This window comes from Melanotaenia boesemani, chromosome 3, assembly GCF_017639745.1.
Source record: "Melanotaenia boesemani isolate fMelBoe1 chromosome 3, fMelBoe1.pri, whole genome shotgun sequence".
Lineage (NCBI taxonomy): Eukaryota > Metazoa > Chordata > Actinopteri > Atheriniformes > Melanotaeniidae > Melanotaenia > Melanotaenia boesemani.
In genome coordinates this window covers 66271-133843 of record NC_055684.1, presented here as the reverse complement: position 1 = coordinate 133843, position 67573 = coordinate 66271, and the positions used below count along the sequence as shown (strand labels likewise).

General features: G+C 41.7%; 1 protein-coding gene and 6 long non-coding RNA genes across 7 annotated transcripts; 2 read left to right on the top strand and 5 right to left on the bottom strand.

Annotated features, from left to right (window-relative positions):
- Window positions 1-8082: 8082 nt before the first annotated feature.
- On the bottom strand, window positions 8083-25760 carry nucks1a (nuclear casein kinase and cyclin-dependent kinase substrate 1a). The gene is made up of 8 exons (XM_041980701.1): window positions 25473-25760; window positions 21473-21522; window positions 13190-13280; window positions 13044-13090; window positions 12460-12612; window positions 10987-11136; window positions 10759-10911; window positions 8083-9659 (listed from the first exon to the last, which is right to left on the bottom strand). The coding sequence occupies exons 1-8, from the start codon at window positions 25487-25489 to the stop codon at window positions 9409-9411; spliced, it is 912 nt and encodes a 303-aa protein (XP_041836635.1). The 5' UTR covers window positions 25490-25760; the 3' UTR covers window positions 8083-9408.
- An 8612-nt stretch (window positions 25761-34372) lies between these two features.
- LOC121637070 lies at window positions 34373-35037 on the bottom strand. Its single transcript, XR_006009795.1, has 3 exons — window positions 35010-35037; window positions 34816-34859; window positions 34373-34498 (listed from the first exon to the last, which is right to left on the bottom strand). It is a non-coding gene; the product is annotated as an uncharacterized LOC121637070 (long non-coding RNA).
- Window positions 35038-44512: 9475 nt separating this feature from the next.
- On the bottom strand, window positions 44513-45794 carry LOC121637179. Its single transcript, XR_006009808.1, has 4 exons — window positions 45714-45794; window positions 44979-45074; window positions 44655-44884; window positions 44513-44534 (listed from the first exon to the last, which is right to left on the bottom strand). It is a non-coding gene; the product is annotated as an uncharacterized LOC121637179 (long non-coding RNA).
- Window positions 45795-52233: 6439 nt separating this feature from the next.
- LOC121637279 lies at window positions 52234-53204 on the top strand. The gene is made up of 3 exons (XR_006009824.1): window positions 52234-52327; window positions 52435-52491; window positions 53166-53204. It is a non-coding gene; the product is annotated as an uncharacterized LOC121637279 (long non-coding RNA).
- A 203-nt stretch (window positions 53205-53407) lies between these two features.
- Window positions 53408-53913, top strand: LOC121637278. The gene is made up of 3 exons (XR_006009823.1): window positions 53408-53497; window positions 53621-53675; window positions 53877-53913. It is a non-coding gene; the product is annotated as an uncharacterized LOC121637278 (long non-coding RNA).
- Window positions 53914-61086: 7173 nt separating this feature from the next.
- LOC121637233 lies at window positions 61087-61582 on the bottom strand. Its single transcript, XR_006009814.1, has 3 exons — window positions 61503-61582; window positions 61325-61379; window positions 61087-61123 (listed from the first exon to the last, which is right to left on the bottom strand). It is a non-coding gene; the product is annotated as an uncharacterized LOC121637233 (long non-coding RNA).
- A 222-nt stretch (window positions 61583-61804) lies between these two features.
- LOC121637234 lies at window positions 61805-62772 on the bottom strand. Its single transcript, XR_006009815.1, has 3 exons — window positions 62679-62772; window positions 62515-62571; window positions 61805-61843 (listed from the first exon to the last, which is right to left on the bottom strand). It is a non-coding gene; the product is annotated as an uncharacterized LOC121637234 (long non-coding RNA).
- Window positions 62773-67573: the final 4801 nt, after the last annotated feature.

Genomic DNA, 67573 nt, shown 5'->3' with positions numbered 1-67573 from the left:
TTTCTACGTGCGCTGCTTCGCGTTATCCCGCGTTCTCTGACTGAGAGCTGATCGTCAGGAATATTTTTATATTTCGCTGCGAACCTTCAAAACCTCTCTGAAAATCCTCTGTGGCGTAGACGGTCAGAAGAGCTTCGACCTCCTCGTCGGTCCATTTATCGCTTCCTCTGTTGTTGTTTTTGTCCGTATGTGCAACCGTGTTTTTTAAATGTGGCGGGGACACAAAATGCGGAAATCTGGCAAGGGGCGTAGCTACCAGTCACCAAACACCTACGTCATGAGGGTTCCTATAGAACCCCGCTCAGACCCTGCCTCGGAGCAGGAGCTAAAATGGTTCTAGGAACTGGGGGCTTTGGTATCTAGTTCCTATATGTCGGTGTGTTGGTGCAGGGATACATGGAAAACCTGCTGGATTGAGTAGCCCTGGCTTACAGGAACTTCCAGAAGTTCCAACAGTGGGAAAGCAGTTCATGGCTTACTCTTGTGTGTGAGGAAGACTCATCACTGTCTTTGGGCTATGATAGAGCTCTAAATTCCAGCTAAAAATCTTCAGATTATTTCTGATCAAATGGACACATAGTTTGAGTTGAAACTATTTTCTCAAGAATTTTAGACATAAAAGATATAGGTCTATAATTAGCTAACACTCCTGGATCGAGAGTAGTTTTTTAAGTAAAGGTTTGATTACAGAAGGTATGTATCCTCTCAACAGAGAAATGTTGATAAGATCCAGTAAGGATTTGTTAACTAAGGGAAAAACATCCTTAGGCCCTGTGATGGACCTGTCCAGGTGTACCTGCCTCTCGCTGTATAATTCCTGGAATAGACTCCAACTTCTTGCCACCCTGAATTGGACTACGTGTTATAGAAAATGACTGAATGAATGAAAACTTCTTTAAACAGTCTGGGTGGGATTGGGGAAGGTTTAGATGAAGATGTTATTCTGGTTAAGTCAGAGAGCTGGACAGGACAGAAACCATCCACAGATGAATCTGGCTCTACCGTACAAGCAAACTGGACAACTGTATCTGGACTGCTAGTTCATTTCTTAACTTTATTTTTGGTTACTTTGCATGCATCTATCAATATTTTGCACCCATGCTTTAGATAAATCACAGATTTTAGGATTGAGTTAAGCAGCCCTTCCCTCTGCTTCATTTATTTCTCTAACACTCCTTGTATTTCTTGCTCCACTTATCCACAGTGTTGCCTGCAGCTGCTCATCTGAGAGCAGAGCAGAGAAAATGAGAGAATCAACTCAAAAGTGGAGGAGCCTGGTGTGCAAGAACAATCACTGTGCCAGCAGGCACGATAAGCCTTTGAATTGGAGGTTCATTTGTGGAAGTTCTTTACCATGTTGCTTTTTCTGTTTCTCTCTTAGAACATCAGTGTGTTATTTGCAGACGGTCAGCCTATGATTTCACCAGCTGAGGGTTTCAGCGTCAGGTCAAGAGACATTTTCGTTCACACACACACACACACACACACACACACACACACACACACACACACACACACACACACACACACACACACACACACACACTGTGGTACTGAGCTAAACACCAGACCAGCAGGCATCCACTCTAGTGGCTGACTGGAATTACAAATGTGCTCTGGTTTGACAGTCATCCATGAGCTTGCACTGCCCTCTGTAGGTCCAGCTATGAAGTGGAGAACCCTTGACAGAAAAGCCACTATCATTCTTCATCCATCCATCCATCCATCCATCCATCCAGCCAGCCAGCCATCATTGTCTATATCTACTAACTCTTTTTATCAATAATTTGTTGTTATCACATCTATACTGTTATCATCAGTTGTAAAAGAAAAAGATTCAATATCAAGATTTAAAGACTTGTTAATCATATATATATATATATATGATTTTTTATAATTAAAATGAAACTTAATCAGATTAATCACAGCTTACAAATTGCTGATTCATTAATAATCATCTTTATGACAGCCTGAAATCTGCCCATTTTTACTCTATTGTATCAACAGAAAAAAACAAACCAATGCTTACATGAGTTTTTCTTCACATTTTTACAGTAGATGATCACTTTGTTTGAAATAATCAGCTGAATATTTAATAAAATCAAGATCTTAAAGAAATATATCTCATGTATCTCATATATCTTTTCCTGATCAGTGCTCAGTGCTAGTCACTAGGAAACCTCATTAATAATTTATAGGAAAAAAGGCAAACAATATCTATTTAAAACAGGCTGCCGTTGTCAACATGTGTCATTCTTCAGATTCAGTAACGGCGACGTGGATCTGGTTGACATGAGACTCATAAACATTGCTAACAACAACACTTTGAGGTAAATATGTGGCGTGTGAACTATGAACCGCTAGTTTCCTCCTTCTCAGCTGAATCATAAACACATGCAGCAAGAAAGAAAAGCCGATAAGCTGATCACTGACAGCTGTGCAGGAGCACTCCCTGTGAAGCGTTGAGGCGAGGAGTGACAACGGGAATGAGCTGGAGCATCTTGCACATCTGATTTGTTTTTGAGCAACGAGCCTCAAAACTCTCTGTTTCTCTTTTTGCCAAAACTTTCCCAAAGACAGGCAACAGTTGAAAGCATACCATCCATGCTCTAAACCTCCAGCTCCCTGGTTATTTCCAAAGCACACACAAGACCAAGGACATTTCCCTGTTGAAATATGTGCCTTGCTAGCTACATCAGACTCACTTGCTGCTATCTCAGCCTAAGCTTGAACTTGGAGCTTGTAGTGGTTAAGCACAGCATGGAAGATACCAAAGTGGATAGTCCACCTTGTTGGACACAGAGGTCTTATGTATGACATGGACCCTCACCCTCTGGAGACCTTGCAGTTTCAGTGACTGCCCAAACAACACTCCCAACTTACTGACCCAGTTCAGAGAATTGCAAACAAATGTTATGTTTGTAAGAAATGTTATAAATATTCCAAACAAAGCCCCATCATATCCTTGCCCACGCAACCCAGCAATAAGAAAGTTTAGGTGCTGCACAGCATCCTTGACAATTTTTGCAAGGTTTTTTCCTGTTGTTGAAGAAACTTCATAAAGACTAATAAACTTTTCATGAAGGACTAAATCCTTGTTGGCCTCTTTCCCAGACACATCTGGCATCCCATCCATCATCACAGAGAACTGCAGAAGTGGAAGTGTGGAAGTGATCTTACAATTTCAGATAAATCCCCAACAATCACGCGGGTGAACAAAGCCAGGATTTCATTCTGAACCACTGCTGAAGTATAGAAGTCTTTTCTACCAGCTGTCAGCCACTTGGTTAGAGAGGGGTCCTCTTTGAGTTGGTTCAAAAAGCAATAGTTAATTAATAGTTTCAGATAAATTATTTCTTAATATGTGTCATTCAAATCATGCATTTATGTAATTATGACCTTATTATACTTTCTATATATTTCATCATGCAATTTATGTTTAATATCAATTTAATCAAGTTAATGTTTTTAAACCAACTATGCTCAATAAGCATGAATGAAAATAAACCCTGTTAAAATCTCAACCGTGTTACACTTGATGGGGGACACAGTTGACATTTCCTCCATTTTTCCATCTTTGTTCTTGCTACAGATGTTGAAGATGTCACCACATGACCATGATCAACTTATATTTCTTTGTATTTTCTTCACATTTTTGTCATTAAAACATCTAAGTAAGTACACAAGAAAATGTTGACAATGCAGTTGACGACCATGTTTAGACAATCATTCTGATGAAAGATTGACAAGGTGGAGTTGAAATTCACCACTTTATCTCTAGAGTTTCCACCAAAAAAGATGTGTCCACCAGCAGTGTGAATAATGTGACTTTGGAGTAAACCATTGCTGATTTGTAGGGGTTTTATCATTGGGTTGACAATGATTTCTCGGGCACACATAAAGTGATCAGCTTCATGTATATTAATGTTTTAAATAGATTTGAAAACAGCTTTATCATGTTTTAATAATTATTTTTTAACCATTAATTCTGTTGTTAAGTTAGAAGAGCAAACAGCATTTAAGAATTCAGACAGCACAAAAACTGCAAATTCTAATTTATAATTTGCATTTTTTTTGCTAAATAAATTATGGAACCTGTTACCTGCAGCTGATAGTGGCTACCTTCTCTGGGGCTGGTTCCTTACCAAAGTTCCCAAGGTTCCCAAACCCAGAGATTGCACAGGAAATCATAGTAGGTTAAGATTCGATCTGAACAAGATAGCTACATGAAGCCCTAAACACATGTCCTGTAAAACACCCCTATGGACCCAGTGGCTTCCCAGTAGGTCCTGAAGGATTTTGGACAATACTGGCACCTAATTTTTTTTTTAAATGGCAACACAAATAAAGGAAAATGGGTACTTAGCCCCAAACATGAACTCTGCTAACACTGTTGTACTTCTAAAACCTGGCAAAGACTCCACATTACTGTCTAGCCATCACCCCATATCACTGATAAATGCTGACCTCAAAATAAACTGCAAGCTTTCGCCAGAAGGTTAGAGAAAGTAACTCCTCTCATTATACACACAGACCAAACAGGCTCCATTAAAGACAGACATTCTTCCACTAACATGCGTAGACTAACCAGTCTGAAGGATTATTCTACCATTTATAACTTGAAAACAACAATAGTATCTCTTGATGCAGAAAAAGCTTATGATTGCGTTAATTGGAAATTTTTACTAGCTACTTCAAACAAATTTGGCTTTGGTTTATCAATTAATTTAATTAGAATCATATACAGCTCTTATACAGCTCTCCTAATGTACGTGTCAGGACGGATGATCAAACCTCTACAAACTAATCTGCAAAGAGGCACCAGTCAAGGTTTTTCAGACTAAGTACCACTATGTACCAAACCATATTTCCAAATACAACTTCAGATACCAACAATACCACAGTGAATTATATATTGCAATCATTAACAAGAAATCCAAAACAAAAATGCCAGTCTGGCCCACAAACTCAAAATATTAACAGATAAAATTCACAATTCTACGGTTTTTTTAAAACACAATGGCAAAATTAAAGCTGCAAGCAGCGATGAAGGCCTTCGCACTTCTGGCGCCCCTCCGGCTTATTGCACCGCCCCATCAGTCAGCAATCTCCCTCACCCAGCCGGTCACTCTCACTCGCAGGGTATGCTTACTCATCCCTAGGTTTTCTGCCTTGGTTCATCAATGGGCCCAATAATGACATCAGAAGTGTTCATGACCATGTTCTGACCAATTGTGTGAAATAAATCCAAACAAAAGCATGGTTTTAAGATCCGAAAAAATCAACATGGCCAGTAGGTGGCGCTATAGTGTTTTTTCATGTACTAACATGTTCATGTTGGGACTTTAATGACAACTGCCAAATATCACGTCCTTTGGTCAACCGAGTCCAGAGTTATAGCCACTTCCTGTTTGATGGTGAGGGACTGAAACCTCACAGGCAGCCATTTTAATCATGATGTTATAAGAAGTTTGCTATATTGTGAATCATGAGTTTATCAAGGATGATTTTGATGAGTTTGAGTAGGTTTTTAAGGTTTTCAATGGTAAAAAATGCGGTACTTCCTGTTTCCAGGGGGCGGGGCTATGGCGTTAACAGCATCTGGACATGTAGAGGTGGTCAGCATGGAAATGGCATGATAAGTGGCCGTTTTGGTTCATATATGTTGTTTTATATGTAAGTTAAATCAGTGTCTCTCATGGTGAGAAATCAAAGTTTGAGGCCACGCCCAGCCATGCCCTTTCTCCTTTGGGGAAGTTTTTGATAACTTTTGATCAGACGTATGGCTCAGACCCTAATAAGGAAAAAACGGAGCAATTAGAACAGGCCTTCGCATCACCTTCAGTGCTCGGGCCTAATTAGATTAGATTAGATTAGATTAAACTTTATTGATCCCACGGACAGGGAAATTCACTTATTACAGCAGCAAAGCAGAAAAAAAAGAAAGAATAAATAGATAAACTTAAGAATTAAATATAACACAATAAACATAAAAACAATAACAGTATAAGGTGACGGTATGAATGACTGTGTAAACAGTGTAAACAGACTATAACATGACAGCCTGATTCAGGTGTTACAGATTGTTGTAGAGTCTGACAGCAGTTGGGATGAAGGACCTGCGGAGCCTCTCTTTCTTACACCGTGGGTGTAGCAGTCTGCTGCTGAAGGAGCTGCTCAGGGACCCCACAGTGTAATGTTGGGGGTGAGAAGTGTTGCTCATGATGGATGTCAGTTTGGCTAACATCCTTCTCTCCCCCACTTCCTCTACGGAGTCCAGAGGGACAATCCAGGACAGAGCTCGCTCTCCTGATCAGTTTATTGATCCTGCACCTGTCCCTGTCTGTGCTGCTCCCTCTCCAGCAGACCACAGCATAGAATATGGCTGAGGCCACCACAGAGTCATAAAAAGTCCTAAGGAGAGTCCCACTCACTCCGAAGGACCTCAGTCTCCTCAGCAGGTGGAGGCGACTCTGGCCCTTCTTATAGGGGGCGTGGGTGTTTGTAGACCAGTCCAGTTTGTTGTTTAGGTGAACACCCAGGAATTTATAGTTCTCCACCACCTCTATGTCCGATCCCTGGATGTTCACCTGTGTGAGAGAGGATGCTTTCCTCTGGAAGTCCACAATCATCTCCTTTGTCTTGCTGGTATTTAGCTGGAGCTGGTTACGCTCACTCCAGCTGACAAAGTCGCTGATGACTGTCCTGTACTCCAGATCATCCCCCTCAGAAACACAGCCAACAACGACTGTGTCATCGGAGAACTTCTGGATGCGGCAGTGTGTGTTATTGTAAGTGAAGTCCGAAGTGTAGAGAGTGAAGAGGAAAGGAGAGAGCACCGTACCCTGAGGGGCACCTGTGCTGCAGAGCACCACGTCAGACTCACAGTGCTGCAGCCTCACATACTGTGGTCTGTTGGTGAGATGGTCCTTAATCCATGCAGTCAGGTGTTGGTCTACTCCCATACTTTCCATCTTCACTCTTAGCAGTGAAGGCTGGATAGTATTAAAAGCGCTGGAGAACTCGAAAAACATGACTCTCACAGCACTATACTATATATGGCACAATAAACTACAATATGCACTACACTACACTATACAACATTGTACACTACACTTTACACTAGTCTGTTCACTATACTATACACTAGACTACACATTACACTATACACTAGATTATACAGTACAGTGTACACTACCCTATACAATAGCCTACTCTGTACAGTGCTTTGTACACTACACTATACACTGCACTATACATTACACTACACTTAAACTACATTATACAGTACACTACACTATACCTTACACTATACAATGGACTTTACTATACGCTACACTACACACTATACTAGACTGTACAATCCACTTTGCAAAATACTACACTATACAATGGATTATACACTACACTGTACACTGCACTGTAAAGTACACTTCACTTCACATTACACAGCAGTATACACTACACTATGCATGACACTACACAGTATACTGTACACTACACTATACACTACACAATACAGTGTAGACTACCCTATAAACAATACTACACTACACAGTACTTTATACACAATATACACTGCATTGTACTACGTACACTATAAACTACACTATACAATACACTACAAACTAAACTATACACTACACTATACTATATACGAACTACACTGTACACTACAATATACAGATACCAGACCAGTCCAGACTTTACATATCCAAAGAGAGATGATGGGAGAAGCTGCAACCACCAACACTTGTACGACTTGTTAAAATTATTAAACAAAAGTCTTCTTTTAAAATATTTTATAATAAATAAAAATGACACTTTTTCCCTTTTTATTAATTGGAAGTCATTGCATTGCAGCTGTTAATGTGTGTTTAGCTATGTTAAGAGTAGTACTGTCAATTTTAAAAAATTGCTAGAGCTGGCCCTGCATTTAATGAAAGAAGCTATAAACAGGCTCTGAGATACAAATCAGGGGAGTTCTCCTCCCTCAAAGAGTAGATGGTTAGTGGTGGCCAGGGTTTATAATTCAGACACACACACACACACAGCTCAATGCCACAAAACAACTAGTTCATCTGTATAAAAAGTAGTTTGCCTTTATTAGAAGCTGTGAAACCAAAACATTATCAACATCAATGTTCATTTTTTTTTCCTTAAGACCACATTACCATCATGATCGCTTCGCACTTTTTCCACAACATGCAAAAAGATTGAAGAGTTCAGCGTTCCTCTTTTCACTGACGACAGCGTCTCCACTTGGTCTGCGTGGAAATCACAGCGTGGCGTACATCGACATGGCCAGAACAGATTAAAAACAGAACACGGATAAAAGCAGAAAATCAGAACGAGGAACCTCACAGGTGTTTTCTAGTTTCGCTTAGATCTGATCAGATTCTGAAACAATCCCATGTGCTTCTCGGTTCGCGCCTAGCTCGACCCAGTCCAGGTATGGGGACGACTCTCCCCCCTCCCAGGATCTAATCAAACAGCAGCTCAAACACGCGTCCCAGTCCCGACTTGTCGCTTATGGCTTTGACTGGTCTGCAGATGGGACAGATTCAGATGAGTTTTCAGCCTAACTCCCTGCTGGAAGCAAATTAAAGGTGAAGTTACATTCTCCAGCCTCTTGAGCCGCAGCCTCAGTCCTGTGGAAACAAGAAAACATCCACGGGGGAGGACTATCGTGGCCAAACCAAGTGTCCAAACAAATGTGAAAGCGGGGTGGGGGGGGGTGGGTGGAATCTCCAACAACCACCCAGAACAGACGGGATAACTCTGGATCAACTCTGTTTCTTTAAAATCAAGATACATTTTATTTCTTTTTCTTAAAAAACAAACATTACAAAAAAATCTGAATAGAGAATTAGAACAATGATCCAACAGGAGAAAAACATTCATTTTTTAAACTCTCAAAACAAGAAAAACAAAACAAAAAGAAAAAAAAACATCTCCTCTTGCGTTGAAAGGAGGAAGACTTGCCTGGAACAACGGGTTGATGTGGAGATGCTGCAGCCGTGCAGGAAGCTGGCGCTTCGCCATGGAAACAAGAGAAAACCATTTCACCGAGGCAGCCGATTAACGAAATTTCTAGAGGTGTGATGTGGCGTTAAAGTTGTCTACGAAGTGGCGGCTGCAGGCGGAAACCTTTCATAATAACGAAGTGGGGGGGGGGGGGGCATGCTGACGTCCGTGGGTCACGGACAAGTGGCGGCGGCGAGTTAAGATGGTGGTGAGAAGCTGGCGTGGGACGGATGCTGAGAAGCTGAAAACGGGACGAATGAGAGGTAAAGAAGCTTCAAGCCGTTGAGCCAGGCAGTCGGAGGGAAAGAAAACACATGAAACTCTAAATGCAGAGAAAATAAAACACTGAGCAGAGACAGAGATGTAGGGATGGACCATCTTCTAGTCTTCTCCAGAAGGAGCCTCCTCTTCCGAGCCGTCCTCCTCTTCTTCATCTTCCTCCTCCTCCTCTCCTCCTGTGGCCTCCTTCGTTGTCTTGGTGGCAGGGGAGGTCTCCTTCTTCTCTGCCTCGTCCTCTTCCTCCTCCAGGGGGCTCTCAGGTTCCTCCTCTTCCTCCTCTTTGGGCGAGCTCTTCTCCAGGGTCTTGGTGCTGGGACGGCCCTTCCCCTTTCCTTTCATAGGACTCGGGGTCACTGCGAGGGGGGAGACACAACAGAGGTCAGGGCCACGCCCACAAACAACAACAAAACAACAAAGTCGTGAGTAAACAAATAAACATGGTCGAGCTGCGAACTAGAAAACAGTCATTACTGGAATCCAGCCCTTACTCATCTGCTTCATCTTCTACTAACAAATGATTAACAAAAAAATATAAATGTAAAAATGATCCAAAATAAATAATTTGATTAATGAATGAAAATCTCGGCTGGGGGGAGGTTCCTTGAGGGCGGTGGCCTTTCTGTGTGGAGTTTGCATGTTCTCCCCGTGTATGTGTGGGTTCTCTCCGGGTTCTCCGGCTTCCTCCCACCAGCCAAACACATGATGTTAGGTTAACTGATGACTCTAAATTCTCTTTAGGAGTGTGTGCGAGTGTGAATGGTTGTTTGTCCTCCATGTGTTGGCCCTGAAATGGACTGGTGACCTGTCCAGGGTGTACCTGCCTCTCACCTGACAATGCTGCTTACCTGCGACCCGTAATGGACCAAGCGGTACAGAAAATAAATGAATGAATTAATGAAAAATATGAATAAATCTACAAAAATGTACATAAACCAGTGTAGAAAAAGATAACAATTTAAAAAGATTCTTTTTACAAGACACAGAAATGAGGATGTCTTTAATTATTGCTGGTTAATATTTTTGTTAATATTTGGTGTGTGTGTTATTTATAATTAAAATATGAAAATAGGGTTCTTTTAATTATAATCATCATTCTGATGGGAAGCAAAATAATTAAATGTTATTGGTTTATTAAGAGGTTTTTACTTCCACTCCTTGTCCGGATGTAAATAGGATATTTTATGATTTTCAATGTTTTTATTGTCCGTTCATGTGTTTGTTTCCTTTTTACATAAAATAAATTAAACTAAAAAAACTAAAAAGCCAGTAAAGCTCAGTAACAGACCCCCCATCTGTTTTTCTCGCCCCCCCTTCTAAAGTCTATATTGACGATACTGCCGCGTGGCCCCAGGTTCATGTTGGGCAGAAAGATGATCCAACTTCACAAAGAACCAAAGCATGACATGATGCCCCAACCTGTCTGCTTTCCTGCTCTCTGATTGGACCCCTCACCTGTGGCCTTTAGTCGGGGTTTAGGACTCTTCTTCTCTTTCTTGTCCGTCCGTCCCCGTCGAATCACTTTCTTGCTTCTCTTCTTGGAGCGTCCGTAGTCGCTGTCGTCGTCGTCTTCCACCGTGAAGTCCTCATCGCTGCCGGACTCGTCAGCTGCAGACGCAAACACTGGTTAAGAGAAACTCTTGATCGTCATGGAAACAGGTCAGCATGCATTGCTGTACATACGGTCCAGATAGGTCTCCTCCTGGTCTTCATGCTCCTCGTCCTCGCTGCCTCCGTCTCCCAGCAGCATCTCCCTCTGTTTGGACACAGCCTTGGAGGCCGCCTGGCGCACCGTGCGCTTCCGACTCACCTCCCTGTCATCGTCGCTGTCATCTACACACGAACACACACGTCACACAACAGCTTCACGGAAAACATACAAACATGTTCAATTCTTCTCAGCCTCAGAGAAACTTTTCCAGTCAGCTTTAATGTAAACACACACGATCATCCACAGATGGGAGCGGTCAGCTACAAAAACATCTCCACCTGGATGTAACTAAGCTAACAGGTCGGAGCCTCTGATTGGATGATTCCTGCAGGGTGATCATCTTTCACCTGCAACTAGTTATTTAACCCAACAACCACGAGGAAAGACACATCCGTGGTCGTGGTGAAGATGTTAGTCTGTTCCAGAAGGGTCAGATCATCAAGCAGAGGAAACATCTCAGGAGAAGCAGAAACTACTGAAACTGAGTTCAGAACTGTCCAACCATCATTCCATTACTGGAAGGATGGAGGGAACCATCGTCTTCCAGGAAGAAACGTCATCAGAAAAACATCCTGAATGATGGTGATCGGTGGTTTAACGTTTGGTGGAGCCAGATGGAAGAAAAACAGCAGTAGAACTCAGGACCATATTTAATAGTGAAAGTTAGAACGTTTCCACATGAACAATGTGAAGGAACTCAAGGGACTGAACAGCTGTGGAGCCAGAAGAAAACTAACCGGAGAAAAAGGCTTTGGGTTGCTAGGGAGCAGAAAGACTCCCACATGGTTGCACCAGTTGGGTAAATAACATCGTCCATGCAGGGATCATCCAATGAGAGGCACTGACCTGTTTGCTCAGGTAAATCCAGGGAAGACGTTTCCAGAATGACCACTATGTAGTCGTTAACGGATCAGTTTTATTTGTGCTGTGGCTCCGATGGGAGTCATATCTAGAACCAAGCTCATCCCGGCTCCTCTACCTGTTCTTCCCAGAGCTGGAAACAATCCCAAGCTGCTTTGAACAACCGGGATTACGTGATCCTCCATCCCAGGATAGCTTTTATCCGGATTAAAGTTTTTTGAACCAGCCCACAGTGATGACTTCTTAATCTGTAAATAGTTTTTTTTTATTCGTTTCTATTCGTAATCTAACTTAAAAAATTCGTTCTAAACATGTTTGTTGTTTTGACTCTAAATTTTTGGTTCTGCTTGGATTTTAGTTTTTTGTGATTTTCAGCTCAGGGGGAATTTATCGGTAAAACCAGCGTGAAATAGATGGTCAGTTCCACCCCAGAGGGCTCCCAGACCAGACCACCACCCGGGTCTGGATCAGGGGGACGTACAGAGACAACTGGCTGAACGATGCTCACGCAAACAGATTCCCGTCCTAACCGAATCCTGAGACCACCAGACTGGACTTGTCCCCTGATCTGAAGTCCTACATACCTGCAGCCCGTTTCCTCTTTGGGCCTCTCTTGGTGGGTTTTTCCACCTTCGCTTTCTTTCCCTTTTTCCCCCGTTCTTCTTCATAGTCGCTGCCTCCATCCTCATCCTCTTCCTCGCCGAAGTCGTTGTCGTCTTCGTCACTGCCAAAGTCGTCTGCATATGAAGGGGACACATAGAGAACAGTGAGGACACAGAGGGGACACATAAAAGACAGTGAGGATACAGGGAGGACTTTGAGGACACAGAGAGGACACATGAAAGACAGGGACGACAAAGAGAGGACAAAGAAGACACAGAGAGCACACAGGGAGAACAGAGGACACAGGGAGGAGACATAAAAGACACAGAGGACACATAGTGGACACAGTGAGAACATAGTTGAAACTGAAGAGACAATGAGGAGACAATGAGGACACAGAGGACACATAAAAGACACAGGGATGACACAGTGGGGACACAGGGAAGACACAGGGACGACACAAGGAGGACATAGGGAGGACAGTGAGGACACAGAGAGGACACATAGGGGACACAGAGGACAGCATCTTCAACGCAGCCGGACATTCTGACCTGGACGAACTTACCTGCTGAGTCATTCTTGGGCTTGGACAACTTGTCATCAGAGTCCTCGCTGCAACAGAAGAAAATAGACTGAAAACTGTCCCAGCATTCAGGCCCGTCCCCACATCTGCACAGAAGCAGCTTCAGCTGGAGGACGTTCGGGACCAACCTTTCATCCTGCGAGTTCTTTGAGCGCTTGTGCTTTGGCTCTCGAGGGGCTGGACGCACCTTCTTTGGCTTGTTGTCACCATACTCCTCATCTACAGAAGGACAAGACATCAGAACATGAAGCTAAATGCTAACACAGCTAGGCAACAAATCTCCAGAACAGCCTGCAAACTGAGCTTTCATGAGGACCAGACTCCCTGTACTGGTTTAACTGGGAATCCCTTTCAGCAGCACATTTTTAAAGGACTTGCTTTTAACCAGATACAATGATGGTTGAACTAAATCTCTAAAACGGACCATGAGGCTGAGCTGCTTCAGGGAAAGTTCCCTCCTCTGGATTTCTGTTAAATCTTTTTCATCCACTTGGACATAAATTTGGAGGACAGATGCTCCTCTTTGGGGACATTAGCTGAAACATTTATGGTATCAATACAGCTGTTTTTGGTTCAGAAACATTGATTTATTATTGGTTTAATTCATTCTGCTCCTTTTTATTCAAGTGTTAGAAATTTATGTTGGATTGTTTTGTTTTTTTTCTTCTTAAAAATACTTAAAATTAAGAATATTTTTCCAGGACCTTCTCCAGGTGCAGCTCATACACGGGGTGAGTCTGATGGAGGCTGCTCTGGTTTCTCCTCCAGGTTTATCATCCAGTTTATTTTCAGCCTGAAGCTTCACCACAAACACAGTTTTTCTAGAGCTGCGTAGCCTCGAGTTTATGTTTTGGACAACTTATTCATTTCTGTCTGCATCTTTTCTTCATGATCACTTCAGGCCATCTGGCATAGACGGCAGCTGCAGAAGTCAAAATTAATTAAACTCTCATCAAGCTTTTCTTTATCAGTTCAGAACACAATGAAAACTCTAAAGGCTTATGAATGTTCTATGGTAAGGACAGATAGAGCATTTGGTCCATCTTCTGCGTCCTTTGGTCATAATTTGGTTGGTTTTCAAGGCCTCTGCAGATTCGTACCCTCACGGAACAACCGAAGTAGTACCACCAGAAATTCTGGGGGCAGTGTTGAGCAGGGTAGCTGATGTACAACTAACAAAAGGAACAAACAGGAAGCAGCAACATACCTAATGTCCATACAGACCACCTCCGTCTGTACGTCCACCACGGCCATTGCGCAGTTACAACAGCTGCTCACTAGAGGGAGATATGTCTGAAATGACCACTGGAAAGAACAACATCATCCAGCTCATGGATTGGCCAGGACTGAAAATGTCTCATTCACCACCAGCAAACAATGAAGCAAAAATAAATGTCTGCAGTCAGTCTGGCAGCCTGAGAGCCACCATGTTGATCGACATCACTTCCTGTCTCTGCTTCACTAGATGCTCCATTTGCCTTCACCTTAATACCACACCATTCAGTAAATTAGGATTCAGGGAGCTACAACTATCAGGATTTCCAGTTCTTCTTTTACCCCATTCAGGATTCTTTTTTCTCACTCAACGGCTACCTTTATACTCCATTTAGTGCCCATTAATTCAAGTAGCAAAACATATTAATCGCCGCTATCTTTTATTTGTGTTGAACCATAAAACAATCCAACATATATCAAACTTATTTCTGAGGCGAAACTTATTTGATTTTATTTTTTACATTTTCAAATTTTTGCATGTAATCTAGAGGATAAGTGTGTTTGCAATAGTTAGGAGAAGCTGGCTTCTTCCCCTCAACCTGGGCTGGGAACACATGGGGTGCTGCCATATGTTTGTAGTATTACATTTTATTGTGGCTTTAAAAAACTTACATATGGTGTAAGTCTTGTCCAGGTCTTGTCTGATCTCTAAAATGCTTCCAAGCGCTTGCCTTCGAACCCGATGAGTGAATCTCACGCTGTGTGGCTGAAAGGCTGGCTTCCGCCGCCTTCTGGTATCCATGTAGTTTACTATCGTATAAGATAGCTGTCAAAAAGACGTATGCATGATTCTAAGATTTGTAGTCGTATTTTTGTGTTAATAAAAGTTTTGTGCACAAATCAAGGCTGTCATATATGTGCGTCTGGTCAATTTTGTGGATTAGGAGTTGTTTTATGTGAGTATGAATCTTAAAGCTGTGAGTGCAAAATCTTGTGAATACAACTCCAATTTCTACGAAGACAAAGTCTCCTATTCTGTGTGGACACGAATTCACGTTTTTGGGTACGAGTAGAAAAGTATTCAGATGACGTCACAAGGGAGGAGTAATCGATCTGCCGATTGTACAAAACACAACAAGCTCCAATTTCAAAGATGGCTGAAGAAATTGCAGCGGGAGGAGCTACCGGCTCAAGTGAAGCATCACAGGTAAGATGTTCAAGCGGTCTTTATTTATATATTAAAGAAAAACATACTATTTTCAATAATATTCTTTGATTTAAAGACGTACTGCTATAGTTTGCCATGTCGGGTAGTGCTAGCATTAGAAGCTGGCTTGTGCTATTAGCATTGATGTAGCGTGGAAACTATAAAATGTTTATTCTTAGACAATGTCGATTGAAATGCGACTTTTATGGATTTATTAATTACGCTATTTAGTCGATCAGTCTGTCCTCGTCTTTCTAAGATACTACAGAAGCTGGTCAACAAGCAGCACATAATCCATCTAGAGACTCATAATATTCTCACCAGTTTCAATCCGGTTATCTGGTCATTGCCGCATTACTTAAGTTCTAAACGACATTATATGTGCCACTGATAGAAAAGAATACAACATAGCTGCAGTTGTTGATCTGGCAAAGGCTTTTAACTCTGGACCACAATGTCCTAGTGATCAGGCTTGGAGACACAGAGCTTGGTTCCAGAGTTACTGCTCTGTTAGGGCAGAGGGCCTTCTTTCAGCTCCTCTGTCTCAATCTCATGGTGTCCTGTAAGGGAACGTCTTAGGTCCCACATTATTTAACATTTATATCAATAACATTACAACTGCTGCTGGTGATGCTCACATATATGGAAATCCTGCTGCATCAGCTTCAAAACAACATTAAGGTTTAAAGCTGGTGCACTTTACTAACTGCACTAAAGGAATATTTGTTATGAAATGAGGCGCATTCCGACAGAGAAGTTCTAAGAACGCAGTTCTAATAACTGTTCTAGTTCTAGGAACTACCTTCTCCAGGGGAACTGTTTCATGTTGCATTCGTACATGAGTTGGGGGCGGTAGCGGGACCGATGTGACGCATACGTCTGCGACAGTGGCGTGTGACTTTAGCGCCACATAACAACAAAACAAAACCCGCTAAAAACAAAACAACATGGCAAGCTAATATGGAGAAGGAAGAGATCGTAGTGTTCATGCTCTGCTTGATGGACGATACAACCAGGCGTCTCACGTCGAGGCTGGAAGGCTCCTGAAAGTCAGAAGATGAAGAATCCAGCGGCAGGAGATCCGCCGCAGACAAAGGAGATGACGTGTAAGTTTAACTTATTAAACATGCGCCGATTGTATACGTGTCTTATGAGTAAACGTTTCAGACGGTTTTCTACTGTCTGTGTTGAGCAGATTACAATAAGTAAATATTTCAGACGGCGGGTTTATTGTAACTCGTGTTCTGTTTCAGACTTTGCTGCAGCTCATTGAACCTCCTCACCGTCCGGCTGGTCCGGAGCAAAGCTGATAACTAGTGGGAAAAGGTTGTTCTCAATTTTACTGATGAGCAGTGGATAGAGAATTTCTGTTTGTCCAGGGAGACATTTCAATACATCTGTGGCCGCCTGAAGCTGCACTGGAGAGGATGGACACAACCACCTGCTGCAGATACTGAAGGAGATCGAGAACAGCCTGGATGCTTTACCTCCTGCCTTCCAGCTAATTACAACACACCTCTTCATAATAAGCATCATGTTCTGGAAGTTCAACAGACAGAACATACATGTATACATGATGTACACATTTAAAGAGAAAATGTTCCATAGAAAATGCATCATTTCATTTTTTTTTCTTTTTTTCTTTTTTTAAATGTGTAAAATAAAGATCTCATCATCTGCTATTAAGCTTTGTGTGTTTTGTGGAATCATCAGTAGAAGGTGGAGGAGAAATCCGTCAGTGAAGGGTTGGTTGTGACTGACTTATGGTTTAGAATTATGAGGACACAGTCACACAGATTTAGCGTATATGAAGGTAAAAATATAAAAAGGGTGGTGAAATGTTTACAGGTGTGTAATTTGTGTCAGATCTTGGTTAAACATGATAAACTTCGTTCTGTGACATGGAGCATATTATAAAGTTGATAAACTAATGTAATTTACACCCAGGATAAGACTTAAAACGTAGCGACCAAAGATGGATTATTTAATATTTCATAGCTGTGATAAGTTAATAACTACTCAATATTTTTATTAGCTAATATTTTATAGATGTGGCCAAAGCACATCTAACAGACACAAACTGAAAACTTCAGACTCTTTACAAAGTCATTTATTTTTTTTATAATGAATACAGCAGAGCAAAAATAACTATTTACATGTGTGTATATGCTCTGCGTATCACACTGGCTTTTCCTGCCGCACGCAGGAGTCATTTGCTGCGGCGTTGACAGAGTAGACATGTCGGTGGTACAAACTGTCCAATTTACTGTTTGTTCGGTTCGTCCCGCTCCGGTTGTCGTGGTTCTTAATTTATTTGTAGTCTTGTGTGAGTTTTCTACGTGCGCTGCTTCACGTTATCCCGCGTTCTCTGACTGAGAGCTGATCGTCAGGAATATTTTTATATTTCGCTGCAAACCTTCAAAACCTCTCTGAAAATCCTCTGTGGCATAGACGGTCAGAAGAGCTTCGACCTCCTCGTCGGTCCATTTATCGCTTGCTTGTTGTTGTTTTTGTCCGTATGTGCAACCGTGTTTTTTAAATGTGGCGGGGACACAAAATGCGGAAATCTGGCAAGGGGCGTAGCTACCAGTCACCAAACACCTACGTCATGAGGGTTCCTATAGAACCCCGCTCAGACCCTGCCTCGGAGCAGGAGCTAAAATGGTTCTAGGAACTGGGGGCTTTGGTATCTAGTTCCTATATGTCGGAATGCGCGAAAAGACGGCCTGGTTCAGTAGGGCCTGAACGATTTGTCGGCAGGCCGATTAAATCCGCCAATATTAACTCTTTATTAAAGTGGCCAATATCGGAAGTTGTTTTGCCAATTATACGCCGATTTAGTCTTACTTTCTCATAAAACAGTAAATGCTGTTAAGTGTCGAAGTCTGCAGAATGATGTCCTTGTAGCACTTGATGGAGCTGTGACTCCATTCAATCCCACCATCATCCCCCTGTTTTTTCAACAGCGGTAGCTAGTAGCTAGCCAGGTTACATTAACAGTGGTCTGAGTGGAGCTTCCCGACAGGTAAGTTTAGAATAATTTTGTAAAAATTAATGACTCAGCATGTCTCCGGTTTTAGTTTAACTCTGTTTGCTGTGTGTAATGACGAGTGACGCAAGCTTTGTTGTGTTGGGCAGCTTTTTATTTACACTGCATTGCTAAAGTTGTGCTAAATTAGCTTAAGGCGCACACCGTTGTAATGTTTTGGCTAACTGCTGTAAGCGGAACTCATATTTTGAAGTGTGAAGCACCGGAACAGGATGTGCATGTAAAATCTTAAAGCACTGCAACGTTGACTTGTAGCTGTAATAGCATGTGAAGAAGCAGCTGATGTCGGCAGTTCACACATACCGTGTGGTTAAGTTATTCCTAAAAAAAAAAAAAAAACGGCCAATCATAACACCCGTCTATGTTAGCAATAGCATCCCTGCTATCCCAAACTTGCGTAGCATTAGCTAAGTAGCCAGTAACTGCAGAAATAACGTAATTGTATAAAATATCTGAGCATCCAGAACGAGCGTCCATCACTCCGTCAGCTGCAGGTGGAGGCGTATTTTAGGAGGAGAGATGTGGATGCAGAGGGGAGGAGCTTTATTCACTGCAGCACCTAAAACTTTATTAACATTACAGTCTGTCTTCACCACCGTCATGATGTCATGTCTCCCTTAGTTTTACTTTGTCAGAAAATACTAACGTGAGCAGCTGTAACAGCGACTCCATGTGTTACAGTTAGTGGTTAGTGGTGACCATTATATATTATATCTCTGACAGCGGAATGATTTCACACAGCAGCTGATTGATCAGAGAGATCAGCTGATAACACAACAGTTACCTTCCACTGATTTATAAAGTAAAAATAAAAGAGTTTCAGTAGAGTAAAATCTCCAGTGAGGCTTAGTCTGCTCTGGCTGGCTGGGACTTCTCAAAACCGGTTTTAGCCTCATACTAATACTACTAGTCTAGATTGTCAAGAAGGTATTTTTCTTGCCTTTCGGTTGATAAGACGGTGATGCGGAGAGAAATAAAAATAATGATCTCCGCTGGGCGTTTCTCTGCTAGCTAACTGCAGAAACCCTTTGTTTTCATTTTATTCCTGCAGTCATGTATGATGAAAAATCCAGCATGGATTCATCTCTGCATCCCACCCTTTACAGAATATTTCCACATGATCTGATCCAGAACATTTTGAATCTAGAAATAGAAAACCATCACCAGTAACCTGAACAGGTAAATTTATCATTTTAATTTTCTTTATGTACCAAATATTAAAATGTGTTTTAATGAAAATCCACATAGTTTTTGGAAAAGTCAGGGACTGGCACAATGTGTCATGATTTTATTAGATAGTTTTTATGAGAATCAGCACCTCCAAATCCGAGACTATGGTCCTCAGCCGGAAAAGGGTGGAGGGCCTTCTCCGGGTCTGCAATGAGGTCCTGCCCCAAGTGGAGAAGTTCACGTATCTCAGGGTCTATGGCCACGAGCTGTGGGTAGTGACCGAAAGAAAAAGATCGCGAATACAAGCGGCTGAAATGAGTTTCCTCCGCAGGGTGGCCGGGCTCTCCCTTAGAGATAGGGTGAGAAGCTCGGTGATCCGGGAGGGGCTCAGAGTAGAGCCGCTGCTCCTCCACATCGAGAGGAGCCAGATGAGGTGGCTTGGGCATCTGGTTAGGATGCCTCCTGGACGCCTCCCTGGTGAGGTGTTCCGGGCACGTCCCACCGGAAAGAGGACCTGAGGAAGACCCAGGACATGCTGGACGGACTACATCTCTCGGCTGGCCTGGGAACGCCTCGGGATCCCCCCGGATGAGCTGGTGAATGTGGCCGGGAAGAGGGAAGTCTGGGTTTCCCTGCTTAGGCAGCTGCCCCCGCGACCCGACTCCGGATAAGCGGCAGAAAATGGATGGATGGATTGTCCATCAGTACCGATTTAACCTGGAGGGAAAGTCAACAATGAGCTTCTCGGCGCTGCAGAGAACAACTGCTGTTCCCAAATCGAGCTCCTCTAAATGTTCAGGCTGCAGCGTTTCCACCTGATACCTTATACATGTTCTTAGGAATTCCTCAGATCACGGACCAGGGTCGGATAAGGAAGACTTGGATCATTACCTACGGGAGCCTGTACAGGCAGTTTCCTCCATTTTAACCAAATAAACTGGGAGGATTAAAAACTTACAAAACTTTCCTTTTTAATAAATGCTTCTTTTAAAAAAAAACAGCAAAAAAAGAAACAAACAACGAGACTCATAACACTGGTAGATCCAGAGCTTCTGGTAGATCCAAAGCTTCTGGTAGATCCAGAGCTTCTGGTAGATCCAGAGCTTCTGGTAGATCCAGAGCTTCTGGTGGATCCAGAGCTTCTGGTGGATCCAGAGCTTCTGGTAGTCCAGAGCTTCTGGTAGATCCAGATCTTCTCCTTTCAGCTCCTTCACCAGCCAGCCAGACCGATGTAACTTAGGCAGCATTTAACTAAATGTAGGACCAGGTTAAGAGTCCCAGTCTTTTTCTGTCACACATTCAGAACTGCTTACTGGTTTCACACTGGAACTCACGTCAGTTTTATTTTATTGTTATTGTAATAAATAAATCTACTTCTGCATATTTTTACTCCTTTTACTTGAACCAGATGTATTAAACGAATGAACCCTGGATTTATTGTCTTCTCCTTTTGTAAATTCCAGACAGATGAACAGATAAAAGATCTGATTTCAATAATGAAGTTATAAATGATGAGTATGATGGTGAAGCTGACAGTGGCAGGTTTTAATCCATCAGTCTGTAAAATGTCTGCATGAACATTTATTGATCAGTAGTTGATAAATCCATGACAGGTGTAGGAACCTCCACCAGCAGCAGGTAAACACCGACGTCTGAGATTGCAACAGCTGGAAACATCGAAACCTGAACTTCATTCATTCTTCAGCAGATTGTAGGATCTAAATCTTCAGTGTTACGAAGAAAATTGTATCCAGATGCATTTAAACTCACCTGCATCGTCGGACTCGTTGAATTGTGAATAGTTCACCACTTTCCTGTTCCTGTGAAGAAACACAAACACACTCTGGGTCAGATTACAGGCCGTCACCTCATATCGGGCAGTGCAAACTGGAGAAGACGGGAGGCAACCGAACGATCCTATGACCTGTCTGGTGATTGGACAGGACACCTGTCCAATCAGGTGTCAGGAATGTTGGGATTGTACAATTTGGACTGTGAAGCCAAAAACAGCCTCCAGCTGGGAGGGGTCTGACTAAGTCACTGGACTGTCTTCTGCTGTTTCCAGGCCTAATTTCCCCAAGTGTATGGGCCTCAAGTGACAAGTGGAGTTCAGGTAGCATACATCCTGAGGCAGCGGTGTGGCAGGGTGGCTGCAGCTGAATATTGGTTTAGGTTGAACAAAGTAAGTCCACATCAATGTGAAAGTACATTGTGGTAAACAGCTGAAGTTCTTCTCACGCTGAAAATCAACATTTCAAAGCCTTCATGCTAAGTTATGTGGACATGGACATGAGTTGTTAAGGGAGGCAGACAACCAGCCATGCTGAGGTATGGAGGCACACAATGATGACAGACTGAGCTGCTTCAGTTTGCTATGTCTGAATAACTGAGGCGGTGGATTACAGGACAGAGCTGTGCAATATATAAAGATTTTCATTTAGATTTTGGCTCCAAACGATCACAAAGCCAGATATATTATTATTAACCCTTCTGTTATTTTTGTCAGGAATAGCAATATTATTCCCAGGTCAGTTGGATACCTATCCAGTAGTATCAGAAACCACTGTTCACATGAAAGATGCACTTTCATCATGGCAGCATCTCAAGCAATTGGAATTTCTCAAGGCTAGTTCTGGTAGAAATGCTTCACCAGAGTTGTGCGTTGATCCGTACTACCCGTGGAAGTGGGCCAGGGCTAGTTTAAAGCGGACCAAACAGTGCCATTATAAATCCATCCTTAAGACCGCTTCTACGAATTATATATGGAGAGTCAGGAAGTGATTAGGTTGCTGTTAATACATATTATGTATATAGTTTCCACTGTCTACTAGCATCACCGTCAATATAAGTTAACTATATGACTAGTAGGGTCTTCACTACACTTTATCTACGCCTTATAGTTATCTAGTTACACAACGTTTGAATTTTCCACCAATGTGCCACGTAAAACGAAGACTTTTTTTGGCTCAAACACATTGAATTCAGAACAATAAAGTATAAGGTCGTGCCAACCATCTATAGTTCCTGTGACATAGCCCCACTGCTAGCGTCCACAGTTTCAGTTACACTGTCATGGGTGTGTCCCAATCCATGCACTTCTATACTTCCAACACTACATTTAAGTGCTTAGTGCGCTGACACAGAAACCTCAGTAAAAACACTGAAAGTACCCGGATGCTGCCCTAAACTCGGCCAAAAATCTAGTGCAAAACGATGGACACTACACACACTAAACGGACGCCATCTTGCTGACGTAGTGGAAGGGGAGGGACTTTCAACCAGTTTTTCAGAGCTAGCAGCCACCGACTCAGCGGTACCGATGCAGGCGGATTTTCTACTGTTGTAAGTATGAAGATATTTGATCATTGATAATTCTAATATAAACTGCAGCATGCTTCTTACCTCTTCTATCCCTGGTGACAGTTATGGATCTGATCATTTGTTGGAGGCTGCAGTAGAGTTAGCAACGTAAATGTTAGCAGTTTTATAGCCAATTTCACAGATCTAGATGGGCTGTAAGTGTTAAAAATGATTAATGCTATATCTAACCTCCAGATTAAGCACTGCGGGGTCTCTGGCGTAAACAAAATGGTCCTTGATCTGAAAACTTATTAAGAAACACCGCTGGTTAGAGAACCGGCCTGTTTCCATGGTAACGCTGACGAAGCTGTAGCTGATTGCAGACGCTTATCTAAAGTGATGTACAAAGTACCCATAAAGTACATAATAATGTTTGCTTTTATATAAACTGCCATTCTGTGTTCACCGTAGGTCACTGTGGCATCAAACTACCGAGCCAGCAGTGGCACTGAGGCATTTACCACCTGCGGGCTAGGACGCTGCTGTGGAGAAGAGGAGGCGGGAAGAGAGAAATGTTTTAATAAAAAGTTTAAATAAAATGTTTTCTGTATCCCTGTTTTAGCGTCTTCATTACTGCATTTCATATTTTAAATGATGGTTTCTAGTAAAATCGGTTTCCTGTTGCAGACGTGAACGTATCAGTGTAAACACCAATAAAACACATGTTTAATGTAAAGTACTTTCATTCAGTTAAGATATCTTTGCTTATTTAAAAGCAAGTAAAGTAAAACCAAGAGTTGGAAATTCATTCTGTAAATTAAGGCAGCAGAAGAACCACCATCAAAAGCTGGAACATCACTACGGGTAAGTTCAAAACGTTAGTGCTCAGTTTGGATCAGAACTTACCCACGATAGTGTCACTAAAGAAGGTAGAGTTTAGTGCGAACTACACACTACCTTCCAGTGCACTCATTTAAGTTGTTTAAGACACACTCCATGACACTGCAAACATCCATAGTTACAGGTCCACCATGCCGGCGTTAGCGTCCTTAGTTACAGAGATGTAGCATCGGTGGTTAGTTATGTAGCCGTGCTGCTAGCATCCATAATTACAGTGATGGAGCCATGCTACTATTGTCAAGAGTTGCAGCCGCAGAGCAAGCGCCTGGGGTTATAGTATTGTAGCCGCACCACTAGTGTCAGGGGTTATAGTGATGTAGCCGAACCGCTAGCATCCGTAGTTACAGTGATGTAGCATCCGTAGTTACAGTGATGTAGCATCCGTAGTTACAGCCATAGTGCCATGCTGCTATCATCACACCGGTAGCAGCCTGGGGTTACAGCGATGCAGCCGCTGCTATTGTCAAAAGTTACAATGAGTTACAACCGCACCGCTAGCGTACGCAGCTGCAGTGATGTAGCCAAGCTACATGTCCATCATCGAGATGTTGTCTCCATCAGGGACTTTATCTCTCAATTATGTAATGCACACATTACATGTAAAGTACACATTACATACAACACACATCACACCTGTACGTGTAAACAGATCCATAAAAAAAACACTTAACAACTTCTTATGCACCAGAGAAAGAAAAACAAGATGCAGTAAAATAAAAAGAAAGAAAAAAAAGAAAGAAAAAAAAATTGATGTCGCAGGAGAAACACTAGATTTTTTTTTTAAAAATCTACTTTTGTTAGGATAACAGTTATTGTAATCGAGCTCATGGGATTTTTCATCAGGATTAAGGAAGACCGGAGACAGTTCGCGTGCTCTGTCCCGGTGGCGGAGGGGGTGTGGTGACTTTAGGTAGCTCTCCGCCTTCCTCCACATCAGCCAGCGTGAAAATGTACCCGCTCTCCCCACTTTTTCACCCCCACAACGACATTTTCCTCCACTGTTTGTGGAAACTCGTGTTTCTATTGTTGTAGATGAAGCAGAAACGCTGTAAACGTGATTTAATGGCGTCCACGGCTTAGTCTGCGCGGTAACATCCAACCACCTCCGGTGATTTTTTTCTTTTTGGTGTGGGTATTAGCAGCAGCGTGGATCCTCCCCAGGATGAATGGGTGGCCATGTTCGCGTTCCCAGTCTGAGAGGGAAACAGCGCTTTCTGGCCTGCACATTAAACCAGCTAGTTATATCACTCAGACTCATTTTCCGCGTGGCCTACATAGCAGCCAACAATGCACATCATGGATGCCTTTAAAAAACGCGAGACACAACACGGCGGGCTGCGAGTTATTTCCACAGACATGGCGATCAGTCCACACGCTGGTATCCATGTTAGAAGGGGGTGCACGCGCACAACAAGGGAAAACACGAACACATTCCCGTCATTTTTTCAAGAAATAAACACATTAGCGGTGGATAAAAGTCAACATGGTGGAGAACGTGCGCGTTTCTGCGCCGCGAGCCAGTATGGTGTGGTTATTTAACCCAAGGAGAGGACGGATTTAGCACACCTACCTCACTGGTCTTGACATTTTGTAGGAATACTGAAGAGGTTAGGGATGTGAGAAAAGGGGGGAAGAAAAAGCCCAGGAGGAGAAAATAAGATTCCCGCTCTGCGAACCACCAAGAGGAAGCGAGGCTGACGCACAACTCCGCGTCCAGGCGAGCGCGTGACCAAAAAACCCGTGCGGCAGCGACTTGTTCTCCAAACACAAATATTCTTATTTTTTACCCTCAGCTACTCAAAATGGTGAATAAAACAAACTGAAACTGCAGCTAGTGCACAACCAAACCCCGCGGCTTTGAGGGGTGGGCCCTAGCCGACAAGCCCCGCCCCTGAGGGCTCTGAGAGGAGCAGCGCTGCTCTCTGGAGCTCCCATTGGCTGATTTGAACAAGGAATCTACGTTTGACTGGACGTGAGAGCTGCTCCTTATAAGATTTCTTTTCGCGGGTCTCCGCCCCCCAACAGGCTCGGTTGAAACTACACTGTAGAGAAAACAAAAAGAGGCCCTCAGGTTGGATTTAAACGTTCAGTCTGGGCCCCACAAGACCACGAGCAACATACCAATCACAGGTTGCAACATGCACATGCATCGTATATGTATTATATTTACATATGTTTCGCCATCATACTGACTCCTTTCTTCTTTCTCTCCTGGCAGGCTGCTGCAGCAGACAGTGCAGGTAGCATGTGCAACTGCATTACAGCTACTACAGCTCACACATGATTTCAGTAATAGGGTGAACAGGGTACGGCTTGTTTGTTCTCCAGACAGTAAGGGGAATGACTCAGGTTTCCTCTGTTGTTCACGCAAAACAGAAAAAAACATATTAAATTTACCCATAATTTATATTTCAGAGGTTTATAGACTGACACGTTCAAAAACTATGTGGTTTATGTACATCAGGCCAGAAACAGAATAGAACAATAGAATAAAAAACCTTTATTAGTCCCTCAATGGGGAAACTGCTTTGTTGCATCAGTACAAGTGCAGGAAGCGGAAACACACAGGTGATATAAACAAGAACACACACACACAGTCAGTAATAACATGTCCAGTACCTTGTCTGCAGGGTGTGTATGTACAGGATATAAACATTTACATAAACATGTCCAGTCCTGCAGGGTTAGGGGTTAGATAGTCCAGAATCGACTCTGCCAGATGAAGGTCCACCCCAGCCCTCTCCAGTTTGGCTTTCAGGAGCACCGACTGGATGGAGTTGAAGTCACTGAAGAAATAAAAGCCGTGATTCTCACAGAGCTGCCAGGCTTCTCCAGGTGAGCCAGAGCACAGTGTAGCAGGAAGATAACCACGTCTTCCACTCCGATGCCAGGCTGGTAGGAAAACTGCAGTGGATCCATGGAAGGTCCCACCGTGGAGGTGTCCCAGAATTAGTCTCTCCAGGAGCGGACTTTTCACACTAGTGCCAACTCCTAATACAAGAAAAAAAGCGTAGGTTTGCACAGATTAATGATTAAGATTAATGACTGACCACAAACAGGAGGTGAAAGTTATTGAGATCTAAAAAGCTAAAGTTCAACTGTGTTCAGAACAAATTTCACTTTGTTCCTTGTTTTATTTATGTTTTTTTTAATGGCAGAAACATCAATAAAAACAACTGAAAGAACCATATGATTAAATGCATTCAGTTGGATTTGTAATCTGGATTATCTTCTACTAGTCTGAATCTAGGAACCAGCTGCTGATACGTGGTCACACATATCCATTTCTCAATCCAAAATAATTTATCCTATTTTTCTGCTAGATGCTTTTACTGTGGTTACATCATTAAGGGTTCATTCATGCAGCTGTTATTTAACTGTGAGAGTAGATTCTAGTCCTACCACAGTATGGACTCAAAATATAAATGACAACAGGAAAAGTTGACTTCAGAGTTATCAGAGACTTAATGAACTGTTTGATGATAGGACCGGCTCCTCCTCTTCATCGGGTTCACCTTCTAGTACCAGGTCATCCTCTTCATCAGGTCGGCTTTCCGGTCCACCAGGTCCTCCTCTTTTTCTGATCTGCCTTCTGATACCGGGTCATCCTCTTCACTAAGACCACCTTGTAGTACTGTGTCGTCCTCTTCACCAAGACTACCTTCTAGTACCGGCTAGTCCTCGTCATCGGGTCCTCCTTCTACTACTGTGTCATCCTGTTTATCAGGTCCGCCTTCTGATACCGGGTTATCTTCCTGCATCCTTCTGTGTAATTCTTTTAGTCATTGTCATTCCCTTTTAGTGCTCCTAAAAATAAATCACAAGAGCCAACTTAATACCTTTAATTTTTACTTTCCAAGAGAGGTTATGCTTTATCTCTTCATACGAGAAGTAGAGATGTAAAATCAAACCATGCAGTTGATGAACCATTACACTCCTAATTACCTCAAATAGAAATAGTTGTATTAAACATCAAAACCTTTTCATCAATTTAAGCTACAAAGATAAAGGAAGTTAAATTAGGTGACACTGATTGAAATTTACCGTAGACAACATCAAAAAGACGCAGCTCTCAGAACTTGTTCATGCCATGGCGTCCAAAAAGGTTGAACTGGAGCGCCACTTCCCTGGACATGAGTAATGCCATCATTCTTCTGGCGGCATCTTCAAGTGAAGAATTTCCTGTTTCTATTAAGGCATTGTATGGGGTATGGGTTCTCTCCAGGGTCTTTATTTCCACCTGCTGCAGGTACGCTTTGCTGGTAAGATGCCGCTGTTGATGGAACAATGCAGAGTTAATGTAGGTTGCACACACACACACACACACACATTCACAAAGTATGATGATGCATATTGATTATTGGGTTATTAATAAACTGAGCAGGGCCAGTACATACAGAGACGATCAACTGCTTTATGTAAACAGATTTATAACAAGAGGAGGCAGAAATAAATCAGGATGGTGAATACACATGGAACAACATCAATGGGATGAAACTGGTATAACTTACACATTTAGTCTGTCAGCAGCTGTTTGCCGCTTCCCTCACTTTGTTAATCAGGCTGTATGACCTTTTCTGGTGATGACACTTTTAAAGTGCTCATACATCTCCATCAGCTGATGAGAAAATGAAGCTCTCGGTTTGCTCTCTTTCTCTGCTTCTCCTCTTTTCCATCATCCACTCGTCAGGGCTTCCTACGTTCCTCAGGACCTCCCACATAGCCAGGCTATGTAAGCCTCGCTTGGATTAGCTCAACTAGATGCGGCTGGAATGTGTTAGTGGAACGAATTAACCTTAATTCAGAGCTGGTGTTAGTTCAAGCAACGCTTTTTCTGATACAGCCTGGCTTTCTGTAGCTACGTTCAAGGAAAACCCCCTGGTACACAAAGACCGAAAAGCATGTAAACACAGTGAATGAACACAAACAGAGACAGAAGAAGGACCGATTTATGCTTTACGTTAGTAACACATAGAACATGTCTCACCTTACTCTTCTGGCCTCAGAACTTCTATCCACCAGGATAAAACCGCATTTAATTAAAAACTGTGTTTCACGTCTTCTGGGAGCAGTTTCCTATGGCAAGCCGTTTTGACATTTATTAGGTAAACGGGATATGTATGTCAGATATCTGTATTTCAATTCTTCCTAGTCAAAATGAACATTTCAGATATCTAAAATGACATTCTTACTAGGACAAATGACGTCACGTTCTCCATTCATGTGTATTGCGTTTTTACTTCCAGCTATCCTAAATGACATTCCTCCTATCTAAAATAAACATTCTGGATATCTGAAACAGTATTCTTACTAGGAAAAACGTGAGTTTCTGATATCCAGAATCCAATAGTTTCTAGTCATAATTTTCATTTCAGATATCAGAAATGAAAAACACATTTCAGATAGCTACAAAATCATTTCAAACATCTACAATATTTTTTAAATAGTAACAATGTCATTACAGATGTCAACTACTGCTAATATGACTTGTTAAAATTACATTTCAGCTATCTACAATTATAATTATGTCTAGGAATAATGCAGTTACAGATACCTACAAACATATTTTAGTTATCTTGAGACAGAATGGTGGGGCACCATTTTGACATAAAAAAGACTAACTGACTCTCCACATTTCTATTTTAGGTAGCATTAAAGCATTCTTCCCAGTTAGAATAATTTTCTTGCTCGTCTGAACTGCTTATTTCCTGTTCAGAATTACAGCGTTCCTAGTGACAATTGTGATTAAAGACATTCTATGGCAAGCAGTTTTGACATTTATTAGCTTACTGGGATATGTATGTCAGATATCTGTATTTCAATTATTCCTAGTCAAAATGAACATTTCAGATATCTAAAATGACATTCTTACTAGGACAAATGACGTCACGTTCTCCATTCATGTGTATTGTGTTTTTACTTCCAGCTATCCTAAATGACATTCCTCCTATCTAAAATAAACATTCTGGATATCTGAAACAGTATTCTTACTAGGAAATCGAGAGTTTGTGATATCCAGAATCCAATAGTTTCTAGTCATAATTTTCATTTCAGGTATCAAAAATCATTACTAAAACAAACTAATGTAATCACCCGCGTGTGACCCATAATGCTTAGCGGCTCACATTCCGTATTTAACACATTCAGCTTCGTTAACTCCGTTTTCTCCACGAGTTGTAATGGCATTAGCGGTCATTGACAAGAACAACCTAATTTAAAATCCGCCCTGTTTTTGGATTTTGGTAATTCCTTTTTTTTTTATTTTTCCTTCTGAATTGAAAGATGAAGACATGTTAACAGGCGGCCCGGAAGTTAGACTATTTCTTTCAAATTAAAAGCCTAGATTAACACGTAGCATCGTGCAAGCACATACTGTGTTGACTCATACAAAACAATATGAATATGTTCGTTCGGGCAGACAGCGACCCCAAGATGATGACAATAATAATAATATAATAATAATAAGATAATGATAGATAGATAGATAGATAGATAGATAGATAGATAGATAGATAGATAGATAGATAGATAGATAGATAGATAGATAGATAGATAGATAGATAGATAGATAGATAGATAGATAGATGGATGGATGGAAATAAAAGCCTAGTGGGTAACTAGGATTATAATGATTGTTCACAGTGATCACAGTGCTGTGAACTGTTCATAGCTATTATTCCTTGCTGGCTAAGTTACGTTGAACGTCTGGAATTTATCTGTGCCAAGCCGTCATATAACATGGTGAACAACTTAATCTGCCAAAGCGGAAAATCAGCATTTTCATTCAGATTTTTCCAGTGGGTAGGTCATTTTGTGCAGTTTTCTCAATAGTAAATGTAAATGGAGTCTAGAAAAGTTGTTTCATCAGTACAGCGCAGGAAACTTCTAATATTCTATTTCCTTACACAGCTGCTGTTACTGAATCACCACAAGGTGGCAGAATACATGAGGGACATGGACTGGACTTTTGGCAGGCTACACATTCTGAAGACTTTATTCCATGTGGGAATGCCAAAGATTGAACAATATACCAGCCACTCCAATGTACAAAGGAAGCTGTTGCCACAGTTTCCACAACAGTGCCTGATATGGAGCCTGAGTGAAATTAGGGTGTAATCAAGACCTGTTTCTATGTTTATATCACCATAGAATAAAACTATATGTCATGTCAGTATTGATGAACTTTTAAAAGTCCATTTAATAATTTACTACACTAGAATAAAACTCCTGATTAAGTTAATACTTAAACTAACTGGCTTTCCCACAGGAATCCTGGTAATAACCAAAAACACAACAGCTTGATTTTGATGGTGCACAAGCTCTTTAAGGTAGTTACCACTTGTATGGGAGATGATGTTAAATATGAAAGGCTGCTGGCAACAACTGATGAAAACTAAGTGTATGCTGGTTTTACAGTGTATGCTAGTTTAACAGATGTAGCTGTCGAACATATGCCGATCTGACAACGTATGCTAAACTGACAGAACATGGGCAGACAGACCAAGTGTTTGGGAGAGGACAAAATGGACAGAGGTGTACAGGAGGACATGGATGCTGACGTGCTGCTTCAGTGCCATGATTATGATGTGAAACCAGAACCAGGAGCTTTAGGTACAGTGCACAAAATCATGGGGCTCAATATGTTTTTCACTTTTAAGGTTTGCCAGTTACCGTCATCTACTGACATTTTGGCATCACACTGAACAAAGAGCTGGTACACATCATCTGCCTCCAGTGCAGCAGCTCCTGACAAGGCCACGGATCCACTGCATCGACCAGTAGGAATAGTTTATAATTCAAGTTTGTGGTTTAACTTTTAAAACAGCTTTCTGCCAAGTAGCCCTTGAAAACACTGTTTTTCATTTTAATAAAGCTAAAATTTTCTTTTAAATGACCACTATCCCTTCTTCACTTTACCAGAACCAATGTCTTCCAACAATTGTTGAATAGTTCCAGTTCTTGCTGTACCTGTCTCTTGGTCTGAAGGAGAAAGATCTCAGTGACCGTTTCAAAGTTCATCAGTCCACTGTAAGCAGGATCATTACAACCTGGATCAATTCTTTGTACACTTGGCGAAGTTGGGATATGGATGTCTCCTGACATGATTAAAGCCACAATGCCAAACGTGTTTGGAAAGTACTCTGACACCCCAGTAATTATTGACTTTACAGAGATGAAATGTCACATACCTTCATCTTTACTCTTACAGAGTGAGATGTTTTTACAGTACAAATCCCACTCTGCCATGAAAGGAATGTGTCCCCACATGGTGCTATCAATCCTGCTTCTTCGTTGGATTCTGGCTCTATTAGTAACAAAGAATTGTTTAGGCAATCTGGCATTATCCCTCTTCTGGAAAAAGATATGGCCATTATGGAGAATTTTAGAATAAATGACCTGGTGCCCTTCAAAGTTTACAAACCACCTTTTCTCACTAAAAACTCAAAGCTATCACATGACGTGCTGTTCACTCAGGACTTTGCATGGTTAAGGATACAAGTGGAAAGGGCCAATAAGGAGAACAAATTATTTGACACCATCATCCCCTGAACCTTTGAGGCAGTGTCAACCAGCTTTTTGCAGTAACCTGCCTCCTGAGTAACTATGAAAACAAACCTCTGGTCAAAACTTGGGCCAAGGAACTGACAGCAGGTTAAGTTGCACATGGGGTGATCAGATAGCTCAGTGGTGGCCTACTAGTTTACAGAACAATAACATGTTTGAAAATGCCATTTAGACAGGGACTTCTGTTTCTAATGATAAGTAATCTGTCACTTTAAATTTTAGTTGCAGACGTGATGGCCAGACCAGTGGTAGCACCCTGCTGACGCAGTCTGATTGGCTGAGACACCTGCGCTGCAGAGTGGGTGATGACTTCGCCTAATTGCCCAAAATGCAGAGACAGCATCTTTGTGGACCTGCAGTTTCATCTAACAGGATTGGTGGATGTGATAGACATCCTCCAGCCTGTCATCAGGGGATAGAGTTTCGTTGTTTTTATCTCAGCTGGTGCTTTTTCTGTTCAGTTATAAAGTTATGGTTAAGTTGGGGTCGCTGTCTGCCCGAACGAACATATTCATATTGTTTTGTATGAGTCAACACAGTATGTGCTTGCACGATGCTACGTGTTAATCTAGGCTTTTAATTTGAAAGAAATAGTCTAACTTCCGGGCCGCCTGTTAACATGTCTTCATCTTTCTATGGGCTTTATGCGCAGTCTCTTCCGGGTCACGATAAGCCAGCCCAACTACTTCCGGTTGACAGCTGCCAAAGCGGTGAATATGTTTTTTACCCGTTGTCTTCAAGACTTGCCTCCATCAACGTGGACGATGTCCACAGGATTTTCCAGAAGCATACGACGACGTCCGCAAGCAAGCGGATTAAAGGCTTTAAGTTGTTTATCACCGACTTTATACACGATTATGAAGGTAAGTGTTTCGCTAACAGTGGTAGCTCGAAGGTAGCGTCATAAGAAGACAGGCAACCCAGTCTCACTCTAAATCGTGTAATACCTACGTTTGTCCACAGGGCAAAACGTAGCCATTTCACAAAAAGGGCTCTGAAATTGTAGCATGGTTACGTTTCATTTTCTTAGTCATTTCTATGGGCGTACTTTGGGTCACGTGACTGCCAAGTTTCTACCCGGCGTGAACTAAAAACATGGCGGACATCCCTTCTAATTTTGTTGGAAAATGCTATATTTTAAGATCGATTGTGGCTTTAGCCTCGTTTTGATAGCTTTTCTAGCGACAAATGAACACTTTTTTTCATAGTATCCATTCGGTTTATTTACACAATTAGTAGTTTTTTCGCTTCGTTGTACAATCCTTCAACGAAATTGTAGGAATACTACGTTTCGGATTGTTGCTACAGTGGTTTCTACGGATGCTATTAACAACAAACCGGAAGAAATGTAAATGGTGCGTCAAAGACTGAGTTCCTCTTCAACCTGGTTACATTTAACCACAAATATGCTTAAGCTACTATCCATAAAATAATTACTTGTTTGATTTGAAAAAGATAGCTATTAAAAAAAATTAAACAAATCAAAGTATTTAGCCACAATACAAACTATAGAATTTTTAATTAATACATAGTTTGTCATTTGATTTAATGAGCCAAATCGTTTAAGACAGGTTTCATTAGACCACAAACTACGATCCCATACAACACATTCATTTATGCCTAATTTGTCTTTATATATTATACTGGTAGGTCTATGTAATTCATTTTCCTGAACTTTAGCTGTTTATATTTTTATTCATATGTTTGTATTAATACTGCTACAATTTTCTTTTCCTTCTGGGGTAGATCAATCATTCAGTCTTCCTATTTGTTAGTATGAATGCATGTATTGCAGTACAACAACATCTGGATCACACCTTTTCAAATGTTTTTATTTTATTACAAAAGATTATGCAATATGGACATAATAAGACCCACCATCAACACCAACAATAATAATAATAATGGATAATAAATTAACAAAATATTATAAAAAAAGGAAAAGGACAGCAGCCCACAGAATACTGAAGGTAGCTGTTTTAGTTCTTTGTATTCTCCTTTGCCACCCACTGTGGAGGCCACGTCTTCCCACTGCAATAAATGTAAAGAAGATTCAATGACAACATGACAGTAAAAGACACTGAGTGGGCTTCAGTTTGTAGCTCATTCACTTTGTTAACATGCTCACAGTTATATGACTAGTTTGCTCACAGTCTTATGGTGATGATTTCACTGAGGTTTTTATATACACTCAAGCTATAAATGCAATTTAAAATAAGTTTATACAAATAAATAGCACAGAAGCATTTAACAATAAATACCTTACAACTTCCATTGCATGAATAATAAAAGTTTCAATTTAAAGACTATTTTTTTAATAAAATTAAAAGAAGGGAAATCATACATACCACATGGAACATGGTTCCCACTCCACCAGCTCTATTTGTTTCCCCTGAAAAATATTTTAAAATGTTTACTGCTATAAGCAATCACACTGTCGGAGGACTTTAGGGCTGTGGTGCATTAAAATCCACTAAATACATTCAGACTAAAGGTATATATTCACATTACATTTTTACTTTAAATAATGACAAAGGAGAACCTTCTGGATTTTTGTCTTTAAAACTTGCTTCACCTGGTAATACTCGTCCTTTACCCCGACGATATGGCTGCAATCTGAAAGAGCAAAAAGTGTACACTTACATTTTTTAAAACATTTGTTATAGAACTGCCAGGGGTGCACAGAAAGAAAATTATACTTTTGGTCTTCCAACAAAATACAATAAACTGCAGTTGATTAAAAATGCAGAAATGCTGGTGCCAACATAGAGTAGAAGACTAGAAACGCACATGTTACACAAATTAAAATTCTTTACATTGGCTGCCTGTGATTACCTAATTGATTTTACAATTATTGTATTCATTTTTAAGGCACAGCACAGCCTTGCATTGGGCTGTCTCTCAGAGATGCATTTAGTTTACGTTGTACTTCATTTAGCCATTATGCTCTCAAACAGTGGACATGTGTGCATGGGATCTGAGAATATCTATACTTTTAAACCAAAAATAAACAAATTATTCCGTCAATATTTTGTATGTAGGGTTTTTTTTAAATCAACTTTTCATAATGTGTAATAACTCAATATTTTATTTAACTGCTTTTTTCATCACTGTCTTGGGTGGTCTTTGTTTTAAATTTGTTGCTTGGAATTATTTTTATTTCAGGTCTTACTGTTATATAATTTTTAACTATTTGGGTTTCTTTTTCTATGCCCATCTTTGTTATTACCGTGTGTTGTCACTATTTTATGTTCTATTCTATTCTACAGTCATTTAGCAGACGCTTTTATCCAAAGCGACTTACATTTGAGTAAGTGAGTAAGAACAACACAAGCAAGAATTCAAACAAGATGGGACGTCATAATTAAGTGATAGTCAGACCGCTTTGAGTCCAGTTGGACCAGGTGCTGCCATGTAGTGCTGGAGGCAGTGCATATAATTTTTTTTTTTTTTTTTTTTTGTCATTTTAAGTCATTTTGTTAAAATACAAGATCACGATTTCATCACACAATATCAACTTGGGCATAGGGGCACACAGCTTATTCAGTACTTGGTTGAGCCAAAGAGCTGGACAAATCTTTCTACCTCATTCTGAGTAGAAGAGTTAAGCTAAGTGTGGAAATGCTCCTTAAACAACTGAGTCTTTAGCTTGCTTTTAAAAGTGGATAAGGACTCTGCGGATCGGACGGAGTTTGGTAGATCGTTCCACCACCGGGGAACAACAGAGGAGAAGAGTCTAGCTACTGATGTGGCGCCACCTTGTGGTGGGAGCACTAAGCATCTTTCGCTGGCAGAGCGTAACTGTGGAGAGGGGGTGTAGCTCTGGATTAAGGAGTGGAGGTAGACCGGAGCCGTTTGGGTTATTGTTTTGTAAGCCAGAAACAGAGCCTTGAATCTGATGCGCTGCAACTGGAAGCCAGTGGAGAGCGATTAGCAGCGGAGTGACATGAGCTCTTTTGGGCTGGTTGAAGACCAGACGTGCTGCTGCCTTCTGGATCATCTGCAGAGGTTTAACTGAGCATGCAGGCAGGCCAGCCAGTAAGGAGTTGCAGTAGTCAATGTGTGAAATGACCAGAGCCTGGACCAGGAGTTCTCATTTTTATATCACTGCACACTGAGCTACATTTAATCTCTATGAAAGGTAATTAAAAATAATGCTGAATTGATTGATTAAGTTGTCATTTCAAAGATATATAGAAGAACCATGAAATATGTGTACTGTCCTATTGGAAATGAAGGAATGTAAATAAAGGATGACCAAATAACCTCCAGGTATGTCTTCCTTGTTCTTTTTTGCCTTCTTCTTTGGAGGTACATCTGTTGAGAATAATAAAAACTCTCTGTAAAAAGCTGTTATTTTAAAATTACTATTGCTGTTATTTAAAAAAAAACTGATGTCAGATAATCTAATAGGTGATCATTTCATTGAAGCTGACGGTATGTCCAGTGTGATATCAAATCAAAACTATGTCATTTTGACATGATATTCTGTCATCTCTGAGAAGAAATTGTCATTGCAACTTGTACGGAAACAGAATCTTTTACCACAATGTTATAATAACATAAGTTGGCATACTGGTGGAGTGCTGGATGGCTGGGGAGGTGGAGTGCTGGATGGCTGAGGAGGTGGAGGGCTGGATGGCTGGGGAGGTGGAGTGCTGGATGGCTGGGGAGGTGGAGTGCTGGATGGCTGAGGAGGTGGAGGGCTGGATGGCTGAGGAGGTGGAGTGCTGGATGGCTGAGGAGGTGGAGGGCTGGATGGCTGAGGAGGTGGAGGGCTGGATGGCTGGGGAGGTGGAGTGCTGCTGGTGAGTCCAACCTCAGTGGCACAAAAAGACAAAATGATGAGTGTGGGGCTGTTCTGCATGCTAGAACTGTTAGTTGAGATATTTAAATAGATTTGCTTACTGTAAACAGATGAAAATTTCTTCTAATTAAAATGTCTTTCATTTAGAGTTGAATTGTAAAATTATTAATGCATTGTTATATCATCAAGCTATCGTGAGTTGTTGATGATTATTAAGAACAGACTGATCTATATATTGAAATGATAAATGATTGCAGATAGACAAGCTTACCAGTGATCAAAACCTCATATAATGCCTTCATTCGGTCCAGGCACTTTGCAGCCTGATCCGTCAACTGCCATTTGGGGTGTATGACATGCGTATGCCAAGTGGCAGGCTTTTTGCCTGGTTTGGCAACAAACACCACAGCTTTGTGTCCCAGAGTCTGCAATTTCTCCAGCTAAGAAAAATGAATTATTGTCATAAAATCAGCCATAGCTTTGTGAAATACACTTACAGATGTACAACACATACCAACACAGATGCCTCATCCATACCATGTGAGGTGGTTTTGTTTTTTCTTTGGTTTTCCAACCAGCCCTCTTTCTTTGCCTCAAATCTTTGAAGCTTTTTTGCCAGCCTTTGCTTCCTTGGCTGCACTGTCTGGCAAGACTTGCAGGTCTTGGTGGCCACAGCAATCACTGCTTTGCAGTTGATGCAGTTTGTTGTGGTGGAGCCTCGTGGCATCTTGAACAGGGAATAAGAAAATATGATTTTTACCAGTGACACGGAAAAAAAAACACTTAATATTATCAGTGATCATGTTGTCCTTTCTTGTCTCACGGTCAGCCAGGCTGACACTCAGAGGATTGGCCTGGAGACCTTGGCAATTTGCCTGAGTCTTCAGTTAAAAAAAAAGAAGTAAAGTCAAATGAAATAGTTGACATGCTAAATCTATCTTGGGTGTTGACATTTGGGCATTGCAGAAATTCAGTAAATTGTATAGTTGTAATGTATACAATCAATACATCGCTGCAGGACTAAATGCTTGTGTGAGAAAAACAGACCATGTACATGCATAATCTGCTTAGTTAGTCATTTTATATTTGGTTTCAATTAGCATGTTATGAATCAATGCTTTATGAAATATACCTGCTGTTCATATAAGGCTTAACATGTAAGTGACAATAGATGCAAATGAACTATTTATGAACTATGGTTCAGCTACATTTCATTGTGCAGTGCCCCCATTGAATTAATATGTAAAGCAAAATAAAACATTCTTCACTCTTCTATGTAAAGGACCACAAATTTGTTCCACCTTTACATATATATTGATATGGAAATTCCTTATAATTATTGAATTAATTAATCAGCCACAAATCCAATTGATCAACATATTTAGTTACGTTGGCTGTCTTTTCTAGTTGAACTCTATTCTGAGAATACTTGTAAAGACAAAGTCATATTATCTAATGTTATTGTTAGTTAATTTGATAATTAGAAATAACTTAAGATGTCTGGGAAATTTGTCAGGTCCAGTTGCAACCCACAACTAGCTGTAATGTAAGCAACCGTGTACAGTTTACATCAGTGACTAAGCTGGAGTAGATTTATTGTTTACTATAAGTATGTCACCTATAATTATTATGATTAACCTACTACTAAGATACTATCAGATTCCCAGTATTTACAGTAAGAAAAACAGAAACAACAGTTGTAGGAGAACGAATGATGGCAAACACAGTAGCAATCACTGTTGGGTTACTTTAAAGTATTTAGTTATAGTTACTTGTTACTTCTTCAAAAAGTAACTACATTAGTAACAGAGTTACATATCATTCTAAAATAACTACTTACTCTGAAAAGTAATTTCCCTTCACGTTCTTTTCTTTTATTGTCTTTTTTATGTCTGAGGAGGGAAAACTTATGTTTGATATTCCAGTTTAAACTCTTCGTTTGTTTTCTCTAGATTAACATGCTAATAGCCTCTCCTGGTCATATGTGTGGCTGTGTGCACAACACGTCTTTTAGGCTGCGCACACTTATGTACCGCGTGGGCCATGACATTTTACTCTTTATTAGTCAATCATCATTACTTTGTCTATGTGGTTGCTTCTTCACCAGGAAAACAACTTCTGGCGCAAACATATGATGCTGCTTCATTATTAGCTATTAGCTTGTATGGTCACAGCAGAACACGGACCAGATATGACCCAGTTTTAATCGTATAAACTGGGTTTTATATGTATATATATATATATATATATATATATATATATATATATATATATATATATATATATATCTTTCAATACTAACGCGCTGTCAGGAACGTTTAGTCAGTTACGGTAATGGCGTTGTAATGATAAAGTTGCCTAATTACCCATTAGTGGAAAAAGTAAAGCCGTAACAACGCCTTTACTCCCTCACTGGAGGCAATAATAACATCGAAGTTAATTTGGAAGTTCACGTGTTGTTGGTAATGACCTCATGTGTGCTATTTTCTTACCATTAATAATTCTTTCCGCAGGTATATTCGTCAGGCTGTCATCAGCTGAACTGTGACCTCTCTGCCTCTTGGATTCTGGGAAGGTCTTCGCGCACCGTCATTGCCTCGCCACCCCCACTCAGCAGCATGCACGCACACACACGCACACACATGTACACAAAAATTAAAAGCCCTTTCTCATACATTTCAGTTTGACCTATAATCCCCAAATTTCTATCAGTTGTGGATAAGTTCAGACCTTGTCACATGAAACAATCCGAGGTGTGAATTTCAAACAATTCCAAAGCTTTCTGCTGTGAATACCTGCAAGTTTGGTGTTGATCAGATGAGGCCTGTAGCTCTTATCTTATATTAAGTATTATGACTACAAAAAACAAAAATACAGATTAAATATTAAGATAATATATTAATCATATATCAGGACAAAAGGTTCTTGATGGCCTGAAGTACCAGCCTATGCCCTATTCATTGACATCTGCTATAAAAAAAAAAAAAACATAAAGTGGTTCCTTGTGTGAAAATGTTCCAAAAGACAGGAGGTCATTGTTTTGTGTTCATGCTATTAGTCTTGGAACAAGATTGGTGTCAGACACTCCTTTAAAGGAGCTCCAAAGAGCTCACTTAACCTTTAGAAGCCTAGCTGAGACATGAAGCCTGTGGGCCCTTTTCACCCTGTTGCTCATTTCCTCTCATTTGGCCTCTACAGTAGACACAGATCTGAAACATGCACTGTGAGGCCTCTGAAAATAAAAAAATCATAATCTGGTGGAATCATTTCATAAGCCCCCTCCCAAACAGGAAGTAGCTTCAGGAAGTACATGGGGCCTCCAATTTTAAAATATTAGTTACTGACAGAAGTATGAATACTCCACAGAAATCTCATCTTATTTGGAGCAAATTTGGCTAAGTTATGATATGTCAAATACCGTCTGAATTGGACAGAAAAACATATTAAAATTTCAACTTTCTAGGTTAAAAGGGAAAAATTCAACCCCCTTGTGAAACTGTGGAAAGTGAGGGTCTGTGACTTGTACACTCTTAGAGCCTTTATGAGCAGTGTTGGGGATCAAATTTAGCTTTAGATATTTCTACTTGGGCTACATATACCAAAATTTACACACATAATTTAAGGTCCAGGAGGAGCATGTGCTGTAAAATTCAGTCATCTAGGTGCTAAGCGGATCGAACAATGTCCCAGAGAAATCATTAACCCTAACCCTAATGAGCGGCTCCTCAAAACCTGGAGTGGTTTACATTAGAGCTAGATCCACCAAAGGTTACAGTAAGATCATTGTCAGTAGGAGGACTGATTTATACATTTTCAGCGTCTCTTGTGCATCATTTTCAACAATCACTGAATTTAAGCCTCACAGCACTTTCATAGAACTTGTGGGTTGATAAGCCTTCACACCCTGGAAGTGTTTGTGGGCACCTGCCACATACCTATATGGATTTTTATATACTTTTTAAATATATTTTTGTTCTGTACAGTTTTTTTTTTATCTCTAATGCTGTGTTTTTTACACTTGTTTTACACTTTATTGCTGTAACACTGAAATTTTCACTGTGGGACAAATAAAGGATTATCTTATAGGTCAATGAATTTGCTAATATAGAAGACATTAAAATGTCACTGATTTCTGCTGAGCATCTGCCTAAGACATTAACTTTTATCTACCAAGTCAGTGTGTTCCATACAAACACATAAATGAACAACATACAGTATAGTAAAGGCAATCAGTTTCACAAAAGTCTGGAAAAAAGTAAGATGAATTCAACACAGGTGCAAGCACCATTAATGTTTTTGGTGAGGTTTCCTGAAAAGACCAACAAGCAACAGCATTTAACTGTCAAATCTATTTAAATTTAGAAATTACAATAGTGTAGTGCAGAAAATACATCCACAAATGTCAAAAACAAGAAATTTATTTGTCAGATTGCACAATTAATAGTTTTTTCCCCATGCAGGCATCAGTATATTGGTCATATTCGGGTGCTACGGTGACTGTTTTTGGGGGTGGTCAAAGTTCTTCATCAGAGGAGCAACTGCCCAAGTTTTCTTCATCAGTGGAGTCATCATCCAGAGACAATGCTTGCAATCCCAAAACGCATTGGTAAATTGAGCGAGCGGCACCCTGCTGAGCTTGTACTGCAGACAATCTCCTCCTCAGCAGACAGAGTAGCCCTTCACGTCCTCTCTCCGTCAATGCTTCAGTGCTGCCTGACAATAACATTAAAAAAGGAAAACATAAATGTTACAAACTACGGACATCAATGCAAAAAAAAAAAAAAAAAAGAAAAAAAGAAAAGGCTTGTCTTACTTTGCTGGGTGATCCCTTCAGAAAGCTGGGAGCAAAGCTGTTCAAGTATCTCAACCACACTCCTCAAGTACTCCCAGTGCTGCTTAACTTCCCGAACCACAATAACCTGCTCTTCTTTCAGTCTGGTCAGCAGCATTACCTTGTCATAAAGCCTTTTTTTATTTACCATGTCGCCATGACCTGCAATTCACATAAAGTTTTATCAGTTATTCTAAATTACTAGAAAGTAATTAAAATGTTAGACATGCATCGTCAACTACATCTAACATAAGCTCATTCACTAATCTACATATATCCATCTCCTCCCTGGCTTGTGTGATTCAATAAGAGCAATATCCCAAATCGTTACAACCCCAGCAGACAAAGGTGGTGGACTGCTTTATACAAATCCTTTTCTTGGAATTTAAGTAAGCAAACTGGATATGAAGGCAGTTGTATACATGTCTTATGTACTTACATTCCCATGGCCAGGAATAGTTTTCCTCAGCCAAGAGCTCATTCGGAAGAGGTAGTTTGTCGGTTTCCCCCATAGCAGCATTACGCTTTGTGATGGCATCTTCTAAAGCTCTCTTTTCTTCAGCAATCTTTTTCCTTAGTTGATGTCTCCGCTTGTTGCCATCTAGAATGTTAAAACACACACACACACACATCCTATAACATTTGTATAAGCTTACCCACTTACAGATTAGTGAACACCAATTTAAGGAAAAAAAAATAAAATAAAATAAATTAATGCACTAAATGCCCCCCATGTCATTAAAACAAAAATATTTGTGGTGTGTCCCCCCCTCTCACCAGCCTGACGATACAGCTGGTATTTTCTCTGCTTGATGCTCAGGTACAGCCCTTCAATGGTTTTCTCCAGGTCATCTTGACTGGTTGTTCCTTGTGGAGATGGATAAGAAAACAAACAAAATAATTTCACACCAAGTTCACAATCACTCTTTTAACAGCACTTTCACAAGAACAGAGAAAAATGACTCTTTGAATTGTTCATAAATGACAGTTTTCCACAGTACCTGCAGTCCACTCCTAAACATCAGACACCCATTGCTGGACTGTGTCTTCCTGTATCGACAGCTCTTTAGTCAGCTTATCAAGATCCTCAGATGCCTCAGAAATCTTTTGTACAGTCTGTCAAAATCAATATTGGAGTAACAAATTGCTTAGCCAAATTAGGCAAAAGTCTTTGCATCATAAAACACACTGGTCTAGTCTTTACCTTAATGTATCGTTTGGCCAATGTCAGGTCAAGGTTTTCTGCCTTCCGCTTGTTCCAGCCACTGGCCTGAATGGTAAGGATGTCTGTGCGGACTTAATACACAACACCTATTAGGCCAGGAAACCAAAACTAAATAAGTTAGATGCATAAAAAAAAATATTTACCAGCTTTTGACATGTACTTGGAACATATGGCTGCTCGAGAGAGGAAGCTGTTCACCTGTTCAACCTCCTCCCCTCTTGTTGTTCCTGCTCCCTCTTGATTTCGTCCTCCCCATTACAACTACAACAAATTTGTATGTTACCTTTTGGAAGACAGGTGGTTGGAAGAGGTCCAACGGTGCGAATGAGAAATAAGCCATTGGCAATTACCTCACACATCCAGGAATGTGCTTTAGCATGCATGATTGAGAGAAAGGGACGCATGTTTAACAGGTCTTCTAACTCAGGACAGTGGCCCATGACCCTCTGCAAATATGGCCAATATCTGCATACCACATCAGAGCAGAAGAACTGCACATTCTGTGAAGCAAGCTGTTTCTGGAGATATAAGGGATATGCAAATATCTCTCCACGGAACATATTCAGTCTCTTCAGTAAAATCCCATGATGGCAGACAGCAGCCTCGACACCTTCCTCATCTACTTTGCTTGCAGACTTGTTAGAGGACTCTCGTGCTGCCACCCACTCGCCTGCACCACACCTCCCTTTCCCAGGATTCTTATACAGATGAAGACAAACAGATGTACACAGAGCAAAGTGGTGTACATTAAAATTTAACCATTGGTAATATGATGTTATATGGGGTAAATACAATACAGATATGCAGACAGTGTATAATTTATAAAAAACAAAAATTGGAAATAAACTTTACATGTCGTGTTGCCCCATGGATGTAGTCAACAAAGGAGGTCACCTCAGCATCCTTGCCCAGAAACACACCTTCAAAAAATCCATTAGGTCTAAAAGAAGCAAAATAGGGGTTAAACGTACAGAAGGTTACATCTATGGCAATCTACAATTTAAGTGGACAAGAATTTTACCCACCCTGGTTGGCTCTTAAAGCGGTAAAGCTTGCGGTTACCATCCACTGCAACAGCCAACATGGAGGGTGTGCATGCAGGACACTGAAAGTGATTCACCTGAGACAGCCTCTCAACCTCAAATTTTGCATAAGACCATTCCACGAATGATTTCTGCATGATGTCTCCACATATCTTACCACTCTGATAGAAAAGAGTAAAAAAAACAAAAAACAAAACCAGGCCATGAAACCATATAAATACATATTAAAAGTCAATGTAGTAGACAATTGCTTCAATGATGTTGAATGATGATTATTTCACCCGACCAAAGAGTTTGGTGCGCTGTTCAAGCATGCTAACAAAAGCTTGCCGTGACATTCCTGGTGCAGTAATCTTGAGATCTTCATATGTAGTAAACAGATCCACTGTGTACAAAGTCTCAAAATGGACTGTGGCTGGCCAATAGCCACTTTCAACCAGATCACTAATACTTACATTCCAAGTCTGTCCACAGGAGCAGGAGACAGTTGGAAGAGACAGATTGTATCGCCCTGAAAAAAAGATAAAAGGTTGGATTGTTTATTTGCAAAAAAAAAAAAAATTTAAAAATAAATAAATATAAATAAAAAAAGGACAAAATTGTACCATTTATTCCAATCAGAATAACTTCCTTTCCTGAAGAAACAGTTGTCTGCCCAGTGGAGCAGTCACAGCATGGAAGAATTACTGGCAAAAAGCACTCTTGGAAAGAAATAAACAAATATTTTACATTCCACTTATGAAAATTATATTTAAACTTTACCATTTAAGGTATTTTTTTCCCCTCAATGAGGAAAAACTTCAAATACAGCTACCTAACCCAACATCCCCTGTTGGACTTAGACATTGTACAGATTTTACTAGGCCCATGTGATGTTGAACACAGAAATTACCTCTTTCATGGTAGGAGAATTTTCCTCCCTCTTCTTCCCTGATGTGAGTGGTTGGTGGCAGTGGCCTGTAGAATCCCTCTACCATGGATGATCTGTTATGGAGCACTAGGGAGTCGTGTATAGCAAGGTCACAGGCTGTACAATGCAGTGGTCTTGGCAAACAATCGTGACAATCACAACTGCAACCTTGGCTCTACAGTGGTGGCAAGTCGTATCTTTAGGCTTCTCAGATAACAACATCTGATTAACCATAAAAGGTCTCAATACAGTCCACTTTTCCAATGTGGAAGCTTTCCTATCCTTCCAATGTGAGGGGGGCTGGGTCTTCAGAAGGTCCCAAAAGAGCTTGTACTTCTTGGATGAGGGAGCCTTGAAAACAAGGGCAGGGTTTGGGGATAGGTACAAAGTAGCTGATAATAAAAATAATGAACACTGGCTACTAATCTACCTATGTCTTGAATGGTCCCAGTCATTCTCTGTTGTCCACTAGAAGATGGAGCACATGATGGGTCCGTGCTTCTGTAGGTGACTGTTGGAGTGTCAAAATTTGTTTGAAAAGGACAATATGATACAACTTTCAGTAAAAAGCATGGATTGATAACCTGTAAACAAAGTCTAAAGAGCAGTCGATACAGGAAGTCTAAACAAAGCTATTCATAATCTCCAGCTCTTGTCCCTAGTTTGACTTTTTGGGGGGGGAGTTAAGATCCTAACATATACAACAATAGGAACACCTGAGCTTTTATGTACGTACATACATACATACCTACACACACAAACATAAGAATCAACCAAGTACTGATTTAGTTGATTGACTTTTGTTCCATTATTATGTCATGCATAAATAAAATGTCATTATTTTGACAAAGTGACCAGAAAAAGCATTGGGGAAAAAAACTCACCTGTGGATGAACCACGTTCCTTTTTGGGAGAGGATTACCTTCCTCGTCCTCTTCGAGCCAAACAAATTTCTCCGGGCCTGTTTCCGAGACTTCTGCAGTCTATTTACGTTAAAATGAAAACAAAACCCATCATGAGACATGCGAGTGTTACATAATGAACATCATCACTTCATCAATTTCTACGGAGATATCTTGATCCTGAAAGCATTGCTTACCTTGCATTCATCCAAGAACACATTAGCAAGAAAAACAGCGTCGTCGTCTTCAAGCGGCTCCATACTGCTTCTCGGCGTTTTGACCGAGGCCTGGTTCGCGCTCCAGGTGTGTAAATAGGCAGGGGGCGTGAGCGTCGCTGTGAAGTTGCGCATGTCACCAGCACTTGCATCTAACAGCAGATAGTGGGCTTTGTTAAATGGGTTTTTGTTTAAATTCCTTAAATAATATATTTTATTACCACAGATTTAAGTTAGGTTTTTTTCAATTAATAATATATCAGTAATTATTGAGTGAAATTAGGTTGAAAGTGAATGTCGATTTAATTACATCTTGAGCGTACGTCACTGTAATGCGCCCACTATATTTTTATCGGTCATTTCCTCTATTAGTAAGATTTATGATTCAACACCCTTAAGATGTATGTTTTTGTCAGTTTAACACATTTACGAATAATGATATGATAATTATACTAAAATCACATAAATCATGGAAACCTTTTATCAAATAACGTTATTTACAATTCCATTACACGGTTTTTAAACACGAGGCCTGAGGTAGATAAATACTTTAGAATTTAAAGGAGTAAAATAATAATAATAATAATAATAATAATAGCCTAATAAAATGAACAGATCATTTAAAAAACAACTTCAATAAATGTTGCTCTGTACACTAAGAGACATACATGAATGGCACATGAACAAGCAACAGGGATCAAACAGTAAGAATTGTAAGTTATTTTGAATAAATGTTATACAGCACACATAGTTCAGTGGTTCTGACGACTTTTTGGATTTTAGAATGTTGTATTTTCATATTGCTTAAGTCCCTAAATAAATCCCGTATTTTCTATTAGTTTTATTTAATTTTTAATTATTCTATCAGTGCAAACAAAGGTACAGAACACATATCACACATAAAGTGCCACAAGCATATTTTCAATTGAGTTACTAAAAAATACACAATAAAAAATAAAATAAGCAGTAACCAGGTTGAAGAGGAACTCAGTCCGTGACGCACCATTTACATTTCTTCCGGTTTGTTGTTAATGTTGTTGTTAATAGCGTCCGTAGCAACCACTGTAGCAACAATCCGAAACGTAGTATTCCTACAATTTCGTTGAAGGATTGTACATCGAAACGAAAAAACTACTGATTGTGTAAATAAACCGAATGGATACTATGAAAAAAAAGTGTTCATTTGTCGCTAGAAAAGCTATCAAAACGAGGCTAAAGCCACAATCGATCTTAAAATATAGCATTTTCCAACAAAATTAGAAGGGATGTCCGCCATGTTTTTAGTTCACGCCGGGTAGAAACTCGGCAGTCACGTGACCCAAAGTACGCCCATAGAAATGACTAAGAAAATGAAACGTAACCATGCTACAATTTCAGAGCCCTTTTTGTGAAATGGCTACGTTTTGCCCTGTGGACAAACGTAGGTATTACACGATTTAGAGTGAGACTGGGTTGCAACCGAATGGTAGCAATATTATACTGTGTAATATTTATGCGCCAACTATTGGCCACCCCAATTTCTTTCATGAGGTAAATAAAGTACTGGGGGACATGGAGGGGGATATTATCCTTGCAGACTTTAATCAGGTCTGGGACGCCTTATTGATCGAAGCGTGTTTACCAGCCCATTAGTGCCTAAAGACAGGGCTGCAATCCATATGTTAAGTGAGGATAACGGTCTTGTAGATATCTGGCGGCTAACAAATCCACGCGAAAGAGAGTATACTTTTTTCTCACACTGTCATAAATCCTACTCGAGAATTGACATGTTCTTGATATCAAACAACATTACTAAACAAGTTGCGTATTGCAAAATTAATGCAATAGCTCTGTCTGACCATGCCGCTATAGAGCTGGGGATCGATATAAATAACGACACAGAGAAGAGAGGGAGATGGAGACTAAACACGTCATTGTTGCATGATGAGACATTTACAGCATCTAGAAAAGAAGATCTTTTGTCCTTTTTAGACATAAATACGGGCAGTGTCGACAGAAGGTCGACTGAATGGGAAGCGTCAAAAGCATACATTAGGGGAAAAATCATAGCATATGCATCTAAAAAGAAGGAGGATATAGGCAAAATCAAAGAATTAGAGACTCAAATTAGAGTGCGCGAAAGGGAACTGGCACAACATTTTTCGGATAAGTCATATCAGAACATTTGTGAACTCAAATTTGAACTTCAGGAAAAATATAACAAGAAGGTAGAATACGCTTTATTTATGTTAGAACAGTACCTGGCTCTGCCACAGACACACCCACTCCTACCAGGCATCAGCGCAGCCAATCTCCGGCATACTAACCAGATACACCTGTAATCAATCTATGCACCAGGCTTCAAATACTCCAGCTCCCCTCTCATTCCTCGTCAGACCTCGTTTCCATTTAGATGGATATTCCTACTCACCCCGTCCCCAGTTACGACTTAGCTGAATATCCTCCAGACTCCTGTTTGGCTTCCTGGTTTTCCACTCTTCTTAAAGCTCCTTGGAGAAAGTATTCGCATCTGAATAAAACCTACTTGACTCTGATCTGTCTCAGTGGGGTCCTTCCTAACAATTTAGGTTAGGGACATCCTTTTATGAAGAAGGGGGAAAAACGGGCAAACTGCTGGCCAGACAATTAAAACAACGGAATTCCAGCGACTTCATCGCAGCCATTAGAAAAGGGTGTACAACAATGTCGGCAACCAAAGAAATTAATAAAGTTTTACAACAATATTATGAGGCATTGTACACCTCAGACATAAATCCCAAACAGGAAGAAATGACAGTTTTTTTTTACCAATTTGAATCTACCTAAATTGACTCCTGAACAGGCGGACCTATTAGGTGGTCCTATGACAGAGACTGAAATTAGGAAATCCATAATCTAGTATGAAAAATGGGAAATTGCCCGGGTTAGACGGGCTTCCCGTTGAGTATTATAAGCAATTCTTGGACATCCTGGTTCCAGTGCTAAAGGAGGTATATAATGAAGTGTATACTTTACAGTCCCTACCCCCTACTTTTGGTGAAGCCCTGATATCTGTTCTGCCAAAGAAGGATAAGGACCCTTTGCAACCCTCTAATTACAGACCCATTAGCTTACTCAATGTAGACTGCAAGATTTTAACTAAGATCTTAGCAACTCGTTTAGAGAAAGTATCACCGGTTATCATACACCCAGCCCAAGTGGGCTTTATGAAAAATAGATCATGGACAGACAACATGAGGAGATTGATACACCTAATTAGCATTAACAGGGAAAAAAATGGTCCAATGGTTGCTCTTTCCCTCGACGCAGAGAAGGCTTTTGACCGTGTTCAGTGGGATTTTCTTTTTGCGACACTGTCAAATTTTGGGTTTAATAACCACTTTATTACATGGGTTAAAACACTATATAACAGCCCCAGGGCATCAGTCATAACCAACGGTGTAATATCGCCCTTCTTCAGTCTTAAAAGGGGCACGAGGCAGAGTTGCCCTCTTTCGCCTCTGCTTTTTAACATCTCGCTGGAACCGCTGGCTGTTGCTATAAGGGCGAACGCAGACATAAGGGGCGTAGAGGGGGGTGGCAAACAACATAAATTGCTACTGTATGCGGATGACATATTGGTCCTGTTAAAAGACCCAGATTACTCAACACCACATTTAATGGAAACAATACAATCATACTCAAATGTTTCAGGTTACAAAATTAACTGGATGAAATCTGAGGCCATGCCAATCACAGGGTTTTGTAATGGAAATACAATGACAAAATTCGGCTTTAAATGGATTCCTCGGGGAATGAAATATTTAGGAATTTCAATAAGCAGGGAAATAGAAGAAATGCCTGTGTTAAATTTTGAACCGATTCTACAAAAAATAAAGACTAACCTGGACAAGTGGGAAAAGATCAAACTTACACTGTGGGGAAAGGTGAATGTAATTAAAATGGTTGTGTCTCCACAGTTCAATTATACCTTAATGATGCTACCTGTCATTGTTCCCCCTGCAATATTTAGTCAATATGACACATTGATTAAGGAGTTTCTGTGGGAAAGGAAAAGACCCAGAATTAAGCTGACTAAATTATGTGCACCTAGAGACAAGGGAGGTTAGGGGTTACCGGATCCAAGATTATATTATATTTCTTTTGAGATGGCAAAACTAGCTAAACTTTGGATGGGACAGTATGAATTGGATTGGACTATTACTGAAAAATATCCTCCCCCTTCACACCTATTGAGTGCCTCTCTGAGTGCAGGTAGAACTACAAACCCTGTCATGTTACACTCACGGGACGTCTGGACAAAAGTGCACAGGTTGATTGGGTTGTCACAGTGTAAACAGTTGTATTCCTCCCCATGACAAAACCCTTTAATTAGCATTGGGACAACACCAGTTTACTGGAAGGGCTGGCATAACCATGGTATATGTACGCTGGATAATCTCTATGATGGTGTAGTGTTTATGTCATACAATGAACTGCTGAAGAAATACAACCTGACTGGACAGGAAAATTTCTGGAAATACCTGCAGATCAGGAACTGTGTCAAGTCACTCAAACAGCAAAATGAAGAAAACCTCATTCTGGATTACTTCGCAAGGCCACCTCATCATCATCGCGCTTCCACTTTTTACAGAACAATCAGCTACGCCATCAGCAGTGACTCTAAAAATTTAAAGGTTTTGTGGGAAAAGGACATTGGGTGCGTGTTCGGTGATGAGGAATGGATGAAAATTGTTTCACAGACTGGAAAATACATAAGGGAATGTAAAGGTAAATTTACACAGTACAAAATTATGCAGAGATATTACTGGACACCAGTGAGACTGAATAGAATGGGTCTTAAAAGTGACTTTATGTGCTGGAAATGTCAAAAGGATGCAGGTACACTGATACATTGTCTGTGGGAATGTCCATTTATAAGACCCCTGTGGTTGATTATTGTACGAATCCTGAGTGATTGGTTGGGTGAAACAGTGCCACTCTGTCCAAGACTCTGTTTGCTTGGTGATAGAGGACGGATGTCTCATATATCAAAAGGGAAGTTTTCCGTTATTATAATTGGGATCTCTGTAGCAGCCAGGGTTATCCTTAAGCACTGGAAAACCCCAAAAACCCCACAAGTTAAGGAATGGGTCAACCTGATGGTTAAAATGGCCTCATATGACAGGGACAACACTATTGCACCGGTCTGGGGACCATTTTGGTCTTACATTACTATAAGAGCCACCCAAAAAGATGACTCCTGAAGGCTCCCTTACTGATGACTGTCTCATGTTTTTGTATCTGGTAGATTTGTTTATTTATTTACTTATTTATTTATGTTCACTTATGTTTTTATATATTTGTCTTATTTTATACGCGATAGCCCCTCATATGTCAAGGTCAATTTATGTCAACCTCTCCAATGTTAAAAGACGTTTAACAGAATGTTTTGTTACTCTGTCATGTAAAAAATGTTAATAATAATGAAAAAAAATCAATAAATCTGTTTTCTAAGAGCTCAGAGGTCAGGTTTAACAAAGTGTTAAATGTAGCAACAGATAAAATTAAATTCAAGTAAATCAACTTGAAACTAAAACAATAATATAAGAAACAACAAACTTGCAGAGCATCAAGCAATAAATGAATGAAGTCGGAAAAGTGACAAAAATAACACTAAGGTAAAAAAAAACATGGTTTATTTAAAAAGATGAATAATTTGAAACGGTTTTGGTGATAAAGAATCATCTAGTAGCTGGTTAGATGAATCCGATCAAACAGGTGAACATGTCTCCCGTTCCCACTCTTTCCTATAATGGATGAAAGTGTGTATGTGTGTGTGAGCTGGTGGGCGGACGTCACCACAGCAGCTTGTTTCACATCTGTTCTGTGTGTTTGTGTCTACAGGTGAACTCTCTGCCAGTTCTCTGGCTCGTTGATGGGCAGCTAGTGGTCCCTCCTGGATACCTGTAAGTAAAAGACAAATCCTGATCAATGTTTAACATCAGCAGCTGAGCCTCTGTTTGTATGTCCACACTGTCTTCCTGCTGTTAAATGTGTGTGTCTGTCTCTGCAGGATGCCGGTGCACGACCCCCGCCACGCTGCAACCACCCAGAGCGCCTGCTGCTCACAGTAACTTTTCAGTGGATGCTTTCACTCCAGATCTTCTTTTTTTCTCTCCTGATCTGTGCCAGTGGCCCAGGTTTCTGCTTTGTTGCCTCAATATTTGTGTCCCATGGAAAGTTAAGGTTCTTGAGATTGGAAGGATGTATACCGGGGCTATTCAATTCGGTCCTACGAGGGCTGCAATCCAGCAGGTTTTCCATAAATCCCTGTTTCAACACACCTGACTCAAATTAATTAGTCATTGTGCAGAACTTGGTTGGCTGTTAGATCCATTAATTTGATGCAGGTGTGTTGAAACAGGGATGTATGGAAAACCTGCTGGATTGCAGCCCTCGTAGGACCGAATTGAATAGCACTGATGTATACCATTCCAGGCTAAAATCATAACAACAGATTGATTTTATACGTTTATTTTTGACCAGTCACCAATGCAATTTATCTGTGAAGCCATGCTGTTCCCCAGTAGCAAATGATGCTGTAACAAAAGGGGTCCTGTTACATCAACAAGGGTCCAGTAAAAGTAGTCCAGTAAAATAGTTGGTCCACAAGTCTTTTATCCATAAAAACTCATTGTAAGCGAAACCTGAAGGATTTTAAGGTGTACTTTTTTCCTTACTGTGAGTCACAATGGAAACACGAGTTCTCCTCTGACTGGTTTTTATTCTGTTTTGTGGCTGCAGGAAGAGGAAGCGAGATGACCACAGCGCGCCGCCATACGTTAAGAAGCCACCCAACGCCTTCATGCTCTTTCTGAAGGAGCAGAGGGTGAGTGTGGTGGCTGAACTTGGCCACACCGGGAGCCAGTGAACACCATCTTGGGGGAGAGAGTAAGTAAACTTGATCTGCTAAGCATCCTGTGTTGATGGATCTGAGAGGCTGACAGTATTTTGTGGTCTGTCCACAGTGGAAGTCCTTGTCCACCGAGCAGCAGGCAAAGTACTACCAGGAGGCAGACGCAGTCAGGCGCCGCCATGAGCAGCAGCACCCCCAGTGGTCCAGCAGGGACAACTACGTACGTACGCTGTGCTCAGACATGATCACCTCACTGCACTGATGCTGATGAAACGGTGACAGCAAAGAGTTTCTATCAGATGGTATCAGAGGAAAAATCAAATGTCTCTTTTTCACTTTTTAGGGCCAGAAGAGGAAGAGGAGGCGTCAGGGGAGCACAGCTCCCAGCAGCTCTGGAGGTAACACAAGACTTCATAGCATGTGTCCCATAGGTCCAAAGGTCCCAGATTGTTAAAACGTTATTGTTGAACAACGGAGACACACGTCGAAGAAATCAGATGATTAAAACTTTAAGATGAAGATCACAGTCAGGGTTAGAATTAAAATCGTTCTTGAAGTTGTCTCAGAAGGCTGATGGTGTTTTTGTATTTGTGTTGCAGCTTCCTCTTCTCAGCCTGAGGGAGGGTCTGCAGCACCAGCCTCTGATGTCTGAGTGGATCCTGCTAGGTCCTCCACTACTTCACCACCCCGAGCCCAGACAGAGTCCACCCATTCAGCATTATACTGATTTTTGGCCCTTAAATCCTTAAAGATAGCCAGTCAGTTAGTTCCTCTGAATGGCAGGAACCTTGGAGTCATTCTTGACCAGGATTAGTTCTTTAGTTCTCACATCAAACACGTCTCTAGAGCAGCTATCTTTCATTTAGCATGCCATGCCATGCCATGCTATTTTTATTTATGTAGCACTTTTAAAGAGTGCTACACAACAGGTAAAACACAGGACAGAAATAAAACACACTCTACAATTAAAAACTATATAAACACTAAAAACATAGAAGATACAAACAAACTGAACGGACGGTAAAAGTAACGTCAACCTCTCATTGAGTTAAAAGCCAAGAAATAAAAGTGTGATTTCAAACTAGATCTAAAAACATCAACTGAGGAAGCTCGTTCCAGAGCTTCGGGGCCACAACAGAAAACCTTCTCAGTTTCCAGCAACATCTGCTCAGCTGACTGCAGGGAACAAGGAAAGGTGTAGGTGCAGCAAGTTGGACAAAGATGAGGGCGCAAAACCATAAAAACACATAAAATTTCTTGACCTAGAATGGGTGGCAGGGCTTTTAGTTTTCATCCCGCTTTCTGTCTGTCTGGGGACAAAATGCTGACACACTTTCTGTTTTTAAGACAAAACTAAAAGTTGGCGTCCTTGATGAAGCTAATGTGTAATTTATTAACCTGATAATCAAATAATTTATCATAACATTTAAAATTCACTGAAACTGTTTAATCATTGATGTTTCTTCTCTCTTGTGGGCAGATGAGTGGCCGTGGTCTTCCAGTGTGGTCCCAGAACGTAGACCAGAAGTTCTGGGACAAACAGACTGAAATCCTCCTCAGAGCCTCTTCATCCATTTTTTATTTCAATTTCATGATTAACTTTTGTATATAGTTCTGTTTATAGTTCCATGTAAATAGTTACATTTAAGGTTTAATGTTTGTTTTTCTCTTGTTTTTGTTGCTCTACAGTGCTGACCATCCAACTGTAGAACATCCACCTTACATCTCCACCTGCAGCCAATAACATCAGCTTGTGTTAACATCCACCTCAAGTCTCCATCTACAGCCAACAACATCGGCTTGTTTTAACATCCACCTCAAGTCTCCACCTGCAGCCAACAACATCGGCTTGTGTTAACATCCACCTCAAGTCTCCATCTACAGCCAACAACATCGGCTTGTTTTAACATCCACCTCAAGTCTCCATCTACAGCCAACAACATCGGCTTGTGTTAACATCCACCTCAAGTCTCCACCTTCAGCCAACAACATCGGCTTGTGTTAACATCCACCTCATGTCTCCACCTGCAGCCAATAACATCAGCTTGTGTTAACATCCACCTCAAGTCTCCACCTTCAGCCAACAACATCGGCTTGTGTTAACATCCACCTCATGTCTCCACCTGCAGCCAACAACATCGGCTTGTGTTAACATCCACCTCATGTATCAACCTGCAGCCAACAACATCGGCTTGTGTTAACATCCACCTCATGTCTCCATCTACAGCCAACATCATCGGCTTGTGTTAACATCCACCTCTGTCTCCACCTGCAGCCAACAACATCAGCTTTCTGCCTCCACCTGCAGCCAACAACAACGGCGTTCTTCCTCCACCTACACCCAAAAACATCGGCTTTCTGCCTCCACCTGCAGCCAACAACATCGGCTTGCTGCCACCACCTGCACCCAAAAACATCGGCTTTCTGCCTCCACCTGCAGCCAACAACATCGGCTACCTACCTCCACCTGCAGCCAACAACATCGGCTTGCTGCCTCCACCAACAGCCGACAACAACGGCTTTCTGCCTCCACCTGCAGCCAATAACATCGCCTTACTGTCTTCACCTGCAGCCAACAACATCAGCTTTCTGTCTCCACCTGCAGCCAATAACATGGGCTTTCTGTCTCCACCAAAAATCCTTGTCTGTCTTCTAGTTGATGAGGGAGGTGCTGATCAAAGCTTCATGGTAAGTGACATGTTCCTGTTTAAATTGGACTTTTTCTTTAAACTGATTTCTCTCCTTTTGAGCAGGTTGAATCAGGGTAAGGCAGGCTGAAGCAGGATGAAGTAGGGTGAAGCAGAGTGAAGCATGATAAGGCAGGGTGATGCAGGATGAAGTAGGGTGAAGCAGGGTGAAGCAGGATCAAGCAGGGTGAAGTAGGGTGAAGCAGGAACAAGAAGGGTGAAGTAGGTTGATGCAGGTTCAGGTAGTGTGAAGCAGGAAAAAGCAGGATGAAGCATGACTAAGTAGGGTGAAGCAGAGTGAAGCAGGATAAGGCAGGGTGAAGCAGGATGAAGTAAGGTGAAGCAAGGTGAAGCAGGAAGAAGTAGGGTGAAGCAGGGTGAAGCGGGTTCAAATAGGGTGAAGCAGGACCATGCCGAGTGAATATAGGAAGAAGAAGGTTCAAGTAGGGTGAAGCAGGTTGAAGCAGGATGAAGTAGGGTGAAGCAGGATAAAGCAGGGTGAAGCAGGAACAAGCAGGGTGAAGCAGGATGAAGTAGGGTGAAGCAGGATAAGGCAGGGTGAAGAAGGACCAAGTAGTATGAAGCAGGGTGAAGTAGGATAAGGCAGGGTGAAGCAGGATGAAGTAGGGTGAAGCAGGGTGAAGCAGGATCAAGCAGGGTGAAGTAGGGTGAAGCAGGAACAAGAAGGGTGAAGTAGGTTGATGCAGGTTCAGGTAGTGTGAAGCAGGAAAAAGCAGGATGAAGCATGACTAAGTAGGGTGAAGCAGAGTGAAGCAGGATAAGGCAGGGTGAAGCAGGATGAAGTAAGGTGAAGCAAGGTGAAGCAGGAAGAAGTAGGGTGAAGCAGGGTGAAGCGGGTTCAAATAGGGTGAAGCAGGACCATGCCGAGTGAATATAGGAAGAAGAAGGTTCAAGTAGGGTGAAGCAGGTTGAAGCAGGATGAAGTAGGGTGAAGCAGGATAAAGCAGGGTGAAGCAGGAACAAGCAGGGTGAAGCAGGATGAAGTAGGGTGAAGCAGGATAAGGCAGGGTGAAGAAGGACCAAGTAGTATGAAGCAGGGTGAAGTAGGATAAGGCAGGGTGAAGCAGGATGAAGTAGGGTGAAGCAGCATGAAGGGGGACCAAGTAGGGTGAAGCAGAGAGAAGCAGGATCAGGCAGGGTGAAGCAGGTTTTAGGTAGTGTGATGCTTGGTGAAGCAGGATAAGGCAGGGTGAAGCAGTATGAAGTAGGTTCAAGTAGGGTGAAGCAGAGTGAAGCAGGATAAGGCAGGGTGATGCAGGATGAAGTAGGGTGAAACAGGATGAGGTAGTGTGAAGCAGGGTGAAACAGGATGGAGCAGGGTGAAGTAGGGTGAAGTAAGGTGAAGCAGAATGAAGTAGGTAGAAGGAGGATCAAGTAGGGTGAAGCAGGATAAAGCAGGGTGAGGTAGGATGAAGTAGGTTCAAGTAGGGTGAAGCAGGATAAGGCAGAGTGATGCAGGATGAAGTAGGGTGAAGCAGGTTCAAGCAGGTTCAAGTAAGGTGAAGCAGGGTAAAGCAGGACCAAGCTGAGTGAAATTGGATGAAGCAGGTTTAGGTAGGGTGAAGCAGGGTGAAGCAGAGTGAAGCAGGACCAAGCAGAGTGAAATAGGATGAAGCAGGTTCAATTAGGGTGAAGCAGGGTGAAGGAGGATAAAGTAGGGTGAATTAGGGTGAAACAGGATGAAGGAGGTTGAAGCAGCATGAAGTAGGGTGAAGCAGGAAAAAGCAGAGTGAAGCAGGACCAAGCAGAGTGAAATAGGATGAAGCAGGTTTAATTAGGGTGAAGCAGGGTGAAGGAGGATAAAGTAGGGTGATGCAGGATGAAGTAAGGTGAAGCAGGGTGAACCTGCTTCATCCTATTTCACTCTGCTTGGTCCTGCTTCACCCTACTTAAACCTGCTTCATCCTATTTCACTCGGCTTGGTCCTGCTTCACCCTACTTGAACCTACTTTATCCAGCTTCACCCTGCTTCACCTTACTTCATCCTGCATCACCCTACTTTATCCTCCTTCACCATGCTTCACCCTAATTGAACCTGCTTCATCCTATTTCACTCTGCTTGGTCCTGCTTCACCCTGCTTTTTCCTGCTTCACCCTACTTCATGCTGCTTCATCCTGTTTCACCCTGCTTGGTCCTGCTGCACCCTACTTGAACCTACTTTATCCTGCTTCACCCTGCTTCACCTTACTTCATCCTGCATCACCCTACTTTATCCTCCTTCACCCTGCTTCACCCTAATTGAACCTGCTTCATCCTATTTCACTCTGCTTGTTCCTGCTTCACTCTGCTTCACCTTACTTGAACCTGCTTCACCCTACCTAAACCTGCTTCATCCAATTTCACTCAGCTTGGTCCTGCTTCACCCTACTTGAACCTACTTTATCCTGCTTCACCCTGCTTCACCTTTCTTCATCCTAATTCACCCTACTTTATCCTCCTTCGCTCTGCTTCACCCTAATTGAACCTGCTTCATCCTATTTCACTCTGCTTGGTCCTACTTCACTCTGCTTCACTCTACTTGAACCTGCTTCACCCTACTTAAACCTTCTTCATGCTATTTCACTCGGCTTGGTCCTGCTTCACCCTGCTTTTTCTTGCTTCACCCTACTTCATGCTGCTTCATCCTGCTTCATCCTGTTTCAACATGCTTGGTCCTGCTTCACCCTACTATAACCAATTTCATCTTCCTTCACCCTGCTTCACCTTACTTGAACCTGCTTGAACCTGCTTCACCCTACTTTAACCAATTTCATCCTCCTTCACCCTGCTTCACCCTAATTGAACCTGCTTCATCCTATTTCACTCTGCTTGGTCCTGCTTCACCCTGCTTCACCCTGCTTCACCCTACTTGAACCTGCTTCACCCTACCTAAACCTGCTTCATCCAATTTTACTCAGCTTGGCCCTGCTTCACCTTACTTGAACTTGCTTCACCCTGCTTCACCCTACTTCATCCTGCATCACTCTGCCTTATCCTGCTTCACCCTGCTTCACCCTACTTAAACCTACTTCACCCTGCTTGTTCCTGCTGCACTCTACTTGAACCTACTTTATCCTCCTTCACCCTGCTTCACCCTACTTCAAAGCCGATATTGTTGGCTGCAGGTGGAGGCAGAAAGCCGATGTTTTTGGGTGCAGGTGGTGGCAGCAAGCCGATGTTGTTGGCTGCAGGTGGAGGTAGGTAGCCAATGTTGTTGGCTGCAGGTGGAGGCAGAAAGCCGATGTTTTTGGGTGTAGGTGGAGGAAGAACGCCGTTGTTGTTGGCTGCAGGTGGAGGCAGAAAGCTGATGTTGTTGGCTGTAGGTGGAGACAGCAAGCTGATATTGTTGGCTGCAGGTTGAGGAAGAAAGCCAATGGTTGAGTCTGCCGGTGGAGGCAGCAAGCCGATGGTAGTGTCTGCAGGTGGAGGCAGAAAGCTGATGCTGTTCTCTGTAGGTGAAGACAGAAGCCGATGTTGTTGGCTGCATGTGGATGCTGCAGGTGGAGGCAGTAAGCTGGTGTTGTTGGCTGCAGGTGGAGGCAGCAAGCTGATGTTATTGGCTGCAGGTGGATGTTAAAACAAGCCGATATTGTTGGCTGCAGGTGGACACAGAAAGCTGATGTTATTGGCTGCAGGTGGAGACAGAGGTGGATGTTAACACAAGCCGATGATGTTGGCTATAGGTGGAGACATGAGGTGGATGTTAAAACAAGCCGATATTGTTGGCTGTAGGTGGAGACATGAGGTGGATGTTAACACAAGCCGATGTTGTTGGCTGCAGGTGGAGATTTGAGGTGGATGTTAACACAAGCCGATGTTGTTGGCTGCAGGTGGAGACTTGAGGTGGATGTTAACACAAGCCGATATTGTTGGCTGTAGGTGGAGACATGAGGTGGATGTTAACACAAGCCGATGTTGTTGGCTGCAGGTGGAGACTTGAGGTGGATGTTAAAACAAGCCGATGTTGTTGGCTGAAGGTGGAGACTTGAGGTGGATGTTAACACAAGCTGATGTTATTGGCTGCAGGTGGAGATGTAAGGTGGATGTTCTACAGTTGGGTGGTCAGCACTGTAGAGCAACAAAAACAAGAGAAAAACAACCATTAAACCTTAAATGTAACTATTTACATGGAACTATAAACAGAACTATATACAAAAGTTAATCATGAAATTGAAATAAAAAATGGATGAAGAGGCTCTGAGGAGGATTTCAGTCTGTTTGTCCCAGAACTTCTGGTCTACGTTCTGGGACCACACTGGAAGACCACGGCCACTCATCTGCCCACAAGAGAGAAGAAACATCAATGATTAAACAGTTTCAGTGAACTTTAAATGTTATGATAAATTATTTGATTATCAGATTAATAAATTACACATTAGCTTCATCAAGGACGCCAACTTTTAGTTTTGTCTTAAAAACAGAAAGTGTGTCAGCATTTTGTCCCCAGACAGACAGAAAGCGGGATGAAAACTAAAAGCCCTGCCACCCATTCTAGGTCAAGAAATTTTATGTGTTTTTATGGTTTTGCGCCCTCATCTTTGTCCAACTTGCTGCACCTACACCTTTCCTTGTTCCCTGCAGTCAGCTGAGCAGATGTTGCTGGAAACTGAGAAGGTTTTCTGTTGTGGCCCCGAAGCTCTGGAACGAGCTTCCTCAGTTGATGTTTTTAGATCTAGTTTGAAATCACACTTTTATTCCTTGGCTTTTAACTCAATGAGAGGTTGACGTTACTTTTACCGTCCGTTCAGTTTGTTTGTATCTTCTATGTTTTTAGTGTTTATATAGTTTTTAATTGTAGAGTGTGTTTTATTTCTGTCCTGTGTTTTACCTGTTGTGTAGCACTCTTTAAAAGTGCTATATAAATAAAAATAGCATGGCATGGCATGGCATGCTAAATGAAAGATAGCTGCTCTAGAGACGTGTTTGATGTGAGAACTGAAGAACTAATCCTGGTCAAGAATGACTCCAAGGTTCCTGCCATTCAGATGAACTAACTGACTGGCTATCTTTAAGGATTTAAGGGCCAAAAATCAGTATAATGCTGAATGGGTGAACTGTGTCTGGGCTCGGGGTGGTGAAGTAGTGGAGGACCTAGCAGGATCCACTCAGACATCAGAGGCTGGTGCTGCAGACCCTCCCTCAGGCTGAGAAGAGGAAGCTGCAACACAAATACAAAAACACCATCAGCCTTCTGAGACAACTTCAAGAACGATTTTAATTCTAACCCTGACTGTGATCTTCATCTTAAAGTTTTAATCATCTGATTTCTTCAACGTGTGTCTCTGTTGTTCAACAATAACGTTTTAACAATCTGGGACCTTTGGACCTATGGGACACATGTTGTGAAGTCTTGTGTTACCTCCAGAGCTGCTGGGAGCTGTGCTCCCCTGACGCCTCCTCTTCCTCTTCTGGCCCTAAAAAGTGAAAAAGAGACATTTGATTTTTCCTCTGATACCATCTGATAGAAACTCTTTGCTGTCACCGTTTCATCAGCATCAGTGCAGTGAGGTGATCATGTCTGAGCACAGCGTACGTACGTAGTTGTCCCTGCTGGACCACTGGGGGTGCTGCTGCTCATGGCAGCGCCTGGCTGCGTCGGCCTCCTGGTAGTACTTTGCCTGCTGCTCGGTGGACAAGGACTTCCACTGTGGACAGACCACAAAATACTGTCAGCCTCTCAGATCCGAAACCAGCATCAACACAGGATGCTTAGCAGATCAAGTTTACTTACTCTCTCCCCCAAGATGGTGTTCACTGGCTCCCGGTGTGGCCAAGTTCAGCCACCACACTCACCCTCTGCTCCTTCAGAAAGAGCATGAAGGCGTTGGGTGGCTTCTTAACGTATGGCGGCGCGCTGTGGTCATCTCGCTTCCTCTTCCTGCAGCCACAAAACAGAATAAAAACCAGTCAGAGGAGAACTCGTGTTTCCATTGTGACTCACAGTAAGGAAAAAAGTACACCTTAAAATCCTTCAGGTTTCGCTTACAATGAGTTTTTATGGATAAAAGACTTGTGGACCAACTATTTTACTGGACTACTTTTACTGGACCCTTGTTGATGTAACAGGACCCCTTTTGTTACAGCATCATTTGCTACTGGGGAACAGCATGGCTTCACAGATAAATTGCATTGGTGACTGGTCAAAAATAAACGTATAAAATCAATCTGTTGTTATGATTTTAGCCTGGAATGGTATACATCAGTGCTATTCAATTCGGTCCTACGAGGGCTGCAATCCAGCAGGTTTTCCATACATCCCTGTTTCAACACACCTGCATCAAATTAATGGATCTAACAGCCAACCAAGTTCTGCACAATGACTAATTAATTTGAGTCAGGTGTGTTGAAACAGGGATTTATGGAAAACCTGCTGGATTGCAGCCCTCGTAGGACCGAATTGAATAGCCCCGGTATACATCCTTCCAATCTCAAGAACCTTAACTTTCCATGGGACACAAATATTGAGGCAACAAAGCAGAAACCTGGGCCACTGGCACAGATCAGGAGAGAAAAAAAGATCTGGAGTGAAAGCATCCACTGAAAAGTTACTGTGAGCAGCAGGCGCTCTGGGTGGTTGCAGCGTGGCGGGGGTCGTGCACCGGCATCCTGCAGAGACAGACACACACATTTAACAGCAGGAAGACAGTGTGGACATACAAACAGAGGCTCAGCTGCTGATGTTAAACATTGATCAGGATTTGTCTTTTACTTACAGGTATCCAGGAGGGACCACTAGCTGCCCATCAACGAGCCAGAGAACTGGCAGAGAGTTCACCTGTAGACACAAACACACAGAACAGATGTGAAACAAGCTGCTGTGGTGACGTCCGCCCACCAGCTCACACACACATACACACTTTCATCCATTATAGGAAAGAGTGGGAACGGGAGACATGTTCACCTGTTTGATCGGATTCATCTAACCAGCTACTAGATGATTCTTTATCACCAAAACCGTTTCAAATTATTCATCTTTTTAAATAAACCATGTTTTTTTTTACCTTAGTGTTATTTTTGTCACTTTTCCGACTTCATTCATTTATTGCTTGATGCTCTGCAAGTTTGTTGTTTCTTATATTATTGTTTTAGTTTCAAGTTGATTTACTTGAATTTAATTTTATCTGTTGCTACATTTAACACTTTGTTAAACCTGACCTCTGAGCTCTTAGAAAACAGATTTATTGATTTTTTTATTTTTTTATTAACATTTTTTACATGACAGAGTAACAAAACATTCTGTTAAACATCTTTTAACATTGGAGAGGTTGACATAAATTGACCTTGACATATGAGGGGCTATCGCGTATAAAATAAGACAAATATATAAAACATAAGTGAACATAAATAAATAAGTAAATAAATAAACAAACATGGGGTGTGACAGTACCTACCAGATACAAAAACATGAGACAGTCATCAGTAAGGGAGCCTTCAGGAGTCATCCTGTTGGGTGGCTCTTAAAGTAATGTAAGACCAAAATGGTCCCCAGACCGGTGTGTAACCCAGTGCTACCAATCGTAATTAAAATCTCAGTGGGAATAAATATGGTTAATTATTAAAATGTGCATTCATAAATATATTTTAAGTATGCTACAAGGAAAAGCTAAATAGCTGTAAAAGGACGATAAATATGTATTCTGTTAAACACACTAAGCAACTGATAACAATTTTGTCTGACGATAAAGCTGTATCCTGATAGGCGCACCGAACAGTCAATATCAGTTAATCTGACGCGGTGTTAGCCAATAAGGTCAAGGTTGAGCCCCTGGGTAGTGCGCAGCCTGCGTCTTACTCAGTCTCTAACCGGACGTTGACCAGAGAACCCCCTGCTCGTGTTTTACTCGTGCGATAAGAAAACTAAAGTGTGGAAATCTACGTTCTTCTAGTGATTCAGCTGGTTATTGATACCGGAGTGCCGAGTGCCACAGAAGCCCTGAGAAACCCCGTAGCTTTGTTAGCACGTTGCCCAGCAGCGGTCAGGTTTTTCTGTTCGGATCGGAGTTGTGGACTGCAGACGTGCAGGAGAGTGAACCCTTTTCCAGTACTGGATGGCGAGCCCAGCCCAAGAAGTCGGACAAACCGGTAGCTTGTAGCCCGACTGGCTACAAACACACTGAACACTGAACGAACACTTGAAGAGCATTGCTCAGACTATAAGGGACAAGACCCGGGTCTATTTCATTTATATTTTATTTTATTATTTTTTGGGGTGAAGAGAGCTCTCTAATTTTTCATTGTTACATTTAATCTTACTGTCAACTCTGCTCAATATATGGTTCTTCTCTAAATCAAAACTGTTGCCTGTGTCCTGTGTTGATTGCACCCCTAGGCTCCTTCGTGCTTAGAATCTGTCTGAACTGGCCTACTCTTCCTCTTCCTCTGGTACATAGAATAAAAGTAACTACAGTACTTTGCCATAACCAAACATCATAGGGGAGGTACAGAAAGAGCGCTGCAAGCGTTACAAAATAGTGGCGAGCTAGCCAGGAGCCTAGTGTGTCGTGTATCAACATTGGAATTACCCCCCGAAACTGATTGAACATTTTGGACATTGTTGGAATGGAGATTGTTGAAAAATTTGATGTTAAGGTTCCAAATGCACTCATTGTTAGTGGTTTTACTGGATCAGATAAGGATCAAGAACTTTTGGAGTAGATAGAACAATACGGCACAGTCAGTAGAGTATTAACCATCGAGTCATCAGAGTTTAAAAACAGTAGGATTATTGAATATGACTCCGGTGTGGCGCTCCAACGATTAGAAACTTCTTTGCCTTACACTTTCACGTCCGTTGACAATCCTGATCTTAAATATTGCATGAAAGCTCTGAAAGATGTGTACACCAAGACAGTAGCGAATGGTGCAACTGATATCTACCTCAGAGAGCTAAAGGGGTTAGCCAAGTTAAGTGGGAAAGATTTTGAGGATGTGTTGCGGGAGGTTATGTCTACCATTGCAAAGTCTATTGGTGATGAAGAAGCTGAGCCTACTGACACTGTAGACATTGTTGAGCCAAATATTCGTGTTGTTGAGCCCACACAGAGTTCAGTCTCACCCCCACACCATTCTCCAAAACCATTCCAGAATCCCTACCAGGGCCCCCTCAGACAAAATGTGACACCTCAAATGTTGAATCCAGGCGACCTTAGTCCACCTGAAATTCAGAAAATAGTGGTTGAGCATATTGTTAAAAGCACAGATAAGACACCTGGTGCCCATTCCTCATTAAGACTGCGTGCTTTTTCTGGAAAGACACCCAGACCTTACAGTGAAGCTGACTATGAAACGTGGCGCTTTCATGTCAACATACTGATTGAAGATCATTCTCTTTCCGAGATGGAAAAAACTCGGAAGATTCTGGAAAGTCTGCTTGCCCCCGCTTGTGATGTTATACGTCCTCTTGGGCCAGATGCAACTCCTAAAGACTACCTTAAGCTCTTGGATTCAGCCTTTGGCACAGTTGAAGACGGTGAGGAATTGCTTGTGCGATTCATGAACACTCTTCAAGATCCAGGCGGGAGACCCTCAGCTTACTTGCACCGCCTGCAGGTGGCACTCAATCTTGCAATGCGTAGAGGTGGGATTGAACACAGTGAAATGAACAGGCAGCTTGTGAAACAGTTTAATAGAGGCTGTTGGGATAATGGTCTATTGGCAGAACTGCAGTTAGAGCTAAAACAAAGAGATCCACCTTCTTTCGCCGAGTTGTTGCTCCTCATACGCACCGCTGAAAACCGACAAGAGATCAAAGACACACGAATGAAAAAACACTTTAATGCCACAAAACAAAAAGCAGTCTCCCACGAACAAACAGTCATTGAAATGAACATGAACACAACTGAAACAGAGTCAAGTAGTCTAAAAGAGCTTAAAAAACAAGTCGCTGATCTAAGAAGTCAATTAGCTGCGGCCACGAAACAAAAGAAACAGCCAGTCCCAAAGAGAGAATACACAAGGAAACCCGAAAATAAAAAACCTGACCCTGCAACCCTTGAAAACTTACCTTCACACAGCCGAGCCATGACTAGGCCCAAACCCTGGTATTGCTTCCGTTGTGGGGAAGATGGGCACATAGTTGCTAGCTGCGAGTCAGAACCAAACCCAGCTCTTGTAGCTGCCAAGCGAAAAGAACTGAGAGTGAGAAGACAAATATGGGACAGCCAACACAACCTTGTCCCTTTAAACTGAAGTCTGCCTCCGTTGTGGGACAAACAGAGGCTACTGAGGAGTTCATCCGTCCCACCCAGACCAAACAAAAGGAGCTTTCTAAAAAATGTGCAAACCTAAAGTCTCATACCAAACCAGACACCTTTAAGCTCCCATCTGGTCTAATTGGCACGAAGAGTACAGCCCAGGTGAAGGTGAATGGCCAACCTGTGAACTGTTTGCTAGACACTGGTTCCCAAGTCACAACTGTCCCTGAGTCATACTACAAGGAACATCTGTCTACCCAGGAGTTGAAGCCACTTTTTGAGCTCTTGGAAGTTGAGGGAGCTAATGGCCAGTCTGTACCTTACTTAGGCTATATCGAGATACAGATCACTTTCTTTAAAGATTTTTTTGGCGTCGAGGCTGACGTGCCCACACTTGCCTTAGTTGTCCCTGACGTGCGGGCTGTTTCACAGTCCCTTGTGCTAATCGGGACAAACACACTAGATGTACTTTATGAGATGTACAGTAATGCTTGTTCTGAACTGCAGCCAGCCACGCCCCATGGATATAAGGCAGTGTTAAAAGTCCTCGAGTCGCGCCACAAACAGTCTAAGGACAGCAGCCTTGGTTTGGTGACTATGCATAACAAGGAGCCCCAGTTAGTCCAAGCTGGTCAAACCGTTGTCCTCGAAGGCTGCATCGCTGCATCAGCCATTAACAGTGAAAAGTCAGTCCTGCTGGAGCACCCAAGTATGTCCACCTTACCTGAAAGTGTCCTTGTAAAGCCTTGCCTCCTTGACTTACCCGAGCGAGCACCGTACCTTGTCCCGGTCATACTTACCAACGAATCTCAACATGATGTGACGATCCCTCTAAGATGCGTAGTCGGTGAAATCAGCGCATACCAAAGGGTTCTGTCAAAAGAACATGCAGTGAATTCCTCCGAAGACCAAACTGAACACAAAACAAACATCACTTTCAACTTTGAGTCTTCCCCTGTCAGCGCTGAGTGGAAGGAACGCATAACGCAAAAATTAAACCAAATGCCGGAAGTTTTTGCACAAAATGACCTTGATTTTGGGAAGACCGGCCAAGTGAAACACACAATCAAATTATCAGATGAAACGCCATTTAAACACAGGGCGCGCCCTATACATCCAAGCGACCTCGAAGCTGTTCGTAAGCACTTACAAGATCTCCAACTAGCTGGCGTAATCAGAGAATCCACCTCCCCTTTCTCTTCGCCTATCGTAGTGGTGCGCAAGAAAAATGGTGAGGTCCGTCTCTGTATAGATTACAGGAAGCTAAACATGCAAACGGTGAAGGATGCTTATGCCCTCCCAAATTTGGAGGAGACGTTCTCCACTTTAACAGGTTCACGTTGGTTCTCCGTCCTTGACTTAAAGTCAGGATTCTACCAGATTGAGGTGAAGGAGCTGGACAAACCAAAAACCGC

Coding starts and splice junctions, on each gene's coding strand:
- nucks1a (XM_041980701.1), bottom strand. Junction 13,281..21,472: donor CAACGAGTCCGACGATGCAG/GTGAGTTTAAAT, acceptor GTCCTTCTGTAG/ATGAGGAGTATGGTGACAAC. Junction 10,912..10,986: donor GGAGGAGACCTATCTGGACC/GTATGTACAGCA, acceptor TTGCGTCTGCAG/CTGACGAGTCCGGCAGCGAT.